This window comes from Akebia trifoliata, chromosome 7 (assembly GCF_017979445.1).
Source record: "Akebia trifoliata isolate Shusen 1 chromosome 7, ASM1797944v1, whole genome shotgun sequence".
NCBI classification, from domain to species: Eukaryota; Viridiplantae; Streptophyta; class Magnoliopsida; order Ranunculales; family Lardizabalaceae; genus Akebia; species Akebia trifoliata.
In genome coordinates, this window is record NC_141381.1 from 33546916 (window position 1) to 33616767 (window position 69852).

General features: G+C 34.9%; 10 protein-coding genes, 1 long non-coding RNA gene and 1 pseudogene across 18 annotated transcripts in view; 7 read left to right on the plus strand and 5 right to left on the minus strand.

Moving 5' to 3' along the window:
• Positions 1-1225: 1225 nt before the first annotated feature.
• On the plus strand, positions 1226-5440 carry LOC147399282 (tetraspanin-8-like). Its single transcript, XM_086449051.1, has 2 exons — positions 1226-1996; positions 4867-5440. Exons 1-2 carry the CDS (start codon positions 1493-1495, stop codon positions 5170-5172), a joined length of 810 nt encoding a protein of 269 aa, XP_086305177.1. The 5' UTR covers positions 1226-1492; the 3' UTR covers positions 5173-5440.
• An 8548-nt stretch (positions 5441-13988) lies between these two features.
• On the plus strand, positions 13989-18838 carry LOC147399283 (protein trichome birefringence-like 19). Its single transcript, XM_086448783.1, has 2 exons — positions 13989-14604; positions 17932-18838. The coding sequence occupies exons 1-2, from the start codon at positions 14119-14121 to the stop codon at positions 18751-18753; spliced, it is 1308 nt and encodes a 435-aa protein (XP_086304909.1). The 5' UTR covers positions 13989-14118; the 3' UTR covers positions 18754-18838.
• Positions 18839-19057: 219 nt separating this feature from the next.
• AAE17 (acyl-activating enzyme 17) lies at positions 19058-28689 on the minus strand. Its single transcript, XM_086448782.1, has 14 exons — positions 28186-28689; positions 26909-27038; positions 26522-26790; positions 25572-25776; positions 24652-24692; positions 24430-24555; positions 23337-23410; positions 22663-22883; positions 21608-21702; positions 20951-21167; positions 19977-20102; positions 19795-19893; positions 19491-19703; positions 19058-19385 (listed from the first exon to the last, which is right to left on the minus strand). The coding sequence occupies exons 1-14, from the start codon at positions 28443-28445 to the stop codon at positions 19275-19277; spliced, it is 2187 nt and encodes a 728-aa protein (XP_086304908.1). The 5' UTR covers positions 28446-28689; the 3' UTR covers positions 19058-19274.
• A 1192-nt stretch (positions 28690-29881) lies between these two features.
• On the minus strand, positions 29882-32896 carry LOC147399285 (calcium sensing receptor, chloroplastic-like). Its single transcript, XM_086448785.1, has 6 exons — positions 32563-32896; positions 32210-32455; positions 31667-31859; positions 31068-31209; positions 30568-30699; positions 29882-30300 (listed from the first exon to the last, which is right to left on the minus strand). Exons 1-6 carry the CDS (start codon positions 32803-32805, stop codon positions 30039-30041), a joined length of 1218 nt encoding a protein of 405 aa, XP_086304911.1. The 5' UTR covers positions 32806-32896; the 3' UTR covers positions 29882-30038.
• A 1994-nt stretch (positions 32897-34890) lies between these two features.
• Positions 34891-39484, minus strand: LOC147399286 (golgin family A protein). The gene is made up of 6 exons (XM_086448786.1): positions 39123-39484; positions 37367-37489; positions 36335-36511; positions 36172-36253; positions 35429-35493; positions 34891-35305 (listed from the first exon to the last, which is right to left on the minus strand). Exons 1-6 carry the CDS (start codon positions 39411-39413, stop codon positions 35006-35008), a joined length of 1038 nt encoding a protein of 345 aa, XP_086304912.1. The 5' UTR covers positions 39414-39484; the 3' UTR covers positions 34891-35005.
• A 3895-nt stretch (positions 39485-43379) lies between these two features.
• LOC147399287 (uncharacterized) lies at positions 43380-46978 on the minus strand. The gene is made up of 2 exons (XR_015180119.1): positions 46184-46978; positions 43380-43624 (listed from the first exon to the last, which is right to left on the minus strand). It is a non-coding gene; the product is annotated as an uncharacterized LOC147399287 (long non-coding RNA).
• Positions 46979-49347: 2369 nt separating this feature from the next.
• LOC147399288 (uncharacterized) lies at positions 49348-50038 on the plus strand. Its single transcript, XM_086446675.1, has one exon. It carries the CDS (start codon positions 49569-49571, stop codon positions 50022-50024), a length of 456 nt encoding a protein of 151 aa, XP_086302801.1. The 5' UTR covers positions 49348-49568; the 3' UTR covers positions 50025-50038.
• A 1109-nt stretch (positions 50039-51147) lies between these two features.
• LOC147399289 (dihydroflavonol 4-reductase/flavanone protein) lies at positions 51148-58012 on the plus strand. The gene is made up of 9 exons (XM_086448787.1): positions 51148-51449; positions 52189-52303; positions 53272-53372; positions 54259-54384; positions 54469-54589; positions 54996-55080; positions 56642-56755; positions 56843-56882; positions 57598-58012. The coding sequence occupies exons 1-9, from the start codon at positions 51276-51278 to the stop codon at positions 57748-57750; spliced, it is 1029 nt and encodes a 342-aa protein (XP_086304913.1). The 5' UTR covers positions 51148-51275; the 3' UTR covers positions 57751-58012.
• Positions 58013-59688: 1676 nt separating this feature from the next.
• On the plus strand, positions 59689-62544 carry LOC147399290 (mitochondrial import inner membrane translocase subunit TIM17-2 pseudogene; annotated as a pseudogene). 6 transcript variants are annotated; one of them, XR_015180120.1, is made up of 3 exons: positions 59689-60550; positions 61867-62100; positions 62249-62544. The product of XR_015180120.1 is annotated as a mitochondrial import inner membrane translocase subunit TIM17-2 pseudogene, transcript variant X1 (transcript). The 6 variants fall into 6 exon arrangements; XR_015180123.1 differs by having other exon boundaries at positions 61867-62044; XR_015180121.1 differs by having other exon boundaries at positions 61959-62100.
• Positions 62545-62626: 82 nt separating this feature from the next.
• LOC147399291 (uncharacterized) lies at positions 62627-62977 on the plus strand. The gene has a single exon (XM_086446796.1). It carries the CDS (start codon positions 62627-62629, stop codon positions 62975-62977), a length of 351 nt encoding a protein of 116 aa, XP_086302922.1.
• A 1214-nt stretch (positions 62978-64191) lies between these two features.
• On the plus strand, positions 64192-65026 carry LOC147399292 (putative calcium-binding protein CML16). Its single transcript, XM_086448790.1, has one exon. The coding sequence runs from the start codon at positions 64295-64297 to the stop codon at positions 64772-64774; it is 480 nt and encodes a 159-aa protein (XP_086304916.1). The 5' UTR covers positions 64192-64294; the 3' UTR covers positions 64775-65026.
• Positions 65027-67714: 2688 nt separating this feature from the next.
• The window catches only part of LOC147399293 (putative phospholipid-transporting ATPase 9), a 7246-nt gene continuing 5108 nt past the window's right edge, over positions 67715-69852 (minus strand). Inside the window, exons 9-12 of one of the 2 annotated variants that reach the window (XM_086448789.1) lie at positions 69661-69759; positions 69213-69404; positions 68375-68722; positions 67715-68272 (exon numbers count right to left, since the gene is read on the minus strand). In XM_086448789.1, coding sequence (XP_086304915.1) covers positions 68048-68272; positions 68375-68722; positions 69213-69404; positions 69661-69759 — 864 coding nt within the window. In that variant the 3' untranslated portion in view covers positions 67715-68047. Of the gene's footprint in view, positions 68723-69212; positions 69405-69660; positions 69760-69852 lie in introns of both variants that reach the window. The other variant, XM_086448788.1, reaches the window with a different exon arrangement.

Here is a 69852-nt window from a genome sequence, read left to right on the forward strand (position 1 = left end):
CAAGGAAAAAGATCTATGTTTTGGTTCACACGTCAAGAGTGTAAATTTATCATTAGTATTGAAAAAAATGCGGGGGCGGGGGCGGGGGGGGGGGGGGAAGTGTTGCGAAAAAACTCCTTTTGATCGATCAAGATAGATAAACTACGAAGATAAAATTAAGGAAAACAAAGAACATAAGAAATTTTCGTGGTTCAACAAAATTGCCTATGTTTATAGGGGGCGATAATTTTTCTTTATTGATGAAAACTATGAAAATACAACTTTTAGGATTTTTGAACTTGAAATATATATGACATCGTAGGGCATAACACACATTTTTAATTATGAAAATGCCCTCATCAATTGTATAGACACCCAAAAAAAGTCAATTTTGAGCTTGTCAGCCCCACACCCTTGTCTACACAATACCCTAAAAAAACTCAAGTTAAGATCATAAACCAATAAAAAGACAATAAAGTTGAAGGGATGAATAGAGAAGACAATATAATGAGATGGATGATATGCTTATCCCCACAAGTAGACCCTACAATTGTGTTTTATTATACAGATTTTAGGAATCCCTAGCATCTCCACAGTCTATTGGATGGAGATCATGGTTTTTAAACTCGGTATCGCGTCTTGTCTCGGACGAGTTTTCCAATACGTTTGAGACGTCTTGTGAGATAACTCAAAAAATTGAACGTGAGACGTAAAACTCGATCAAAAAATGACTTTGTGAGTTGGTGTCATTCAACTCTGATATCAAGTTAACTTGGGCGATACGTCTCGGTCTCGGACGAGTTTAAAAACCATGATGGAGATGGAGACAATAGGTGAGTGTCATATTTTCTTTATAAAGACTTTTTTAGCCTCTCCAACAACATGGTAGCTAGGATTTGAGAAAAAGCATAGACTTCTTCAAGATTAGTTTCAGATTTATGATTAATATAATTTTCCTATGGATGCATTTTTCTTGGGAATCCCTAGCATCCCAATGGCCATGCTGATGATGGATAATCAGGCTAGCATTTTCCATAACGATCGAATTTGAAGGAAACCAGTGATACCAACGTATACGTTGGAGGTTGGACGCTGTGCGAGTAAGGAGATTAACAATGGCATTTACGTGGTTTATGCTAATTATGAGGGCTTTTCTTTGAAGTTTAAAAATATCCAACTGTTATGTTATACAGTTATAATTCCAACACGGTGGAGGACTCCTAAAAGTAGAAATCACAACTAATTCGGCTCTATGAGGGCTCTTCTGTTTCCGCTTATCTCTCTCCCTCTCTCAAACGTTTCGGTTTCGGAGTGAAAGAGAGGCATAAAGACCAGCAGACCTTCTTCTTTCTTCTTCTTTACTTCTCTCTCGCATTCTTAACGACATTCCATAATATAGATCTCGAGATCATCAACTCTTCATCAAAACCAACCATCTCATCTCATCTCTTCCGCTCTTCGTGTGAGATTTCTGAAACTCGAATCGATCGAAGAAAGAGAGAGATCTGATACAATGTTTCGCGTGAGTAATAGTTTGATCGAGTTATTAAACATCTTGACTTTGATTATCTCAATCCCAATAATAGGTGCATCGGTGTACGTAAAAGTTCATGGACACTCAGAATGCCAAAGATTCCTTCAAATCCCTCTTTTATCTCTTGGAGTGTTCTTGTTCGTGGTATCGTTGTTAGGTTTGATCGGTTCGTATTGCAAAGTGTCAGCGTTTCTATGGATTTATCTGTTCGTCATGTTCATACTGATATTAGGTATATTTGTTTTCACGATATTGGCATTCGTGATGACGAATAAGGGAGTAGGGCAGAAGATATCAGGGATGGGATACAAAGAGTATCGGCTTGGAGATTACTCGAATTGGTTGCAGAAGCACGTGGTTAATGGTGAGAATTGGTATAAGATAAGGAGTTGTTTGATCGAAGGACAGGTTTGCACGATTCTCGGCAATGATATTGATCAGAAAGAAGCCCAATTTTATCAGAAGAATCTGTCTCCCATTCAGGTTTAATTTTATTTTTTTCATCTTTTCTTGATTATTCAATCTTGATTACTGAGGAATTTATGTTTACTTGTATAATGGTCTTCATGCTTCTTCTTCTTCTTTTTTTAACAATTTATTATTTTTTGTGATCGCTTTATTTTATTATTTATTTGCAGGTTTTTTCTTTTCTATTATTTTTATTTTTAGATGTTTTTTTTTCTTTCGAATTTTTACTTCATATTATTGCTTTTTGGATCTTTTTTTAAAAACTTTTTCCGAGTTTGGATGGAAAACAGTTAAATGTGGGAAACCCTAAAATGACTGAAAATCAAATAAATAAGTACCAAAAATATAAAATCGATGATGATCTCAAAAAAAAAAAATTACTCATGTTGTTATTATTATTAACCCCAAGCCAGCCGTGTTGAGTGTATACTTTCCTCCCTCCACTCTCGGGTGTGTCATACCCTATTAAAGCCTTGTAGCCCTCTTATATTCATAGTTCTCCCCTTCTCTAACAGATTGGTCTTTTAGAGTAGTTGGTTGGTTATCATGGTATTAGGACGGGCCTTTCTCTCTTCCACGTCACCCAGTTGATATCTTCATGTGCTTTATCCCAATCCAGCCCACACGTGTGGGGTGTTGAGTTTATCCCCTCCACGTCACCTAGTTCATATTTCCACGTACTTTGCCCCAGTCCAGCCCTCGCGTGCGGGGGTGTGTTGAGTCTGGTCCCACATCGGACACTTGTTGCATTGTCTCTCTCCTTATAAGCTCTTGGGCATCTCCACTCATTGCAATTAGTTTTAAGCTGGACCCCCAAATTTATCAAGCCGAGCTTTGAACAACATGTAGCTGTGAATTCCTTGGGGCCACCCTCTAAGGTCCGGTTGACCCTCAACACAACCAGTTGTACATAGGACTTTTTGAGGGGGTGGTGCTTGTGACCATGGGATTAGTCTCACCCAAAGGTTGGGGATATCCACAATAAGCAGAAAAAACATGTTGTTATTAGTATTATATCCATTAATGATGTGCTTCTACAAATAAATATAAATTATTTGTGACCACGATTACGTGCATTTGAATTTGAAGTTTCAAATAAACATGATCTTTAATCCCCTAAATTAAGACTTGATAATTTTATATTTTTATAATTGAGTAACTCTTTATATATATAAATGCTTTATATTGTTGTTTAGACCGTCAAAAAAAAAAAAAAAGAGCAACAAGTTCGAGAAAAATGTGTAAAATAAGATGTATGTATGGTTTTCAAAAGAAAGATCAAACAAAAAGTTGAAAATGACAATAACAAGATGAAGATGAAAATATTTGTACACCTTTCGAGAGAATAGAGAGAGAAAGAGAGAGAACCAAAAACCTTAAAGATGTGAGTAACAAGCGTGTGCTCGTATCTTGATTGAGGTGTACGACTTTGACATGCTTTTTTGTTTGAGTTGTAGGTCTCTGGTTTTTTTTGTTTGTTCGTTTTTTTTTCTTAATTTAACATTTCTTATAAACACTTTAGGATTAGAGGCAACTTATTGATGAGGATTTTTTTAGTTTTGTTATATTTAAATTTAAATTCTTTAACTTTTATTACAAACAACACCCTTTGTGCTGGTCGAACCATCGATTCCCACCCAACAAACCATCATACCCTAAATCTCAAGCCATACCCGTTTCTATAAGATACAACACCAATAGTTTTGACCGAACCTTTATTTTAGACCTCAAAACCTACCTAGAAATCCCTTTAAATCCTGAACTAACTTTCCCATAATCTAAGCTGCCCATGTACCCTAGTTGTAACCCTTTTAGGACTTAAAATAAAAAGTCCCCTTGAATATTGGATTGACGGCCGAAGCTAAGTGAAGTTCAATCTTTCATTGATATCCTCTTCGTTCTCACTCAAGGGGTTTTTTTTTGTGGGATTTTGATTGATTTTGGGATTTGGATTTCAATTGCCTGTTCAACTTATTTGTCACATGTGGAGTTGCATGAGCTGAGATTTATGTTTGAATTGTTTATTTGATTTAATTTTTGTCCTGGACACATCTTTTTAGGTTAGGAATCATCCTCTTGCGTCACTCATCCTACAGTGCATCTCTAGGTGTAAGATGAAGTGAATTTAGTACTGTAACATGTACACCAGTATGGGTGTAATATCATGGCACTACACACACGAGTGTCGAGTCATAGCGGCCCCTCTCTAATGTATAGTGTTATTTCTCTCCGGCTAAGGTTAGCTTGACTACGTAAGTCGAGCTAGCCAGGGATTGATGCCTTTGGGTGTGCGACGGAGGGAAAATCAACCATAGTTGATTATCCATTGTGTGAGTGACCAACTATAGCCAGTTTTCTCTTCATATGTGGCATGCCCAAAAACTTTACTGAGGCTTCTAACCTCTGACTAGTATAGTTAGACTTGTTTTCATACTTCAATTAATGATCTAGTTTTGAGGATACTTTGAGGGGTGTGGGTCACACAAGATATTTCCATCTAGCAAACTCATTTGGCCCTCTGAAATCATGAACTTTGACTTTGACCCATCCGTCGTTGACACTCACATTGAAAGTAATCTTGATTGATTTTTTTTCTAACTACTGGATCTCACAAAAGTTGAAATTACAGAGCTGCGGATGTGCTACAATTTTAATTAAAATTTTGATGAAATTTAAAAAAAAATAATAATAAAATAAGATGGTAATCTTTGGTGTAACAAATTTGCCACATTTTGTTTTATCGAACGATGGTACTTGCTAAAGTTAAATCACCCTTCTTCAACTCTTTACCAAGCTATAATACTCAAATATGATTTCTTATTGTAATTAGAGGTTTTTATTATTTTAATCTGAGATTAACATTTCTGTATATGTAATTTTTTTAGTCGGGTTGCTGCAAGCCTCCTACAAACTGCGGTTTCATCTACAAGAACGCAACATTCTGGGAAATCCCGAAATCAGGTCCAACAGCAGTGGACAGTGACTGCATTACATGGAGCAACCACCAGGATACACTGTGCTACGACTGCAAATCATGCAAGGCTGGAATACTTGAAAACATTAATAAGGATTGGAGGAAGTTCGCCATTTTCAATATTGCTGTCCTCATCTTCCTCATTATCGTCTACTCCATTGGTTGCTGTGCTTTCAGGAACAGCCGATCCGACCCATACAAGAGATACAGAGGATGATGATTTAACTCGTGAACAACCTCTAAGTTTGATGGAAATGGAAGTTAATGGATCGGATTAATTCTTTTATAGTTGTTAGGATGGATACTGTTATTTATTTTTATTTCTTAGACATTAAAATAGGTAACTATATATGCTCTGCGGATATACAGATTATCATTATTTTATAGAACTGGGTTTTATAATGCTTGTTGTTTTACTTGAATGAGTTCGATTGGGTCAAAACAGTAGTCCTCTGCAAATTATTATGTATATTATTTCAATTTTATTTCTACTTGTTTTAATTAAATGAGTTAGACTTATGTTACCGGTTGGCTTTATTCAAATTCGAGTTCACGATTCATAGTTCACTCTTAAACGAATCCGAATCATATAGGTAGATCCTGGCGTACATTTATGTTAAATCTCATAGAAGAAGACTCGGCTCAGTGGGGCATATCAATTACTTAAAAACAAGTGTGAATTAAGAGACAAAGGCTAGGTATTTTTTAACATTGACCAAATCTTGGTATTTAAAAAGGGGAAATTATAAAATAAAAACTCAAATACAATAATATTTATAAAAAAAAGAAACAATTAAAATAATATTAATATTTATCGACAATTTAAGTGCTATTTTTTTAAAAATACAAATGCAACATAATATTTTATTCTTTTAATAAAAACGGCACGTAAAGTGTCGTTTTCTTTTTATATCCATTGCATGACCGGTTTTTAGCCATTGTGAAAAAACGGCATATAAAGTGCCATTTTTTTTATGTTTTTCAAATTTTTGATCGATAAACTCTCTATATATATACATATCACACATGCCCATATTCTCTAACAATGCTCATTATTTTCACTCTCACAATTTTCTCATTATTTTTACTTCACAATTTTCCTACAATATTTTATAATTCAATTAAATCGAAGATGTCATCAAGAGTAATTATTTGTTGATATGGAGGTTAAGTTAAAAGTATCCCGTATATTTGTGGAAATACGCTATTTTTATTGACTTCCTTATAAATTACATATTCAGAATTACAAGCTCTTAATGTTTCAATTTGCAATATGACTACAATTTTCGATAAAGTCAGTTATCAATTTAAATAATGAAAAAAATTTAATTAATATTTTAGACTAAGAAACTTGGGAATATATACTAAATAGTAATCAAAATTCATAAAGTATAATTATTTTTATGATACAATATGAAAATATTAGAACATATCAATTAAAATATGGTAAAGGTGAGCCAAACTTACCGAATCAATATCTAAATATCGATATCGACCATAATGTTGCGTACAGTTCAATTAAACTTAATGTTGTAACACTAAAAGATTTCGATAGTAATGTAAATGCATTTGTTGATAAACAATTTGAATTCGTCGTCCGATGATAATGAAAATATATTCGATATTTATATTAGTTAAATTTTCAATAATATAATTAAATTAAGAGAAAAAATAATTTCTTTGACTATTACAAATAATTTTTCAATAAAATATATTTTTAATAATAATAATAAATTATAATTAAAAGTGATGTTCCAACTGTGAATAGTATATATATATATATATATATATATATATGCTAATTTTTTTTTTTTTGTAATTGGAGATTTATTTATCATATGTAAGTCTAACACAACTCACACAAGTATGGGTAAAATAGACTCACGACCTCATCCTCAAACTAGTACTAACTAGATAAAGAATAAAATTTAAACCCGCATAAAGAATAATCAATTTTATTCCCCTCAATCCATAATAGCTGATATTAGAGATGAATATAATATATCTATTACATATATAAAAAATTAAAAAGCAAGAGAAAAAAATCAATGGTGAAATACATGGTTGTGAAGTTGACGCATATAAAAATATTGAATATTTTCTTCAAACCATTTAAAAAACAAGTCAGGAAGTTTTTGTTTTTTTTAAATTAATCCAAATAGTCATTTTAAAACATATATATATATATATATATATATATATATATATATATATATTTTAAAGCATGCATAAATGATTTTAAAAATGAATGTTTACATATTGTACGATTAAATGATATTTTTTAAAAGATAAATATTAAGGCATATTGATTGCTACGGTTGTTCATAACCCAAATTATGATATTTTTCTACTTACATGTTCAATAGTTGAACAAGAAAATAAAAATACTTGGAAATGATTTTTAAATTATTTTGAAATGTCACTTAGACCTTATGATTTTAACAAAATTTCATTTATTTTAAATAAATAAAAATGAATAATATTTGCAGTTGATAAATATTTTCCTTTATCATTTCATTTTTTTTGTATTTAACATTTTCAAGTAAATTTAAAAATAATTTATAAATCAGATTTATTTTGTAAATTTTTTAAAAATGTGATTAAAGCTTACACTGAAATTGGTTGTAAAAAATATAATTAATTAAGAGAGAAAATATCAAAATATATAATTGGATTATATCCTAAGAAGATCCAACACATACATTAGTTAATTAGGCAGTAAATCATTTTCTCATTTCTCGTTTTAGAATAATAAAATAAAATGCAAATGAAAGTTTTAATTTATGGATAATGAAATTGTTTATGAAACTAATAACCAGATCATTAGAAAGTTAGGTATAAAATAATAGAATTACATAATAGAGTAGATTAAAGAATCTCACTTGAAATTTTCAATTAGTTCAAAGGATGGAAAATAAAATTTGAAAAAGAATGCAAAAGATTATTAGTTGTAAACTTTTAATTATTCATGATATGAAATTTGAGATATATGATCACGTAAAATAAAAAATACACATAATTCAAATAGATCATAAATATTGTATGTGTGAAAAATGGACTCAAACACTTATTCCATGCCAACATGCAATAAGTTTTGATCTTAAATTATTTTTTTTATATATTAAGATCTCAGATTAAGATCAAGGGTTTTTAATGAGTAGGAGTGTGGTACCTTGGCCCTCAAAGGATTCTGCTAATTGAGGAGGAGGAGGAGGAAGGAGGAGGAAAAAGGAGGGGGGAAACTATATAAAAAAGGATGATGGAAAAAATGAGGGAAAAAGTTTGACACTTAAAGTGTCGGATTTTTTTTAAAGAATTGAATGACTTTTGTAAGAATTGCAACTGCAAAATTGGTTGTTTCTCGACTATTTAAGAATTTATTTATGGAAAGAGAAATGCTAAATTGATGCCATTTTTAACCAATGCTCCAGACGCCCTATGGCGTGTTGGATTACAGCCCAACAAACGTTTGACATATGGTGTAATAAGGTCCCAATAATTTGATTTTGGGACCATAATTTTTCGGATTCTATCACATTTTAAATGTTAGTTCCCATAAATAATTGTAAAATTAAATTAATTATCCAAATTAATAGAGCTAATGATATATTATTGCTAATTGCAGATAAATAAAACGCACGTGGAAGTTATCAAATCACAAAACAAATACGGTTACAATGTACGAGCAAAATGGAAGTATCCAACAAAATCTCGATGAATTTGGCCGTCACGTCACCGCGTCGCGGTTAGGCTTGGGTGTTCCGCGGTGATCTCGAGGAATTTATCCTCGATATTTGTACATAAAATGCTTCAGGCGTTGTAACTAACTGGTTCTTTCGAATCAAATCATCCGCCAAATCAACCCGATAACCCGAATACGAATGTTATAAATTAGAGGGTAGATTTCAGAGAAGAGGTCCCTCTCTTGATCTGTAATTTTTCATTTTCTTTCTTTAATTCTCTGTAATTTTCTTTTGAGAGAGCTCTTGAGTGTAGTGAGAACATCAAGAGTGATCCAATCTTTAGTACTTTTTGTAATTCTTTTGAGAGCTATTAAAGAAGGATTACAGTGCAGCATCATCTTCTTCACCCATGTTCTCATTTCTTTTGTTATTTTCTGCAACTATAATCCTTGCGATGAGTGACTAAAATCTCCTTAAAGAGTTCAATAATGCTAGAGCAAGTCCATCCATTTAATGTAGTTTTAAATGCATTATTTTTGCTTATCTTGTTAATCATTCTGTAAATTCTCTTTTGATTAGATCTCTTAGCTTATATTTATGATTTAAGCTTTGATAGTCATTACTTAGATAAGTTCAAGAATGACTATGCTTTGTGAAGAATTGAAATATAGGTTAAGCAATCTTAATTAAATCAGTATTTTCATGAATAATCTTTAGTTACATTTAATGATTAAACAGCTCCACTTTCCGATCCATGAGCAATGACTTGCTACATGGATTGAGTTAGATTTAGAATTAATCTACATTATAAATGGTTTGCAAAGGCTACATTGAACTCTCTACTATCCCTTTTCTTATATCTTCAATCTCTAGTTTCTGTTTTAATTTCAATTACAAGTTAATTTTCATTTTATTTATGCAACAAATCTGTTTTGGTTTTAAAGAATTTATTTTAAAACTTTGTTTTGATTTTAATCCGAGTGAACTTTTAAATCCCAACTATCCCTGTGGAACGAATTCGACTTATCCAAGTCTATATTTTAATTTCTAAATCTCTGCAATTTATACAACAAGTTTTTACAATGATCATGGTGCAATGACATCAACAATAGAGATAGCTTCTCTCACTTTCCTATTGCCCACATACTTATTTATTTTTAATTTCAAATCTTAAAAAAGTCTTTGGGCCCACATTGATTATCACATTGATAATCCAACAACATAATCTTTTAAATTTCATGAAAATATTCATATTCAAAAGAAAAGAAAGTAAAAAAATATTGTTTTTCAAACTTGGTCCAAGGTGTTGAAAATGAACGGCCATCGAGCACCCAGATTTAAAAATAAAATTCAACAATGAAAAATAGTTATTAAATATTATTTTTTTAAGTTCATATAATTTTATCCTCTACAACTCTATTGCATCGGATCTTATTTTTGAATGTCACAAGGTGATCAAATAAAAAAATTTGCTTTTTTTTCACTATGGGCAAGAGAGAGAAAAGGGCGTTGGCCAAAAACAGCGTGCATTTAACATCACTATTATGGAAAATAGCTTTTTCGTTTATTTCGGTATATATATTAATTTAATATTTACAATTATTTTAATTATTACAACTTAAAAAACAATGGCATTCTCGTTTAAAACACAACTCTAGAAGTGCTTTTCTGCAAATGCTGAAACTGTAAAAACAGTAGTTGCTATTTTCAGCTTTTGACATCTACGAATCAGTACACAAGGTACCTCATTTTAGTCTTACGCCATGAAATAATTGATATTACTTGTTAACCCTTTGTTAAAATAATATAAAAATCATTCATTTGCAAAAGTAACGAAAATGATATTTATGTTGATTATTGTTTTAAGATCATTAAAATCAAATCAAATCAAATCAATCTACACCATTTGATTAAGATGGAGCGATATATAATTCATTTTCTTCAGCTAATTAAACATTCAGTTTCCATTTTTTATACTTCATCTTTTGATTAGATTCCGTTCTCCATAAGTCTTCTTCATCCACTTCATTCAAGTTCCTCTCATGTATTCCCTCTCCCTTCATACTTTCTCCTCTCTTCCTTTGTTTTCCTCCATCATTATCTCCCATTGTCATATTCAAAAATAATTTTGAGTTTCAAATCAGGCTTACACTTTCACCTTGTGCAATTAAATGGGTAAGAGGTGAATTTTCGAGAAGCCTTTTAATGCACATACTCCACTTCCTTTTGATCTTTTCAAAAAATGAAGGAAAAGATTTAAGAGAGTTCATCAGTAATACATACAACACACACGTTATCATATTAAAGAAGATTAGGATTAGATTTAAAGAGATGGAGTTTATCTCTACTTAGGATTCTCTCTATATAAATCCTAGTAGGTTTATTGTAATTTAATCAAACTGAAATTACTGTTACCAAGTCCTAGCTAGCCTAACCTTTCTTATTGCTTAGGACTTTTAATTTATATACCATTTCTTCATGTTGTTAAGAATGAACAGTACTTGTATAGCCTTGACATAATCACCTCAAATTATGCTTCAATTCATAGAAATTGGATATACATATATATAGGGGCCGATCAAGGGACATATGTAAAAACAATGGTTATTCAAAATATGGGTTAGAGGTTTTGGATTGAGCTGATCTTTTTTTAAGGATGTTCTCTATAATGAGAAGATCATCCTCATAAAAAATTATCTCAATCTGAAACTTTTAAGTCCATCAAAAGTGATTTACAAATTATTGGTAAAAAATCGACAGTCCACATTCTAAATCACTTTTGATGGGGTTAGAAGCTTCAGATTGGACTAATTTTTTTAGGATGATCTTCTCATCATAAAGATCATCCTCACAAAAAATCAGATCAATCCAAAACCTCTAACCTATATTTTAAAAATTTATAAATGTTATATTATTTTTACATATGTTTTTTCATATTTCCCTTGATCCATTCCCATATATATATATAATTTGTCCGGGAACCATTGCTGGTGCTGCCCATACAATATATATATATATATATATATATATATATAGGAAATGTTCAGCAACAAACATTTTGGCAAAACATTTTTGAAAATATGGGTTACAGGTTTTGGAATGGGCTGATTTTTGGTGAGGATGATCTCTACAGGGAATAGATCATCATCACCAAAAATCAGCCCATTCCAAAACTTCTAACCCATCAAAAATGGTTTACAAAAAATGGACGGTCCACGATTTTTCAACCTGTTAACATGGGGCTAGAAGTTTTGGAATGGGCTGATTTTTTATGAGGATGATCTCCTCACCGTAGAGATCATCCTCACCAAAAATCAGCCCATTCCAAAACCTCTAACCCATGTTTTGAAAAATGTTTTGCCAAAATGTTTGTCAAAATGTTTGTTGCTGAAAGGGACCCTATATATATATATATATATATAATTTGTCCGGGAACCATTGCTGGTGATGCCCATATAACAAATTTTGGATATCGAATCAAAATCTATAGACTTCCAACTTTATTAATTAGACATCAATTGCAAAGTATATAATCTGCTAATATAATACCAAAAATTTATTCCAAAATAGTACTAAAACGGCCGAAATGCAAACACAAGAAATCATTGATAAAACTTATTTTGATCTGATAGTCAAATCAAGCTCATTTAGTATAAAGTTGTTCTCAAGGCTCACACAGTAAACAGACATTCACATTCACAACCTAGGGATCAGCAGCTTACCATGGGAATCCCTAGCTAGGGAGTATATATCTCTCTCGCTCATTTTCTTGTATGTTATTGTTACGTGGAGAATACATGAACTTGATTCCACCACATTTGCCATAACAAGGACGACCGAGTCAATTGTCTCTTGAGCTGAAAATGGTTCTTGTGGGACACCAAGGATTGTCGTACGTGGTGAGATCACTATCACCATAATAGTCATACCAACCAAGGCTGGAAACAGATCCAATAAGAAGAAAAATAATATATATAATGTATGTGACATGTATCACACATACCGTACATCGGGCACCATCCTCTCCAAAGTGTGAATACACACGATATATAAGACGAAGCCAAGGATCGGATCACAAACAATGAAGTAAATGAAAAAACTATCATCTATCCATCATCTACAGTAGTACCAGTTAGATGACAACTAATGATCAGAGTTTTTTGTCTCACATTCTTCCAATTTTGATGAGTAGTTGAATCAGAAGTAGACCTTATTGTTATCTAATAATTATGTATGTAGCGAATGATGATCAATTAACATGTTATACCAACTCGATGACGTACGCTCCAGAGGATATGATTAATATCTTATACCAGCCTAAAGACTTACATGCATACATACATATTTATTGTATAATATAGTATATAGATGCATATAATTTCAACTTAATTAATTAGTGTAAACAATCCAAACACACAATCCCATAGATTTCCCCTAATGATGGATTTCCAGACAAAGAAATAAACATTCAATACCAACTTTAACCACTAACAACTGATGGTAGACTCAGCAAATCGAATCAAAATGTCCATAACTAAAAATGTATTTTTCCTAAAAGAAATGTTAATGGGTTGATTCCGGTTCAATTCTTAAAAGAAGTAGAAATCATTAAAATTTTCTCGATTTCGATTATCAAGTTAATGGAACTCTAATTAGAATCGTCAAACTTTAAATTTTCTAGATTTTCAGTTTCTATCAATTCTGGTTCTCAATCAGTTCCATTTTTTTTCATCCCCATTCTAATCTGTTCCAATAAAAAGGAGTTGAGAACCACCAAGGTTTTCGATTCTGATTCCAGTTAAAGGGGTATCCATTGTCCATTGACACCCGCCCCTATTTCCTATTCTGTCATCCTTTCATCATTCAATTTATTTTATTTTAGAGGATTTCATTATTATTGTTTAGGTACAGAATAAGTGGTTTTCTCAACAACAAAAACAAAGGTCCATCTTCCAATTAGGATGTATATTACTGAGATTTGGTACAAATCCATTGTTACTTTACAGGCATACAACCTGGTTATTTGTAGGTTTATTTGTGTAAGTAGTATAAACCAAACATATACAGATAACTTCTATCAAAAAAGCTTTAGCTGTTGGAACGATGTCTCAGTCAGATTTCTATGTACTTCCCAAAGCTATAAGGACTATGAAGCAAACATCTTGCAAAAGCCCCACTAATTGCATAGTTTGAAATTTTTACAAAATTATAATAATACCCTTGCGTCCATAACACCTTATAACCTTAATTTAGCCTCATAATAACAAAAAGGAGTGGGCATTTGGTCATTTGAGTAAGTCAAGGGCCATATAACAATATTTACAACTCCAAGGGCCTGGTTGAGTTGCTTTATGAAAAACTGAAAATAGTTGGGCATGGTGTCCTACTCAAACTAAAAACCTTATATAAGCATAGGTTGAGTTTCTTGATGTTTCTACTACTACTACTACTAATCCCTTCTCCCTCTTTAGATATCTTCAATGAAGCTTCATCCCATTGAACTTCCCTTTGGGAAGAACCAAGCTTTACAAAACACGCATAAAACAGTTATTCTACTAACCTTAACCTTAATTATTCTCACCATCATTCCTCTATATTACCCTTCTACACTACTATCGAAAGGTTCTTCTTCTCTGTCTTCCTCATCTTCTTATGTTGTTAAGGAAGATTCAATGACAGTCAGATCAAGTAAGTGTAACATTTTTACTGGTGAATGGGTTCCAAATCTCGAAGCACCATATTACATAAATACAACTTGTTGGGCAATACATGATCATCAAAACTGCATGAAGTATGGGAGGCCCGATACTGAGTTCATGAAATGGAGGTGGAAGCCAGATGATTGTGAGCTACCTATCTTCAACCCATCTCAATTCTTGGAGCTACTTAGAGGAAAGTCCATGGCATTTGTGGGGGACTCTGTGGGTAGAAACCAAATGCAGTCCTTGATATGCCTCTTGTCCAGGGTAAACCTACTCCCATCTCTCCTAATATTAATCTTGATCTTCTTTTTTTATCATACATTCACACTTGATTAATTAATACAATAGGTGACTTGGATAAAATTGAATCATTCAAACCCAAACCCAAAATTTGGTTTAAAGCTTTGATGAAAATCTCACTAGGGCTGCAACCTGGCCGGGCTGGCCTGAACTCAATCTGATTGAAGATCCTTGAATAATTTTAACTCGATTTTAAAAGACCAAGCTCAAGTTTGTGAGCTTAGGCCCGATGGTCGGGTTGAGGATTTTGCTACTTGTGTTAAGGCTGGGTTACCCTCCAACCCGACCAAGTTGCAACCCTACTATTCATGTCTATGTAAAAAGAGGAAATCTGAAAGAAGAAAGGTAGAAACGGCATTTATGAAAAAAAGAGATACAAGGATTTCATAAAGAGTCGTGATTATCTAACTATCCCACAACACACTCAATCAACTCTCTTGATGTGACAAGTTTGGAAACGGTAGATTTGTACGTTTCGGGATATACAATTCCCTCGGGATACATTTTTTATGGAAAAATTCAGTTTTGTATCCCGAGGCATACAAATCTACGACTCCCAAACTTGTAACGTCAAAAGAGTCGATTGAGTGTGCCATGTGGGGTAGTTAGATTATCACAATTCTTTCATAAATCTATCTGGACTCTATATATGAAATCGTGAACAATAATACAAAGTCATCAATCTTCAAAATGAAAATCAATTGGAATTTGATTCGAAGGGTTTCATCTCTAAATTTAGAAATTGCCGTGTTAGAGTTGATCTAATTAAAACGTAGAAGAAAAGCATGGATTGGCGACCAAGAAAAAAAAGTTTCCAAAAGTTAAGTTATTAATTATAGAAGGCTGTGGATTTAATCAAATAAAGTAACCATAACCCTACAGTCAAAATTAAGGTAAGCGATATGACGTCTCACCTCTTCTATCACAATCATGAAGATTACTGATTTCTCATCTCTTACTCTTTATTGTTACTTGAAAAGAAATTGGAATTTTATTAATACGACGTAACGTAGGCTAAAACATCATGGGATGTAAAGTATCACATCAGACCACATGTCAATATTAAGGGGGTATCTGAAAGATTTTCAGTGGCAACATTACTCGTGATGTCATGTGGAATAACATGACACACATGATGCTATATGCCCATTATATTTATTTGAAATTAATATATATATATATATATATATGGGAAATGTTCAGCACCCTAAGTTTTACCACACACTTTAACAAACGTTTTTTGTCCTACATGGGTTAGAAGTTTTGGAATGAGCTGATTTTTGGTGAGGATGATCTCTATGATTAGAAGATCATCCTCCCCAAAAATCAGCCCATTCCGAAATGTTTAGCCCCATGTTTACACGTTGAAAAATCGTGGACCGTCCATTTTTTGTAAATCAATTTTGATGGGGTTAGAAGTTTTGGAATGAGCTGATTTTTGGTGAGGATGATCTCCTCACCATAGAGATCATCCTCACCAAAAATCAGCTCATTCCGAAACTTCTAACCCATGTAAGACAAAACGTGTTTGTTAAAGTGTGTGGTAAAACTAAGGGTGGCGAACGGGACCCTATATATATATATCATAGTTCAGATACATGGTTTGTATGTGTTTTCCCGTATTAGAGTATAAAATTATATTGTATCAAGGTGTACAATATGTACATCAAATCACATTTGAAGATACAAACATAATAGAATATGCTAATAATCTGATCTAAGTAGGAGGTTGATAGTTCAATCTCCTGAAAGGGCATGTTTCATTTAAATCTATCAATGTCAATGGATCCATATGCAAGTTCTGCTCTACTTAGGATTGCAAAATCTGGTCAATCATGTTTGGATCCCATTGAAATTGATTGTATATAAGAAAATTTATAATAGTATATTGTATTTTATTTAAAATTTGGGATCGATAAATACAATGGGTTGGATTTATCTTGCCTAAGGGTTAGCTTGATTGGTTTCAGTCAAACCAGTGGATCAACCACTTTACCTAATGAAAATGAAAGTTGGAAATATTAAAGAGAAGATAGTTGGTCAAGATCAATGTCTTTTTTTTAAATATATTTCTAATGAAAAAAATAAGACAAAGAAAACCAATCATCAGCATCATATGTTAAAAGAAATAATAATACAGAGCACTCCAAGATGTGTGTTAATTCTTTACTGATATCATATGAATTGGAGCACTTAAAGTAAAGGGTGGTGTCATGTGTGGCAATAGAATCTCTCTAAATATGTTGTCAGCTTAATTTTAAAAATCGTACTTGAGATTCAACTCTATGCTTGAAAGTAATCTATGTAAATATTTGCTTACTTCTATCATAGTTTTGTGGTGTTGGAGGAGAAATGCTAATTAATTAGCTAAACACCTACTACTTTATAAACTACTGTCTTCGTTCGTGTTTTGCAATCAGGATTCAGGTGGCGGAACGCTAGCTCTACATATAAATTTTTTTAAAAGAAATAAAAATTTGAAGGAGTGACTTACTATGCATGTTTATCTACATATAAGACTTGTATGGGAAGTATGAGACATCGATTTGACTCAGTTGGATTTTGAGTTCACTCGGCTATTGACTTCATTAGTAGTTATTGTTTGAGTTAAGTCAGAAGATCAAATAGAGTCCATTTGCAATAGAAAAACAATATTTCCTTCTTTTTTTTTCTTTTTCATAAGATCTTTACAAGGTCGATTTTCCTCTTTTTTTCTTTAGTCGATTTTTTTAAATAATTTTAATTCGTATTATATAGCAATTTATGTTGTTTCACTGGTTACCGTATGCATTTACCAAGTCATGCTTCACTTATATTAATTGATGTTTTAAGGGAGGAGTATTTTGCAAAAAATTCTTAAACAGCCCCACCTTTTTTTTAAATATTTACAAAAACATCTGTATACTGTACCCAATTTATTATTATTATTTTTATAATAAAAAAATATATACAAAATTGGGTATAAAGGTAAGTTCATCAATATCAAAACGACTACACATTTGACAATTGTTTTGTTAAATAAAAAAAATAAAAAAAATAAAAAGAAGAAAAATGTCAATTTCATAAATGTTAAAAACGTAGCTGGTTCAGTAATTTCGTCAAAATATATAGTTGTTTTAGATCTAAAGTCTAAATACACTTATCTGATTTATTTGTATCCAATTATCAGTTAGTTTTCCTTCATGGCATAAGAGTCATCTCCAGTGATCGCAAATTGAATTTTTATTTATTGAATTATTGGATTTAATTTCTTAATTAAGTTCATTTAGTCATTTTCTTTAATATGTTTAGGTCGAGTATCCAGTGGATGTTTCATACACTTCAGATGAAAAATCCAAACGATGGAGATACACCAACTACAACTTCACCATTGCTAATTTTTGGACACCATATTTAGTAAAAGCAAGGGAAGCGGACTCCAATGGTCCCATGCAAACCGGCCTCTTCAATCTCTATCTCGATGAATTTGATAAAGAATGGACAACCCAGATCAATGACTTCGATTACATAATCATCTCAGGTGGACACTGGTTCATGCGCCCGTCCATGTTCTATGAGAACGGTCACCTCATGGGATGCCATTACTGCCTTGAACCAAATGTCACAGACCTCACCATGTACTATGGTTATAGAAAGGCCTTCAAGACTGCCTTCAAAGCAATCAACAGCTTAGAGAACTTTGAAGGTATAACATTTCTAAGGACATTTGCTCCTTCACATTTTGAGAATGGTTTATGGAACAATGGAGGGAATTGTGTGAGGAAGAAGCCGTTTAAGAGCTATGAAACCCATTTAGATGGCATTGATCTAGAGTTTTATATGATTCAAATGGAGGAATTTAGTGTTGCAGAGAGGGAAGGATTGAAAAGAGGGTTGAAGTTTAGATTGCTTGATACAACTGAAGCTATGTTGTTGAGACCAGATGGGCACCCCAGCAGTTATGGGCACTGGCCTCATGAGAATGTAACGTTGAATAATGACTGTGTACATTGGTGCTTGCCCGGGCCCATTGATACTTGGAATGATTTCTTGCTTGAGATGTTGAAAATGGAGGGTGGGAGATCATTTGGTGGGAGGCTTCACACAAGTGATAGGAAGATGAGAATGAGATAATGCTTTTCTTTGATATTTTGTATCTTTTTTTTTCTTTCTTTGTAATTTGTTTCTGATATATATTTGGTGGTGAAAGGTTGGAAAACGTTTTGATGTGAATAGTTCAATAAAATTTGTTAAGGGATTTGATTGTCCAAGTCTTTTTAGGTGAGTTCCATTAGTATTCTTTCAAGGTATCAAAGCAATCGTGACTTGTGAGTGATCAGAAGTTGAATTTCTACTGTTTCCTTTTTTGACATGTTGGGGTGGGGGTATCTGGTGTCTACCCGATGAAAATTTCAAACGATGACAATACACCAACTACAAGGGTATCAGATCCAAATAGCACCACACAAACCAGCCTCTTCCAGATCGATGAATTTGATTACATTATTATCTCAGGTGCACATGCACATGTTCTATGAGACAAGTCGCCTTGTCGGGTGCCATTATTTTTTCTAATTTCAAGTCAACAAGTACTTTGGTTACAGAAAGGCCTTCAAGACTGTCTTCAAAGCTACTAATATGTAAAAGTACTAGTATCATAACTTAGCACCTTGGTTAACTTGAGCTAATTGCTGCCTCAGAACCCTTCTCATGACCTTATTTGACGCTGTCCTTGGAAGAGAAGAAATGGTCACCACATACGAAACCTACACTCAATCAGAATCTAAAGTTACAACTCAGAATACAGAATCTTTTTGGGCATCAAGAGGTTCAGTATAAATGCAACTTCTCTCACAGCAAAAAATCAATACCTTGAACAAAGGATTCAGTTTCTTCTGCAGCAAGGAATTGAATGACATCTTTAATTGATCCAAGTTTGGTGCCAAGTTACTTGATTCCTTGAAAACCACAGCAATAACCAACTGTTCGGGTCCACCACCCGAAGGTGGCACCCCAATGGCCGCTGTTTCAAGGACAGCATCGTCAACTCCATTGCAGATCCGCTCAATCTCAATGGAACTTACCTGCAGGATTAAATAAAATAAATAAAGTTATCTTATCTACGAATGTTTCAAGTACATATAAAAGTAAAATCGTAAAAAAATAAATGCAAACCTTGATACCCCCAAGATTCATGGTATCATCTGCACGACCATGTGCCCGATAGTATCCTCTAGAAGTGCGCTCAAACTCGTCTCCATGCCTCCTGAGAACCTGCATGAGAAAAAGCAAACAAAGGCTAAAGAAAGAAACCTCATTCAGTATAGAGTAGGAAAAAAGATTGCCTTGCATTGTACCTTCCCATTCCAAATGGGCATGCCCCTGAAGTAGATGTTGTAGTGATCAGCATTCAGTAATGTATTTGAAGCTCCAAACATGGTAGGAGCAAGGGCCAGCTCACCGATCCCGGGTAGACCTTCTGGCTGAGAATGAAGAGCAGGCAGTAAATATGTCGAAAATATTTGCAGAACCATTTGTTGCAGACTATTCAACACGGAAAATATATTCTTCAGTACCTAATGCAACCTAACAAAACTTCTCTATTAAATAGAAAATACTGAAGGATATAAATTCAGCTCATATCAACATATTACATTAAACAAAAATCTACTATGAAGAAAAATAAATTAAGATTCATAAATATAGTAATAGCCAGAGCCAGAAAAGTGATGACTCAAGATTTTGTCTCAAAAAGTGTTTCTACAAAGATAACTTAAGGATTCTCGTGAAAACAGTGTTTACAAGTGTCAACATGTACATCATGTTTATATATATTAAATAATGTGCCTAGTTTCATAGGTGAAGTGATTGTTTTCAGATGTTTTTCCACTTACGTAGAAGAAATACCCCATGATTGCCACCATACTCAGGACACCTTTTTGACAAACTGTACCAGTTGTATAAGCAAGATTGAAGCTGAGAATAGGAAAATGGTGATCACATGGAAAATGAATATCAATCAAGTATGGTATAGGCGGAATTGTTCCCGCATATTGGAAATTTTAGTTCATAAAGAATGCCAATGATGAAAGGAGATGAAGAATAGGAGTGGATGATGTTTAGCTCAATCATGAAAGTAGGTGAAATGGCCTCATGCAGTATTTGTTCAATACATCAGTGATAATCCCCAATATGAAAGAGAGTTGCATCTTAGAACCAAATGAATATAGTCTATGTAAGCAAAAGCATGCAACAAATGCAATGTGAACGGGAAAGAGTAGCATACTACACATTTTACACCACATGATGATAAAGGTCAAATGATTCTTACAATTGGATGTCCATCCCTTCCAAGGATAAAGAGGGTGCAACCCATAGCTGGTGTACTGAATGCAGATAACGATTGAACCTGCAGGAGTGACCCAGAAACAAATCCACCACCAATCTCGGTTCCACCACAATACTCAATGACAGGCTTGTAGTGAGCTCTCCCCATCAGCCATAGGTATTCATCAACACTAGATGCCTCACCCGAGGAGCTGAAGCATCTACCAGATTCAATCAAATGGACATAGCATCAATCAATAAATAATTGGAACCAATTACATTGTTCTCATGCATTCCATTTAAAGCATGCACATAAAAAAATTAATGTACACAAGTATATGAGTATTCTTGTATTTTTATATGTATATCAACGCACAAGACATAGAATGGACAAATGAATTCTTGTTTCCAACTCTAACACCTGGGATAAGTCACAGCTGATGCGTACAAATATGTACTTGTATCACCACTAGTGCTTGGATAACAAAGGATGTGATATTACCACATCATTATATCACGAATATACACCATAACTGATTTTATTATATCGTGTGATTTTATAATAAAAACACTTATGGTGTTTATTCATAACATAATGGTGTGGTAATATCATTCCCCATTAACAAAGTAGCAGAAAATTACCACCTAGAACCTGACTTACCGGATTGCAGACCAATCATACCCAACCGTGCAATTTGAATTTTTCCATGCCCGAACAATACTTGGAACCACACCAAGCATCGTAACTTTAGCATCCTAGGCAAATTTCAGGAGGAATTAAAAGAATTTAATTAATTATAGTGTCAGAGATTAAAGCATTTAACATGTTCCTAGAGTTATAAATGAATACGGGTCAAGTTAGCCCGTCAATTTTAAGCATGTGTTTTGGCAATAGTGATATAGAAACAGAAAATTGACATACAAAAGATGTGCATGTTGTGACCATTATAGATGTGTGCTGCCAATTTTTCCTGCTTGAGCTTTAGTCAATATTAGCAAATGTACTCAAATGAGTGGGCATTACGTATAAGTAGCAATTGCATAAACAAAAAAACTTTTTTATGTTACCATCCATTTTAACAAATAAAGATAAAGGTATGTTCATTTATATCCCCAAATCACCTATTTCAATATGATTAACATGGTCTAGGAGACTTGTCTGTCAAAAGATCTCCAAAAACTGTTAAGACTGATTTATCTTCCAATAGCAATTCACCCCATCAAGAAAAAAATATTAATAATACTCAAGTATGGTGATAATGATGATATAACTCAATAACAACTTTCTTTGTGTCTGATTTTGTTTGTGACTCATGGTTTTGAATTTCCATGTTTTAGAGTTTCCTACAAGGCTACAACATATTTCCGAAACATGGACTACAAGGAAATATAAAACAGAAATATATTGGTAAAACCTTTTTGTCAAGTATTGAAGAAATGTACTAACATTTTTCTGAAATTCTTATGTTACCGTCCACAGGCTTCAATTTGATATCGTGTCTCAAGAAAACAGGAAAACAAAGTATGGAAAGACCTATTAAGGGGGGGAAAGAGGTCCTTATGACAGTGAAGGAGTTAGCAGTGGACAAAGCCCCAGGAGCTGATGTGTTTTCTTCAACTTTTTTCAAAAGCTATTGATATAGGAAATGGCTATGAGACATGGACAAATAAAAGACCAGAAATGAGTTTGTCAAAAATATGAAAAGAAGTTGATACCTGTACAAACTTCGCAAATCCAGAACCAAGTGGAGATCCATTATACAGAGCCATGGAAGCCCCATTCAATAGAGAAGCATAAACTAGCCAAGGGCCCATCATCCAGCCAAGATTAGTGGGCCAAGCAACAATATCACCTTTACGAATATCCATGTGGCACCACGCATCAGCAGCAGCCTTTAGAGGAGTCGCATGTGTCCATGGAATTGCTTTTGGTTCTCCTATTATTAATCAATCTGCTTTAGAAATGGTTAAGTACTTTCATTGATCAGTGTGTGGCTGGCTAATGCATTTGCAGCCAATGTTGCAAGAACCTGAAGTTCAGAACCACAGGGTCCATATGGTCAAGGTATAAAATCTCATTCCAGGGCAATGTTTCGGTCAAGACAAAAACCGAAATGGTATCACCCAAAACATTCCATTCAATCTTTTGGGTCAATGTTTAATTCGGTTTTTGGCTAAAACTGGAATGTTCCACCGAAAAACTCTGAACCAGCAGAAAATTCTAAACATGCATATGCAACTGCTGAGTTTTGATAGACAAACATTATCAAAATAAATAAATCAATAACTTTGGACTAATTTCCTAAATTATTATCATAAAACAACTTATATAAAGTATGCAACATAATACTCAAGCTTTGAGAAGTTGATGGTAATTTGTTGTAAATTACCCGTAGTTCCAGATGAGAAAAGAATGTTAGTGAATGCTTCTATGGGTTGTTCAACTTCAGTGAAAACATCTCCCCTGCAATTTTGACATGGAAGATTGGCAATTAGGTTGGCTGCAATTCGATGATGTCAAGGCTAATACTTGCTACTTAGTGAGAAACAGGAATAGCAACAGGATAATCTTTGGCTATAGTATTCTGTTATAATAATCATTCTATTTGATAATAGTTTATTATTTATTCGTTCTCTCCATTGTCTAACTTTGAAAAACTATTAAAACATGTTTGATAACCTTGTCATAAATTTTAGTCAACTAACTGGAGGTGCACTTGGAATATTGTACTCTTGAACCAATTAAGTGAAAAATTGCCCATCATATACTCAACTCATTTATTAGCACCCCAACCTTGAGAGGAGCCAGAATTTATTCATGCAGCCATCCTTCTTTTTATTTATTATTAGTAGATACTTAGTAGCTCTTCTTTTCCGTTATATAAGACAAGGAAGATGAATCCAAGCTTTGGAGAAGTACCAAAATTATAGAAAAATTCATATGAAATTGCTGATAGAAAAGACAACAAGAGACATGGCTTTAGATAAAGCTGAATGGAGGAACGACACTCATTCAGCTGACCCAAATTTTTTGGGATAATGAACTCCTGTTTTAGTTGTGGCCTCATAAAGTAAGTCTCGCATAAAGTAGCATTGTTCTACCTTTGGTTTTGGCACAACGATATATTATATAAAGTTACTGGGTAATTAACCCCCGCAAATGTTTGCAACTAGTTTTTCATGAGTCCTATTTCCTATCTTGATTCTCTTAATTTTTTCATGTCTTATCCTTTAAACAGCAGTCTCTCAAACTGTGTAATCATGCTGTTGAGCGTTAATTGCAAAATAAAGTGTGAAAGCCAAATTGTGTGAGATGATGGATAATTCAAACTGTGTGTAGTCAAGCTGTTGAGTGTTAATAATAAAATAAAGTGTGAAGGAAAAATTATGTAATGCGATGGATAATTCCAAGCAAATAACGTGTGAACATATCCATAGATGCAAATGGAGAAAGAGAAAGCAAACACACATATAAGTGAATACCTAGAATGTTTGACTCTGTCTAGGAAAGCTGACCAAGATATATCACCATCCCGCAATATCATGGAGAAGCTAGAGCTTCTACTAGGAATAACAATTGCCAATGGAGATTCAGCATCAATGACTCTACTGCAATAACCAAGCTATGCTGTGAGATAATTGTCAATCGACAGAAGTAATAACAGAATAATTTTTTGTACACATTAATAAGAATAAGAACATCACCTATACAAGGGTAGATTTTTGTCGCCACGAACAATAAAATCCTAACACAATTTTTTGAAAGAAGGAAATGCTTAGCATCCATGTATTTTACTCTAGAAAAGTATAAATATAATATATAAAAAAAAGTCGGTAAAAGAATGGTAGGATATTCTGAGTCCATAAAAAAAGAGAGAAGCACAAGTGCACGTGAAACTGAATAGTAACCAGTGGGAAAGATGACAAGATCCTAAATCTTATAGTCAAAGAAGGAAAATATTGCTCACTCCAGTCCATAGTACATATATACTTCAACATGCTCAGCATACCTATATCCTAAATCTTATTCTTCATAATCTTCCTAATGCACATCTGAAATCATCCTAGAACTACTCTAGAACATTCTCATGATATTCAAGATTATATACAACTACTATGGTATAGGAAGAATTTCTCTATATATTCAACAATTATCTATCCAGCCCTTTTAGAACTCTCTAGCTTCCTCTTGAATTGGTGCAGGAAAAAATCCCATTTTCGCACCATGAAACTATACTAATAAGCTTTTGAAAAAAACAATCAACAAACCCAACGTAATCACCATCCTATAGTCCAAACAAACATTTATATGTCAATTCAACAAAAACGCATAACGAAAGAGCCAAGTGATAGAAACCTCATCACGTGCCTTGCTGTGCAATAACAATATTGTTAGAAGTAGAACGATAGTTCCACATCACCTATAGGAGCCCAATCCGTGTGGTATATAAGGAGAAGGCAACCCTCACCTTATGACCATGATTTTGAGGTTGAGTTAGGCCCATGGACCTTAATATGACATCAATGAAAACTTCCAAACAGTTTAAGTGATTTCCTTTAGACAAATCCTGGAAAAAACTGGAGAGCGTAAAGTTGTTGAGTATTCCAAGAAAACGAAAACCAACCTGGGTGAATATTGCTTTTGCATTTGATATATTGAGCCTCATTTGTATTTCACAAGGAGCAAAACTATCGGCAATTGACACAACTACGTAACCCGCCACAACAATTGCTAGGTAGATAACCACAGCAGTGACATTCATTGGCATATCTATTGCCACTGCAGATCCTTTGGCCAGGCCAAGTGTTTCAAGTGCATACGCAACTAACCTGCAAATATAATGGCAATAGAATTGCATGTTATAACATATTCAGCATACAGCCATAAAATTGCATTCATAATCATACCTCAGCGGTGGCATTAATCAACATACCAATAAGCTATATATTATGACTCAATTACAATGAGTGCCTGAAAGGAAGCATTAAACAAAATATATTGTTTTCACTGAGCTTTCAAAATTTTTGACAAGGATGAAACCATTTCAAGCTAAAACAATGTGAACAATATACTACTACTGATATACAAGAACCCCACACTTTGTTAGACGACCTCAATTTTTTTCAGGACAAGGCTCATGATGATGATGATGATGAACAATACAATATGTTAGCTATATGGTAGCATAAAAAGTCGTATTTAAAACACTACATTATCAAAGGTGTGTCTCCAAATGCACACACATGTGCAAATATCTGATGAACCACCAATTAAAACATATCAAATATGACGAACCACTGACACTAGAAGTATTAATATAAACCAAAATAAATAAGGACATTTCTAGCCTTAACCCAAGGTTGAGGCTCTCCATTAAAAATAAGGTTGAGATAAGAGGAAAAACACAGATTTTCCTAGAGATTTGTGGCTGTCCTGCTAGGGATTTGTACAACTTTTCTAAGGAATTCCTAACATCTCAACCATCTGTTTGATGGAGAGGCTCAACCCACTAGTGTTTTCCAATAAATAAGTTTAACTGATATAATATGCTTTGTGGATTACAATATAACATACCAAACCTGCTCACGCAGTTCCTTAAGCGTTACATAATTCACGGGCAAATCATCTTCTCCTTCATCCCTCCATATTATCATTATATCATCCATGCCTCTCTTAGAATTCAAACTCAAGCAATTTCCAGCTGAATTCAGAAATGCTCCTGGTAACCATTGACCTCCAGGGTAAGACAAGTAGTCTTCTTGAGAGGAATGCTCACGTAAAATACATGAAGGAGGTACTGAAAATGATATATTCATTTCATCCAGTACCATTTTCCAATAAACCTAATAAAGAAAAATGAGGGGCAAGAAAAAAAAACTGATGTAATGACTTGTCAAATGAAAAGAAAACCAAAATTGGATGTTCAGATGAAAGAAACTCTAAGGTAATTAGTGGTAATACCTCAGGGTTGGAGGTAGAGAACTCCTGAAAATCAAAGAAACTTGATATGGGATCCTTGTATCTAGAGCAGAGGAACTCTCTGCCACGCCTATTTAATATCTGGCCGACATTTGTTGAGTTGGCATTCTCTCTGTGCTTAGATACATCAACGAGTAATAAGAGTTAGAAAAATACGAGGCCAGGATAAAAACAATAGGGAAAGAAAAAAAAAATGCATGAAAAATCAAAACTGATGACATGTTTGATGTAATTAGGAAAAAGTTAACTGCATATAAATTAAATAATAAAAAAATTGAAGTTTATTCATATTTTACATGGGGTAGATTTTGTTCAGTCAGCAAAGAAATTTGTGACAGCTAAGGTGGCAAGGCCACAAGGGTTCACATGTTTTGCAGCCTCATCCTCTCTCTGTGTGTCAACAGCCTAACTATCCACCATGTATAAAAAAGAGGCAAGTTTCTTTTACCTTTGGTTTTCTATGTAAAAAGTTGAAAAAGATATAAATGGCTGCCATTGAAAGGGAGGAAGCGGTATGGGCAAGAGGGTTGTCCACAAGGCAAATTGAGAAGTTGCCTATCATATGGGATATTTTGGATTGGTCACGTCAACACCCATGTAACAAGGTAAACCTCATCTTCACAGAGAAGAAAGCTACATCTACCATGCAGAAATGTTTTTCCCATCATCATTCCAATTTTCAATGACAAATGAAAATGTGCCGTTACAAATGCTTCCACAATTGTATTTATTTTTCTCATATCATGGTTAACAATTCGGCATATGTAAAGAAAAATAATATAACGATACAATACATTATCAAGCTTAATTCAGTTTCATCATTAAAAAGTATATTTTAAAAAAAAAGAGCAGAAATTGATCAAATTAAACATAAAAATAAAAATGATGATTTTAAACCAAAATGAAATATTGAATGCTTCAAAATATATTGGAGTGTTTTCTTCTGTTCGAGACCGTTGCAGCTTTTATACTTAACCGAAACATTGCTTCCAAAAAAAAATATTTAACCTTGATCTCTCCCTATTAAGAAGTTTTTTTTAGTTTTTTAGAAATTTTAAACCTTTGTCATCTTTTCCAGTTACCATTTGATGGTACAATCAGCGATTTGAATGCAGGGAGGCGGAATAGGGATGATGCGGTAACCAATTTAATTATTCCGAAACAAACCATTAAGATCGAAAGAAAAGCTTAAATTAAGATGAGTTTAGCAGAGAAATTTAAACAAATTAGGGATTTTTATGGAGAAACTATTAACATACGGATGGGGGAACCAAGCAGGAGGATCGGAGCCGAAATCCTTGTAGCATCCGTAGTACATCATTTGATGGAATGAGAAAGGAAGATTAGGGTTTAGGAGTCGATTGGAGATGTTCTTCCATGTTTCTGGGGTGGTGCTTCCGTAATTACGGAGGACCTCGGTAAGATCTCTGTGTAGTTCTTCTGCCACAGCGGACGATATCCCAAGTTCTGCAATATCTGAGACCGTTATTTTATCAAGGGATTTGTAAGCAGCCATCATCGATTTACACACACACAGAGAAAGCGTGAGCGAGAGAGAGAGCGCGCGCGCTCTTATAGGCTTACGAACTCTACTGAGAACGCCGCCAAACTCGATCTACAAGCGAAATCTTGTTTCCCGTACAGATCAGATAAAATCGGAAAATGCTGAACTGACTCCTATTTCACACTGCGTTCAACACTTCGCTGACGTGGTAGCGTGCAGCCAACCTTAGTTTTCTTTCTTGTATCTAAAGGAAAGAAATCTATGGTTTTCTGTGCACTACGACGTCGGTGCAGTGTCGAATATAGTCAGCCTATCACAACTCAGACAAATTTCCTCATATGGGAATATTCTACAATTGTAGTGCCTACTATTAACTTGTGCGCTAAGTGCGCACGTTAAGATGCATTAAATACACCAGTGATTTTCCCGGCACTTGCATTTTTATCTTCTGGAAGTCTGACGAGGTCAAAGGAACCTTGTTTTGTGTGAAGTTTGTTACCCGGCATTCCTTACTTGATATCAAGTTTGTTACCCACCTAACTTGAGTGGGGATCACGCCATAAAATCCTAACTGATGCATTTAATTTGTTACCTAACAAACGTTCGAGTGCATCTTAAGTCTTAATCACATCAAATGCCACAAGATGATAAAAGACAAAATTCTAAAAATTTTGAAAAAAAATTAATTTTCACCCTTAAATTTGATAGTACAATAATTTCAATAAAGTTTAAAAAGGATTTTTTTTTTTTTTTTTTTTTAAACCTTTTTTCTTTTGGGTATGAGTTTTTTTATGAAATCTAGAAATTAAAATGTTAGCACTTGATTGAATGTCATTATTCTACACTCCACAAACTTATATGAACCAATTTGAATTGATAGCTTGTGATCTAGCCGAAGAAAGTTAAGAAAACTCGTTATTTATGAAGCCATAGGTTGTATATTCCACGCACATTGATGGATCTTAATAATGATTTTGAGTAGAAATCAAGTAATATAATAACAGGGTACAACAATAAGACTCTTTATACCGATTTCTTTAAAGACAAAGAATACCTATATATGATCCATAAAATGACTCAAACAGGGATGAAAATGTTCAAATGTATGAGGGGAAAGACTAAGAAAAATCAGAGATGAAGGAAATCCAAGGATAGCCTCAACAAGGAATAAATAAAGAAGAGTTGGTTTAGATGGTTTGAGTATGATCAAGGAAGAACAACATCATTGAAGAGCACTTTTGAATGGGTTGAAAGGACGAGAAGATGAAAAATGGTATAGATCGAGGTAATACGAAGAGAAAGACAAGCTCTCAACAAGATAAATCATTATATAGAATTTGATGGAGAAACTGAACTCGGATAGCTGACCCAAAGTAGTTAGGACAAGGCATATAATGATTTTGACAAGACAAAATATGGGTTTGATCACCATACTGTGCATCCAAACAAACTGAGAAATACACTCATGAAATATAGTATAATTAGAAGATCACTTGGTTCATGTTCCACAAAGAATTACAAGAGATGATGGTGAAAAACTCCAATCTATCAAGAGTGCATATTCAGAGCACTATTCTTTTACATAAAAATGAAAGAAAAAAGAAGTAATCATTCAGTGCTTCCAGGAAGAAACTTTTGACTCGATTGAAGTGATTTTGATTTTGAGCCGATGGTACCAAAACGTCTGATGGAAGCAGGAATGACCCGAGATGGTGACACCACCTCTGCAAAAGAAACATTGTAGGAGTCTGTCCCTAATCGACTCTGTAACCATCCCCGGCCTCCAGAAAACCCATCTGCCATGATCCAGCAGTTCTTAAAGCCAAGACTCGTAAGGGCCTTTGCAACTATTTTTGCAGTATCCGAGTACCTGAGTATTTCACAGAGACCAATATTTTTTTCAGGTTTTCTTGACAGAATAAGTTAGAGCAAGAGGTAGTTTACATCTACTCAACAAAGCGGGGGAGAAAAAAGAGTTACAACTTTTTTTTTTTTTTGAAGATTAAAGGGGGGGCCAGAAAACAAAGGACTACAAACGATCATAAGAGTACCCACAGGCATCTTTACAAAGGATCCTCACAACTTTTGAACAGCTACAGATTAAGTTATAATGAGGTAGGGAAGGAGGATAACTCACGAGTCCATGATTACGATGTTGGAACCTTTACTGATCCTCTTGAGATACGAAATCTTCAGAGCAGCAATTTCAGCTTCAACTTTCTTTGTGTTTCTGACAACGTTTCTTATTTTGCTTGGGAGTTCTTCCAAACTGCATTATCAAAAGAAGCAAGGGATAGCTATAATGTCCAAATGGAAACACTTCAATGCCCTCAAATGATATAGAAGTCTGTATCCAGCATCCCATAATGTACTTGTGCATCACATATTCATGGATCCTAATTATTCAGTCACACTGCATACTATTGTAACCAGGCATTTGCCCCCCCCCCCCCCCCCCCTTCTTTTTTTTTTTTAATTTCTGATGAAGCAATTAAAACTGGAAAGTCGATGGTTGGTGGATACTACAAAATGTAGGCCACAAAATCATTGTGGTCTTCAAGGACATGAAAATTCTTGAAAGAACAATAAACATTTACAGTAGAACAAATAGAAGCTGAAGAAAGCAGCACTACTTACGGGATCGAGATCATCTTGTTATTAGCGCTAGAGGGAAGGCGAGGAATACCAGCTTTGCTCTTGTCTTTCTCTGATCGAATATCAATCATGAAGTAATTCTGAGAAGATATCATGTCAAGGGTCTGAGCAGGACTGAGTTCACCTATTGAACATTAAAACAAGAAACATTAGCTTATCCTTGGTAATAATCAACTTTCCACCATATATTAGTTTTTCATATGGAGATCTTATGCAGCATCATTAATATTTTGAAGTTTTTCAAAACAAACATATTTTTTTATGAGCATAATATGTTTCATAAAAGCAGAAAGACAACCAATACAGAACCTACCGAATAAGTCAAGGTGACCTACAATAAGAGCAACAAACTAAAGATCCAACACGACAAAGATCCCACCCCAATGAACCCACAAAGGCTAACCTTAACTAGACTTGTGCATGATCAAATCCCATCTAAATATAAAATCCTCAAAAAATAACTCTATGAACTCCTCACTTTGCTTCACTTAGAATAATGTCCTCGAATGTCCTTTTTTTTTTCCCAACAAATTGCATCCAAGCAAAACATACAATTTCATAAATGACATTATCTAATATACCTTTATAACCACGGAGGCCATAAGATATTGCTGACCAGATTGATGGGAAGAGGAGATATGTGAGGACGATTGCTCCGGCTGTTCCCACAATCACAACTGGTTCTGCCGAGGAGATGGTTTCAACAGTTGATGAAGCAATGGGCTTGGCCTCTTCAATTACTTTAGTAGTCTGTTGTGCTGCATTGACCACTGTCTGTTATAGAAAAAAGCACTATCAAAAGTCAAAAATTCAACTTTTTTCTCCATGGATTGTGAAATGGCAAAGTGGGAAATTCAGTCTAACTAGAAGAAGGCAAATCACACAGTTAACCAGTGCAGAATAGCAGCTAGACTTTGGGTCTATTTCTATGGTGCACTTTAGTAAATTCCAGTGTCAAATGCTAAAGTGCACCAATTTGAGTCACTCACACCCATAACCCCATGAACATCAGCAATCCCAAAAACGCATCTCCAGCGCACATTAGAACAAAATTATAGTGACTAGCTAACATACGCCGCAACACGGTGTAGAAAAGAGTAGAAGAGAAAGGGAGGGAGGGGAACCTTAGCAGCACTGAGAACAGGTTCCGTATCAATTCCTGAGCTTTCAAGGGCTTCTTGGGCCTTCTTCGAAGCTTCAGAAATCGCAGGTAAAGCGATCTTCAGTGCCTGATCTCCTGTCTTCTGTAAAATGGGTAACGAAGCATCAACAACAGGCTTCAGCGCATCAATTACCCCCTGAAGAGCTCGTTGCGAGAAGTCCAAAATACCCGAACCCTTCTCCTGTGCCTGATCAATCGCACTCTCTACCTAATAACCCACAAAACAAACAAACAAAAAAAAACAACAAAAATGGTGGGTAAGAGAGGAAATTAAAAGGAATTGATGTGTAATAAAAAGTATGAATTTTTTTTTACTTGTGTGAGAGATGTAACGATCTGGTCTTTAGAGAAGGAGAAGGCCTTGGCGTCTTCGGGAGCTGTAACGAGAGCAAACAGAGAGAGAGAAGTTGAGGTGGGTAAAGAGAGAGAAATGGGTCTAAATTGCGCTCTAGGCGTAGTGGGTTTAGGAAGAGTAGAAGCTCTGGGTGAGCAGGATAACATGGAATGTGGAGGTGGAGGATTCCTTGCGGTGGCAGTAGTTCGAAAGGCCATCTCCATCACCACCAGAGCAGACTTAGGACTGTGTCAGGACTTAGGAGATGATAGGATCAGAGATTCTTCTTAATCTTAGCCCACAAAATTGGAACTACTATCGAAGAGTGTCCATGGGTACCCATTTAACCGAAATCGAGACCGAATATCCCGATTCCGGATCCATTTTTATTGGAATCCATTAGAGTCAAGTCTAAAATGAAATCGAACCGACAGATATCAGAACCGTTAGGTTCTATCCAGTGGATACTCGCAGGTATCTTAAATTGATTTATTTTGTCATTTCTTTCATACAATAAATAATGTAAGATATTTTTTATTTAAAAAATAAATACATATTATATAAAATTCTTCAATTTTTCGTATAAATTATCGATTGAAACTTAAAATGAATTACTCTTTCAAAAAAAATTACTTTTAATAAAGATAAATTTTTATTTAAAAAAAAATAATTAATTTTTATCTCAAGTATAATAAATTATAACTAAATTAACAATTTTGTTGATAATATGTTAATTTTTTGAAAATGATTTTTTTTCTTTATAATGATTTGAAATATATTTTTTATCTTTGATTCTTGAGCACCGAACCAATGGATCCCCATGATTTTTTGCGGTTCTGGTTCCAAATATTTTAGAACCGGACTCAAAACTGATAAGAACTGAAATCAAACTAATATAATAATTACGATTCTAAGTTCCTTCAGAATCGAATCGGAATTGACCCATTGACACCCCTAGTACTGTTTGCAAACTGAAAAGTAGTACGGTGCGTAATATGCATTTCTCTATGCTTAAAATGGGTCGGATCCTATTTGGATCAAAGTATATCCATATTCAGATCTGGATTTTGTATATGGATCTGAATCCGATTAAATAGAATCATATCCAAATCGTTTCATTTTCACTTAGACCGAACCATTTAACAATTTTATTTTTATTTTTGCTAATTACTACACCATTCTATTTTATCATTATAACCTATTTGTTTTATAAGAATTCATATTGTATTAAAATAGTAGAAAATGATTTCTTGTGATTTGCAGGACAAATGTTTTCTTGTACAATATTATTTTTTGCTTGGTAGGCATAAGAAAATCTCTTGCAAACTCATTTTTCATGCTCGATCTATGATCTATTTTTTGCTATGCAAAAGATATTTAGAATGACTTCTTATTAATGTAAAACGTGAAGAAAACGATATTTAAAAAAACAAACTCTTCTTCAATCTTTTGCCAAAAAATTATGATTTTTGTTCTTGACGATTGAAGGAGATGGAGTCTTGGTATTGATGAGAGTAAAAATATTTATCATGATATTGAAGCCAATGGAATTTTTGAAGAACAAACCAAGGATCTTGGCAAGATGTTGGAGAATCCTCTAAATTACCCAAAGAATTATGATGGTATTAATTTCTATATAAAATTAAATAATGGAGTCGTTTTGCAAATGGTCCGTGCTATTGTAGTGCAAATCATTTGCAGAAATTTCTTAAGAATTTAGCTGATCTACGAGGAAGCACCATCAACCTGGATTCAAATCCTGCCGGCATCGAATTACTGAGTTCGTTAAAAACAGACTCACCAAGAAGAAGGGAAAAAAAGGTGGTTTATTGCTATACAAATCATTTACTTTGGGTTACCCAAGCACTCTTACAATGTATCTTAGTTAGCATCTGCAAACGATTTGCAATGTATTAAGACAAAATGGGCTTTGGGAATTTATGGAAAAACAAATGGTTTTATAGACTTATCCGTTCATTTTGGAACTCTCCTCTCTATACACTCCCGTATGGGGAAAAAAATTTGCTCACAGAATCTGGGATCCACCAATCACACGAGTCCACGTTTATGGAATGGCATCCCCAATTTACAAAATTACCCTCATTAGGCTTGACGTGGCACGTGCTAGAGAGTCTGTGAGCACTGTGACAAGAAATTCCGTGACCAAAAAATGCACTCCCCAAATGGTTACCTGAATTTTCCTTAAAACATTGACTGAAAATAAGCACTTTTTTCTGGCACTGTAAAGCTGGAGCTAAGATAACCAGAGGTTAGGCTCTGGAATATGAACTTCAGAAACCTCACGTCTATAATCTATAAAGCCAACCATTTTTATTGAATTATAATTGATATAAAAGGGAAAAAAAACAACAATGTCACGCACAAACAACTTCAAGACAAAGAACATGGACTATTGGGGCCAGATTAGAACGATATCTTAATGAAGACCACTATGTGTAGAGCCAAAATGTAGAGCACAAAGGCAGACCTGAGAAGCATAAGTCTCTGCTGGCTTTCTGTTCTGCCACCAATGTTAGAAGGCCTTAAATGTGCATCTAAGAAATAATCTGCTGAAGAAGACCCCCTCCCTGTGGAACTTCTAGCAAAGCGGTTCCTTGCGTTGACCTCCATATTCCCATTCTCAATTCTTCTCCGCAACCCATTTAATCTCTCCAACTCTCGCTCTTTAACATGGATGTCACTGGCCAGGCTTTCCGCTTGTGCCTACAAAGAAGGAATAACACGTAAAACAATAGATCAAAGCTAGAACGACCTTTCTTTTAGAGGTGAACATTGAAAAAAGAAATATGCTTTCAACGATTGCAAGTCATAAGAAATGAGACTGACTTGCTTTGCAGCTAGTTGTTCAATCACACTGTCAAGCTGTTTATCCAATATCTTCTCTCTCTGAGCTGCATATTGCATCACTGTTAGCTTACGTAGTTCATGAACCTGACACACCCAAGTATGTAAAAGTAACAACTGTGACTGAACATGATTCATTAATTATTTAGCTTTTGAAGATTAGGTTGAAATTAGAAAATGATGGGAGTACCCATGAATTTTCGGTCAGAGAAAATGAAGCTTCATCCATACTTTTGGATATAATGATATAGCCATATAGGATACCCATTAAGTATGTTATACACGTATACAAAATGGAAAGAAGGGAAAGCCACCTAAAGACACACTGAAATAGAAAATGGAGAAACTGAGAGCCAACCTAGGGAAGCAATTAAATTCAAGAAGGAAAATTGTAAACAAGAATTTATTCAATGATTTTATGAATGGACCAAATGAATTTGAAAAAAAAAAAAGATGGCCAAAAAGCTGATAAAAAGGCACGGGAAAGATGATAGTGTCCTGGCCATGAAGATAACAAATTCCGAAAAAGGAAAAAATGGTGTGGACTGACAAGGCACCTGCAACTGAATTAAGAAACAAGAGAATCTCAATTACATAGGAAGGTTTGAACAGATGGAAGAAGGCAAGAAGTAACTGAAGCTCCAAGCAGAATAGAAGAAAAAACTACTTCAATACCACAATGATATATTTCTACAGAAGCAAAACAGACTGATGATAAAAGATACCTGGGGAGGGCTGCCTTAGAGAATTATTGTGAATCAGCGCCCATTTTTTCTCCAAGTCTTGAACCATCTCTTCCAAAGAACTCTAAGAGCATAAAAAAAAAGTAAGTGGAAAAAGGCATATAAAACTTCTACTGCAACAAAGAAGAAAAAAGGAGTAACAGACCAGCTCTTTTTTCTTGGCATCTAAGTTGTCTGATATAGAAGGTTTTGAAGCTGTATCTGCTTGAGTCACACTTGTTGTTTTGGGATCATCTAATGATTCTCCAGATTTGTTGACCTCTAATGTAGCTTGCATATGTACCATCTCGTTTTTCAAATGCTTCTCAGTCATTTCCATTTCCTGTTAAGGAAGCAATAAATTTAAAGAAAGAAAAAATAGCCAGAAACCCAAAATACCCCAGATCTGGAAATCATTGGTTTTTATATTTATTTTTTTATCAATAGTTCTAGAACTCCTTTTAAAGTGAACTCATCACACGTTATAATGGATGAAGGAATCTCCTTGTTGATACCAGAATGTGTGATAAGACTTTTAGCTGTACAAACAAGCCTCAACGGTGTTAAGTTGACACGTGGACCATCAAGGTTTAAATTTGCAAATCAAAATTCCATCGACAATGTGCAATGAAGGCCAATTACAACCCTAGTTAGAAGGAATGTGCAAGTTGAAGGTTCTAAAAAGAACGAGAGAAAAAAAAGAGTGTGGATTGAGATAGTGAGAGTGCATATAAACACATTTGAATTAACAGAAGACATAACTTTAGACAGAATTAAATGGAGGAGCAGTATTCATTCAGCCGAGCCCAAATTTTTGGGATGAAGCATTGAAGATGATGGTCATTTACAATACTCTTCCATCATCCACATCAACCAAGATGGATTTGAACTCCTTTACAACTTCCTTGTCTTGCATTTCCCTATTGCAATCGAATTCATCTCGCATGTAGGCGTGTCAATCAATACAGTATTTGCTATGGTCACTTGGAATTATAAAAACCCAACATTAAAGGACCAAAAAAAAAAAAAAAAATTCATGTTCAAACTAAAAGATTATTTGATAAAGTTTACTGAAAGTATGAATTATAAAGAGCAAGATCTGCTTAACTTCAAAACCCCAGATTATCTACCAAAATAAATAAAAAAATTTCAACTGTGGAGTTTGGAACAAAGGTCACTGAATTTTATAATTCCCGACCTTTAGCTTGGTCTGAAGTAGATCTGATTCCTGCAATTTCTCCTGTATTTTCTTTTCACAATTTGCTATGGCCTTCTCATATGCAGCATTTTCTTCTTGCAGTGTGATCTCTCTCGAGTGTGCCTAAACATAAAAATGGCAATGCCAACAATTAGATAAACATAAAAAAAGTAGGTTCCCTGCAGAGAAACTAAACATTTTAGCCAGACTTTGGCCCAGAAACCCAAAACATAAAACAAATGTAAGAAGAATCCAGTATCCAACAATAACTTAATCACATCCAACAAATTAATCCATAATTTTGTCTATTAGCCAGCTTTCGGATCAAAACTCACCTGAAACATAAAATACATGCAAGAACTAGTAATCCTATCATAAAAGATTGTGAAGAGTTGATCAGTGTAGAACAAACTACCTTTGATGTTTTCGTTTTACTAAGCAAAAGATCAAATCCTCACTGCACCAAACGCTCCTCAAACCAAATACCAAATAATCACAAGATCCTTAATACGGGACATTTAAGATATGTGTATTAGCAACATCATAACAAATTAATCTAATAGATTATGAAACTGTTCCTTGAGAGCACTCAGTGATGATTTTTCTGTTACTTTAGATGGGCATTTTGTTATTGTAATGTTGGATGTTCTAGTTTATTTTAGTTGTTTATTAAAGAGATTTTAGGCTTTTCAAATTTGTTCCCCCTTATGATGATCCTCCACAAGACCATAACATATATGCTTCAAGTCTCCAAGTCCTTTCATCTTAGTCTATCTTCACCTCCATGCACATTTCCCTGAAACTTAATACGCTCTACCATATCTTCCTCTCATAGATGGAGAGAGACGCTCTTCTCCAGTCACTAGAGTCTACTCATTTCAACTATGTATCAAATACATGAGCCCAAGCTGCTAGACCAGGATGTAGTAAAAAAAAAAAAATACATTACTGAGCTATACAAGTAGTAAAATTAAAATTAAAAAACAAGAACAGAAAATAGCAAAACCCACCCCCATAAATCTGGGATTTTTTTCCAAGTTTATCTAGCTTACATGTGTCAATTTGCGTTTAAAGCACTAATCCTGAAATTTCTAATCACATTATCAGGGAGTGGGTTAAATAAAAATGTTGCATTTCTATGATTCTCGTAATGATCATATAGACAGCAATCTGGACTGCCAGATATAGTGAGAATTAATTCATACCGAAGCATTTATTTACTACGAATGGCAACTGAACATATTTTTTTTCTCACGTCAAGATAAGTGAAAGCAACCAAAGAAGTATATACCCATAGTTGGATTGGTGATGCAGAATCACCCAAATTTATTTATTTATTTGTTTGATGAGTAAAAAATCACCCAAATTAGTTGAGGGAGTTTTGGTCCTCTGTTATCATGAGGGACATATGAAACCCAAAGCTTGAATATTTCTCTATTGTGGGAGAAGACTTTATCATGGGTGAACTGAACCACGTATACGCTTGTACTCTGGTTGTTGAATTTCCACCATTTTCATTTGTTTTTCCCAAATTTATTATACATTTTTTTTTTTGTTAGTTCTTAGTCGTGGTTCACCACCACAACACCCATATCACAAAACAGAAAAGTTAAACCCTAAAAAGAAAAAAGAAATCAAAATCTCAAAAAAATTAAAAATCAAAGAAGAATGAAGTTGAAAAAACCCACCTCGAAGTAATACAAAATCTCAATTCTCAAGAGAGATCAGAACAAAATAAAAATTAAAGAAAAAGAACCTGTTCTTTGGTGGTAGAGTGAGCGTTCAATTGGAGGGCAAGAGCGGCATTTGAAGCGAGGGAATGGGCATGGAGATGCGGAAGGCGTTGAGAGATGTCAGGAGGAGGAATTCTCAGCCGTAGATCTTGGATCGAGCGTCTAAGAGAAGAAGCTTTCAATTCTAACTCTTGGGCGTATTTCTGCTGCTCGGGAGTGAAGACGACAACGGGGAATTGGTTCCTCTCGTCTTCATCGTTGCTTTGACCATTCCCTCCTACAACGTCTGCAGCCCATGCCAGCAAACCAGCCATCTCTCTCTCTCTCTCTCTCCCTCTCAACAGAACAGAGAAATCAAGAACCGCAATGCGATGTACTGTACAGACCGCAGAGAGTATGGTTTTAGAAAGGCCCTTCCACATTTTGGAAAATAATTAAGATACCCGAATTTTAAATATTGATAACTTAGCCCCTTGACCTAGGTATACTCTCGTAGAATGATGCTAAACCCCACGAGACCCTTCTTTTTCTCACAAAATCTGTCCATCTTTAAAACTTTTTTAATTTCTATAGTAAATTTTAGAGCTTTGCTACAATGACTAGAAATAACACTTGAGAAACATTGTGTATGAAAGAACCATCGATTTTCCTCGACTGTCTATCATTTGTATATTGAGAAAACGTATTTATGTTTTTCTCCACTATCAATGCTAGTTCAAAAGTTATTATAATTAATTTAGCATTTTGTAAAATTTAAGCTATTGAACCCATTTTTCGTAATCTTTTCTCAACTATTCGTAGATAATCTTTTATTTTTAAATTTAAATTTGCATTATTTTCTATTTCCCAAATATTTTTTAAAAATCCTGATAATTTGATACTCTTTTTTTTCATACACCCCCATCATAGAATCATAGATCATTTACTTCGGGATATATAATTTTTTTTTTAATGATTTTGTAACTTCCAAGTCAAGAAGCGCATGGAGGGTATCTGAAAAAAAAAAGAGTGTCAAGTTATCATTAGTCTATTTTATATTACCTTGAGACATGTTAAGGTTGAAAATGATTGATTTTAAAGAGGAAAAATAAAAGTAATGATTGATTTTAATTTTTTTTTTTTTAAATATTATTGTTGCATCCTAAGATTTAGATCCGAATATTATTCTAAAATAGTTGGATTGAGTTTATTTTTCAAATAGAATTTGAAACATATAATATAACATAGTGTGGTCGAAATTTGATGAACGGTTACGATGAATCCAACCACACTGATATGAAGTCGTTCTTAACACCTCTCTCCTCGCGGCGGTGTGGTACTTGTCAAAATCACTCTAACACTCAAATTAGAGAAGCAGAGGAATCGTCCTTAGTCTTAGTTAGACTCTAACTTATTCAGAATGATCCTCCTCTATAGTGCGTACTGTGCCATTTATCCCCCTTGACTGTCCCTAGGATTTCCTCCTCTAAAGGGAACAATCAGCAATCATGGGATTTCCACTAACTTTGCGAAGTTGTTTACCTAATTAGGACTTTTTGGATCGAATATACTTACATGCAGAGATCTCCTTTAGGATTGACGTGTACGCAATAATTTTATAATTTTCCTAAGATCTGGCCTATTGCTTGGTAGGTCTGATCTGACTTATTGTTATACTGTCCTGCTAGCCATGTTAGGCAGGTCTCTACTCTACTCTGACTTGCCCCTCCAGTAGGGTTGCGCTTTCATATACTATTTTGCACCTGGTACTACTTAGTTTATTCAAGCACGTATACGACTTAGATTTAACATGCAATTATTTCTCTCTACACATAGAAATACAGCATCATCTAACCAAAATATAAGATAATTATTATTTTATCACATAAATCATTTGATTGAGTCCTATCTGATTAGGATTTAGGACATGATTGATCCAAAACTGATCCAATTGGTTATCAAATCAGTTCTTTGACAGATCAGGTCCAAATTGAAATCTTCTTTGATCAATTTCGCTTCTGATCTAATCCATTGACATCTCATTATTTGACACTGCTAAAAATGGATCTCATTGATCTAGCCAAAATTGAATGGGATTTTGGGATAATTGAGTCGGTTCAAATCAGGGACCTAAACTTACTTACCAGAGTCCAAAATTCAATAACCCGCACCAGAATCCAGATACTGATAGTGAGAGGGAATAATTTGATGACTAAGGAACATACATTGTATTTCTGATACTGTTTCCAGCATCAACTGCATGCACCACGATACCAAGACATCTTTTTTAGTTTATACTTTATACTCGTTTGAAAGAATATTTTGACCATAGTTTCTTTTGCTGCATCAACTTTTACTTATAACACCCAACCATTGAATTTAATAAAAATATCTAATGTACAGCTAGCTATTTTTTTATGATGGGAATATCTGAACTTAAGTCTGACTAGGGAATCGAAAGAGTCATGACCAAAGTCAAGGCACTCGCACATCACACACATCAAATAAGTGAGGGGACGCCATCACAGGTGGCCCCAAGGAAATACTGCTCATACTGACTATCGAACTCACAAACTACGAGTGTACAGCTATCCATTACTTTGTTTTATGTATGGTGTATGTTCTTTCCACATTTAATTTTTCTACTATAAAAGGCCATGGAGGAAGAAAAATCAGCTACTGTTAATTCATCATCATCTGCACCCCACCATTCTCTCTCCCTCGTATCTAATTTTCTATTCCTTCTCAGCATTTTGTGGGAAAATTTCTCCTCTTCCCATTTTTTTCTTTGTAAAATTATTATCTTAACAATGTTTGGCAACATTACAAATTTTGGATTTAGACAAAAATTGATCAGGAACTCTAGATTCTAACTTCAAAGGACATGTCACAGGAAGAGATGTAGATGACCAAGTGGTTCGGGCACGACAAATACAGCACTAACCAACAAAACCCCAACCATGGCCAAACATAAAACTTGCGAACTAAAATCAAAACGCTTGATGAAAATCATAAAAAATTACTCACTAATTTACAAAGATGTCCTTATTCCCGAAGCATTTGACTGTTGATGTGACTGGAATTTAATAGTAAGAGGACCATCAAAATGCATATATAAGACAAAATGCGTTGTAACTTTATGAATAGCTTTATATGTATACAGATCCTATATATATATATATATATATATATATGTGAGTCTCGTTCAATGGCTAACTTTTTGGCAAAATATTTTTCAAAACATGAGTTAAAAATTTTGAAATGGATTGATTTTTGATAAGGATAATCTCTACGGTGAAGAGATCATCATCACCAAAAATTAACCCATTCCAAAACTTCTAACCCCATCAAAAATAATTTACAAAAAATAGACGGTCCACAATTTTTCAACTTGTAAACATGGATTAGAAGTTTTGGAATGGGCTGATTTTTGGTGATGATGATCTCTACGGTGAGGAGATCATCCTCACCAAAAATCAGCCCATTCCAAAACTTCTAACTCATATTTTAAAAAATATTTTGCCAAAAAGTTAACCATATATATATATATAATTAAATTAATTATTTCTGAGGATTGCAGATGAAAAATATTGATGGGACTTGCTTGGAAAATGACTTGAGCTTAATGGGAGCCAGACCCCCAGTACATAAAGCGAATAACTCCAATCTTCACGAGAGTAGTAGCTTTGAACTGGTTCTATTAAGCAATAACGACTTTAAACTTTTTTAATAAGTTGATAAGTATAAGATTTCACGTCAAAGAATACAAACCAATAACTCCCATTATTGGCAACGTCATCAATGTAAATGGCATAAGACGTTTAAAATGTGATTTATAATATATTAATAACATTGAAATTGACATCGTTTGGGACATTTCATCAATGTAAATGGCATAAGACGTTTAAAATGTGATATATATATAATATATTACTAACATTGAAATTGACATCGTCTCAGATATTTGGTGTGCACAAAACCATAGATCCTTCTCTCATATCTCGATGAAATGCATCTATGGTTCTTTAGACAAATCCACATCACGATGTCAATTTCAATGTTACTTCAGCATTTTCCTATATTAAAATCACTAAAAAAATTATACTTTTCTCCACTCTTATAAATTAATTAAGATATCTAGAAGAAAGTTCTTCACCCAAACTTGTGTAAAAATAGAGTAATAGAAAAAGCTTGTTATTGAAAGTTGGTTTACAGGTTGCAAGTCAAAAGTGGAAATGAACACAACTTCTATAACAAATAAATGTTACCATGGAAAACACTGAATGGAGGAACAGGATTCATCAAGCAAAAGTTGATTTTTGTACTCTAAAAGATTTTATTTTTAAGATTAAAGATTTGGTAAATAATACAACTATATGTCTATATAAATTATCCATTTAGAGAAAGCCCCACCAAGAGTTGCAACATTGCAACCATAAACCACAACGATCACCTTAATGTAACCCCTCCATCTCTATACCACCAATACGTTCATGTGGAAGATTCTATCACCGTTTTGAAGGAGCAAACAAAGCTCTGTCGAAATCTGCCAAGAGTTTTATAAAACTGAATATTAGACAGCGAGAATCTCATCTATAGTGCCATTAATGACCTTCACCACAGAATTGTTCAAATCTGTTCAGATTTCTTGTTGAAATATGCAACAAAAGCTCTCTTTTCTTGACAATGCACATCTTACTCCATAAAAATGTGTACAAATCTGTGGGTAAGTATATTCAGAACGAAAAATGTGGTCACCACGAAACACCATTTTAAGGATTTCTAAGAACAGGCACCAAAATCAAAACTATTTCAAAGTGAATTTCCCATCCAATAATTGGAGAATAATAATTTACCTCCGCACTAGGAGTTCAACTTCAGAAGAACTACTACTACTTTTCATGTATAATCTATGCATTACTTGAAAAAGAACTACAGGAGAAAGGCCTCTTCAGATCTAGAAGGTGAAGATAAGTAGTAAAGTGTGTGTTGGTATAGAAGCAAAACAACATCTATATGCCTCTGAAATCCATTTTTCCAAAAACTAGTAGGTTTCTAACAAAATCTTGTCAATATGAATCCTTTCACAGGGAAAGGAAATCTAATTAAAAGCATGCACGGAGCCAATTTTTCCAACCTTTGAAACAAAAAAGAGAACATAACAAGCAAGGTGTTTGCTTTTATCTTTACTCATTTTATTTTTCCTTTTTTCTTTATATTTCTGCTCCTTAGATTTCATTTCTTCCATACCTCTCATTATATTCATCCACTCAATCTTCATCTTCTTTTACACAACATATCGCAACCCTCACTAGAAATCCCTCGATTTGCAAGATAAAATTTCAATATTACCCCAAGAGATTTCAGTATGAGCCATGTTTGATGTGATTGCTATTCCGCTTAAAATTTTGAGAATCAACAAAGGAATGGAGCCCTACATTCTTATCAGAATTTTCCTTTGGCAAGGTAGTATTCCTCTCCCAATATAGTTTCTTTTCTTTCTACAATGGAATGACTACATGCAAAGGGTCTCAAAAAAAAAATCTAAAAAACACAGATCCTTCAAACTATTTGCACAACCTCGGTATCCTTTACTACTTTCTAGAATAGGTTTTGTGAGAAAGAAGAGAACCAATCACAGATTACATTTGTGAAAAGTATTGTTAGAATTCTACAGAGGACGAGCTGATCAAGTCTACCATTTGCAAAAGGGGATAATTGGTGTTAGTTAAACAATGGAATTAACTATGACAAAATGATTAAAAAAAATCAACTAAGATACAATTGGAACTATGTTTACATGTATTTCCAGGTAATTGAACAACAACAAAAAACTATACATCAATTTCTAACACGAAAAATTCCATTCTCATCCCATTCTTGAAGGTTCATCAAAAATCAAACCCAAAACAGATTCTAAGAGGGGGGGTTTTATCCAGTTAATTCAGTTCTTTAATGAAGATGTTGAAGCAAAGAAACAGTACGGCCAATTATGATGGCATTACAGCAACAAGATAATAAGCACAGACTACTTGTGCAAAATATGAAATCCTACTCCAACATCATTGAAAATATTCTTACTTACAAGAGCATGTCCAAATAGGGGTACCTTCAAAAGTTGAACTCAAATGTAAAATAAGATGCACCAATAAATAAAAAAATTGATCAAACGTCAACAACAATGAAAAACTAGTTGCAAAAGAAAATTGATAATCATGTTAACAATTCTTAGTGATCAGATACCTATATTTGAGAAATACAACGCAAATACCAGAAGTCACATTTGTAGCTGCACATTATTAAGATATAATGTTCAAAAATCTAAATGTAAAGATTGAAATTTTAATAATCATATGTACAAAAGGAGTACAGTGCCCGTGTCAAACATGTTTTGGATTATGACACTCTAAGAATTCTAATGTGATATTTCCAAAATTACTATTAAAAGTATAACGCAGAGTTAATGAATCTTAGTTTTCAAGATTCACCTAATTCAACACTCCTGCACGCAGATCAATTCAATGTAGTATCAAATTTCATGCTTCACAGTTGAAAACCCAAAACAAAATAAAAATTCAACTTTTAAATAAAGCACAAAATAGAGCTGAAAGGTATGTTAAACTTGTAAGCAAATCACAGAATAGAGCTGAAATAGAACAAGTATGCCATGTAGACAGGGGGACAGTAAAAGCCATATAAAATCCACTATCAGACTGATGGGTGGGTGTGGATCCATGAAACAGCCCCACATACCCACCCACCCACCCACACGGTGCAGATAAAGATTCTTGGAATCTACTGCTGAAAGGGAAATTACTACCTTCAGAGCCATTATGTTTGAATCAGAGCCCCAAATGGGCAAATGTAATTTCAATTTCAATTTCAACTTCGTCTACTGTTTATTTTGCTTCATTCAGTCGAGAGAACAAAAAATTGGGATCTGGATGAAGCAAAATAGGCTCTAAAAGTAGAAATTATGTTCTAAAAATGGATTTTTTTAGGGTGTATTCAAGGCAAAACTGCAGAAACTGATTGAGACATGTATGAGTTAGCACAACCATTAGAAGATTTAAGAAAGAAAGGTACTTCAGAAGTAAAAGCTAACCTGCAAAAGTTCCTGTACACGATATTAACTGGAGATGAGCTTAACGAAAAACAAAACCCGTTAAAAATGGTGAAAATTACTTCAAAGAGAGAACTAGTCATCAAGTTTGTGAGATTCGATCTGAAACGAAGAACAGAAGACAGAGAAGGAGAGAGGATGAGCGCCGGATGCAGAGGTTTATCGACCGATTCCTGTATTGTTCTTTCACTTGAATTAGATAATCTTCCATTTCAACAACTCAGTCCAGGAAGAGATCGGTAAACCGCTGCGTCCGAAGGCACACACATCCACCAAACCAAACAAACAAGGATCATTCAGGAAGAAAAACACACAAAGACAGAAACATAAAAAGGTAGAATTTTTAAACTAAAAATGAGATCGAATCAACAGATCTGACTCCCATTTTCACCAGATGGACAAAAATAATTGAGCTTTCTGACCTAACCGGCCTGCTTTGATCCTCAGATCTGGGGTTTAAGAGCTCAAATAAATGAAAAAATGAGAATTGATCAGCGAGAAAATATTTTTAAAAAAAAATGCAAAATTCAACGAAGAATCGCAGAAATACAAAAAATAAATAATAAAAAAAATCTGAGGTAAATTTGAAAACCGATTTCGTCTACAAGATCTGTTATCGTGATAATAGACAAATTTGATTTTTTTTTTTTTTTCCCCTTTTTCGTTCTATTCGAGAATACGTGATTCAACAAGGAATCTGAAGCATCGTCATTGTCGTACGGTTATTTGCTTAGCTGGTGAGGCAGTAAGTTAGGGCTTTACGAGCCCCTAGGCCAACAACTGCCACGTGGTGTATTTTTTAATACTGAGTTCCTTGACCCCATGAGTTTTTAAAGCGTGCCATTATGACTCCAATAAGTGAACATGTCCCCACATATTGATGAATATTTGAGATACCTCCCTATATGTTTTAAACTGATGATATGTCCCTTGACGTCAGTCTTTTATTGAAGACTAATTTATACGACCTCACTGCCATGATCATTGTCAACATCACGATCACCGTCATTATCATCAAAAACAACAATGATGATAGACGATGACTATGCTGATGATGTTGATGGTGGTGGTGATGACGAGGGTATTGAAATCATTTTCCATTGGTCTATAAGGGAAGACCAAGGACAAAGGTGACGTGCCATCAGTTACAAATTGTATTGAGTTCCCTCTCAGATATTGATCAAAATGGGCAGGGCCTGCCATCACTTTAAAAGACAAGGGAGCACGTGTCATATGTATAAGAGGGTTTCTCTAGCTTTGAAGTGGGCTGGCGGTTTCAAAGTGGTACTTGAGTTTTTTTTTTTTTTCCACGTGTAAAAATACACCCAAATTGCTTTGCTATGGATTCGAATCATGTTGGGAGGTGTTGATAAATGTTTAGCACACGTATCTCGATGATGTCATTGGCACGTATCACGAGAAATCTGTCCCGATTAGTAGGCCTAAACGTCAACCCTGTAGCAGGCCCCCACAAGGCACTTAGGTGGCATCCCATTTTATGCCATGTGGCATTTTCGGGGACTCATGAATCGGATATGTGGTCCATCTTTTGATCAATCTCTGAACAAAAAATTAATTTGATTGGTGGTGTGCATTTATTAATAATAGTATTATCTTAAGAATGATTTATAATTAATGAATTTGAACTCTTTTTAATAATTTAGATCTAGTGGATACAAGTTATCAAATATTATGATTTTTGGCACGTGGGTTCACCAAGGGATGGATCACATATCCATACGATCAGCAGGTCCACAAAAATGTCAAGTGGCATAAAATGGGATGTCAATTGACTTTGGTTAGGTACGGGACACCCTTTTGAGTTCGTACTCAATTTCTTTAGACGTGGAATGGTTTATGACCACTAATGATAAAATCCATGGAAATTTTGTAAGATATTGATTTTTTGTGCATTGGGTAGAGACTAAACATTCAAAAAATAAAATAATACTCACAAAAAAGTTAATACAATATTTTATAGAATCATGATAGGCCAATTGCACGATGCCTATATAGGTGGTTATAGAAAATGAGGATGTCCTCAATACATGTGGTTTTGTGTAATTGGTCAATTTGGGATTCTGTGAAATCTCGTATTGACTCTTGTGAGAAAAAAAATTTTGTTTCAAAAGTTCAATGGATATAAATGCGTGGGATGTTTTACTTTTGGTAGGGAGTACATATTAAGCAATTTTGACAAAAATTCATCATGGGGTTACTTTTTTTTTTTTTTGAGAGTATCATGGGGTTACTTTGAGAATAGTTTGGTGTAATTTGGATTTCAATACTTAAAAAAAAAATTAGGTAATTGCAAATCTCTTTAAAGTACTAAATGCCTTAATCATGAATCTCTTCAAACTGTTAAATGCCTTGTAACCTGGTCAATTTATCTTCCACTGACTTAACAAAATCGTTGGACTACAATACTGTACCACCTTTAGTGTTTGGTGGGATTTTAAGGTCGAGAATATTTATTTGTTTATTTTCTTTTGTTTCAATATGTTAGATATGGTGGATTTTCACCATAATCATTCATCCTCACGTACTTCCAAGTTGCACTCTTAGTAATGCACTTCTATCCAAGTTGATACCAGCTTACTTGTTATGTGTATTTTATGGGTGTGGCATGTATCAAAGGACTTGGGATGAGATATGGTGCTCTAAGAGGCCAGTTACCTCGCCCTCGCTAGTTGGACCTATGAGTCCAGACAAGCTCGTTATAATAATTAAAAAATAAAAATAAAAATATTTTAATACACTTTCAAAATTTGTTTTACTGCCTAAAATACCTTATGAATAAAATTTCCTATCAAAGATACCCTCAAAGGTTGATTTCCAAGGTGTTTTAAATACATCTTAACATGTACCCTTAAAAGCACAAGTTAATCAAATCGAATACATCTTAAAGGTGTTTTAAATACATCTTAACATGTTAACCAAACCGAATGTCGATAATGAAGAGTGATATTTTATTTGAAAGTCAAATTCTATGACACTCAAAATGTCTTTAAGGTATTTCAAAAACTCTTGTGGTTCTATATTGAAGAGTATAACCCAATTAATGAGACAACTGCCCCAATCTTTCTTCTTTATAATGAATTAGTTATTTTTCTTCACACTAGGCATGATTAGTAGAGTCCCTAATGATAACTTCTATTTTTTGGTGGACAAGTTAAAGTGAGGTTTGAAGTAAAGCAATAAGTACAAGTCATGCTACCCCCATCAGCTTTGCAACATAATCTTCTTGCTTTACCATCCTTCATATTTCCTCCCAATAGGAAGCAAAGAACTTATTCATTCACAATTTTCTCCATCTCCTCCATCTCCTCCATCTCCTCCAATCTTCAACCAACTTTTCATAATTTCCATGGAGGATTTGAACTTGTTAGCTGCTGATGGCATTGTCATTTGTTGTTGCTGCCCTTGCTTGATCCTACAAATCGTTGTCTTCGTCTTGCTCAAGCTTCCTTACAAATTGGTGAAGAAGTCTAGAAGACTTGTTCAAAATAGATTTTACAAGAGGAAGAGAAAAGAAAAGGAAATTGACTTGCAAGACGATCAATATAGAGGTGAACACATAAGAACCCAAGAAGATCCTAGAAGAATTTTGGTTAATGGGATACATTTGGATGCTTGCCATAATTGTAAGTTGGATTTAATGAATGTTGAGATGGTCTTGGAGGATTTTTCTAAACAGGGAAAGTTTGCGTTTGGAAGCTTTTGGGGAAGAGAGGATTCAAGATGCTTCACACCAGATAGAATTACAGAAGAATTTGATGATATTGTACACTACCATTTCATCCAAATGATAAATTCTTTTTAAGTATATATGTTTCATCCAGCTTTTAACTTTTAAATTTTCATTTGTTTGATAATTTATCAGGGCTTTTAAGGGGTATTTGGATGCATGGATAGTTATATCCAAGCTAAATTAAATCCCAACAAGGACTTATTTGCTTGGAGTATGGGGATCATAAATGGATAATTATGTCGAATCCACTTGTGACAAGTCAGGAATCCGACTTTTGTATTCAAATATATGTTAATTTTTTTTTAATATTATATTTGTTTCCTATTTTTCAAGGAAAAATATTAACTTGGCCAAGTTTTCTAATTTACTTAATAAATGAATTTTAGTATGAAGTAGGACCGCAACTTGGGCGGGTTTGGAGGGTTGACCCAAAGCACAACTCAAGTGGCAAAACACTCAACCTAAACTCAACTCGACCTGAACATTGAGCCTCAACTCATTTACCCAAGCTCAACTTGAGTTTGAGTTAGTTCAAGTTAAGAGTTTTGAAAGGGGTCATTGGACTTGTTGAACAAAATCTAATTTTGTTTTGATTGGTAAAGAAATTTTATACATTAAGCAAAAGAAAAAAATGATATATATGTTTATAAATTTGTTAAATCTTTAAATAAGAAATAATTAAAAAAATATTTTAAAAATATAATTAATGTAAAAAAATATTTATATATTATTCCATAGCTTTGGATTCAGATTGAATTGGATTGTCGAAACCATTAATAGGTTAAGGTCTGGTTGAGATATTCTAACTTAGATTCAATTCAAGTTCTACATAACTTAGAATTTTAATAGTGAAGCCAAGCTAAACCGTCTCCAATAATCAGATCTTAAGATCTTAGGACGCTTATCCGATCGGATAAAATTGATTTGAATCCAAATCATATTAAATATACAAGATATAAATAAATTTCATAAACATGAAAAAAATCTCCATTATAATCTCTGGCATTTAATCAGATTGGAGACTTGTCAGATAAGGACATTGGTTTTATACTTTATCAAATCGGATCGTTATTGGAACCCAATTCCTCGATCCAGGTTCGAAGTTTTCAGATCCGATCCATTGACAACACCGCTTACTGATATTTTCTAGGGCTACTTCATTAAACAGCTATTCCTTCCTATAAGTCACGAATGTTCGCTCCTCATTTAGAGAGAGAGAGAGAGAGAGAGAGAGAGAGGTCGAACAGACTTTTCTAAGTAGAATAGAACTAGAAGAGACGACTGTGGTCATTCTCTATCGTGAGAAAGAGAGAGAGAGGAATCATGGGAGAACATGAAGATCAACAGCGCATAAAGAAGATCGCAGCGGCTTCGTACGACTATGAACACGACTCTAGATGGGCGGATTACTGGTCCAACATCCTGATACCTCCTAATTTGGCTTCTCGTTCCGACGTTATCGATCACTTCAAGCGCAAGTTTTACCAGCGTTACATCGTTAGTATTTTTTAACTCAGACAATCAAACCCTTCTCTACCATTTAGGCATTTTCTTCTTATTATCGACTTCACAATGATATTAATGGAATTAACGCCGAAATCCACAAATTTCATCTTAATTTTTATGAGTTTTGCCTACTTGGTTTTGGACTATATGACGATTCCATTGGTTTCAGTTGAAACCCACGAATGTCATCTGAATTTTGTGTGCTTTTTCTTGTGAGATTTGCTTCTGATCATAATTATGTTAGAGATTTTGGTTAATTTGTGGTTTACATTCCTTATTTGTATTGGGTCTAATTTATCAAGATTAAATCTCACGAATCTCATCTGGGTTTCGATTCTGAACCTCTAAAAACCAGAACTTTCTTTTTTACAATTATTTACTTTTTCTCCCCTTTTTTTATTTGTATGCGTAATGCAATGCGTTCTCTTTAAATTTCCAAACATGGTTAAATCACCATTTAAATATGGGAAATTGTGCGTGGGAGTGGTAAAAATGAAATCCCTGTTTTGAGTTTTCTTCTGTTTCTTAGAGGGTTGACGCCTTTTGCAATGTTATCTCATTTTCCATGTCCATTTATTGGATTGCCACAAAAGAAGTTAAAGTGCAAGACCTATCGGTTTTAGTTTTATTATGAATTTATGCTTCCACAATTAATTGTGTGACCATTTGTTGTTAAATATGTTCTTTGTATCATGCTATTTGTTAAATTGCATATGGTTGATGCGAGCAGGATCCTGATCTTGTAGTTGAGGCAATGTCTTCTAGTGGTTCTTCTCATTCTACAAGACCATCATCCGTACCCTCATCATCACCTGCTACCGAACAAGCACGCTCAAGGAGCTCAGGTAGAATGAAGTTTATCACAATTGCTAATATACTCAACATCTAAACAAAATTCCATGATTCAGTATCAATTAAGATTTATTCAACGCATCCATTTGTTTTCTACACACCAAGTAAAAAAAATGTTTTTATTTTTTATAAACTTGCAAGGAGTTTAATGAAGCCCAAGTTTGTGGTGTAATTTGGTGGTACATAAGTTAGTGTGAAACTTCTCCACATCAATCAAGTGTGTGGAGGGAACAATTTTCTTGTAAATTAATAGGTGTGTATAGGATCAATTTTAGGAAGAGCTAGACAATGTGGTAGATTATTTGGTGTTTCCGTGGTACATTGGTAGGGATTTTATGTGTCTAGGTTCTTTCGTGAGAAGAAAGGAGGTAGTAGGGTTGTTATAAATATGGACGAATTTGGCAAATTTGTTGATTGGAACTTTCATAGCGATGTTTTGATGCAAGGGTGGTTGTTCACTTGGCCAAACAACTTAGTAAATCATGGAAATTGCATAGGCATTTCTTAGTGCCTTTTGGAAGGAATATTTTTCTAGTACTATTCAATTGACAATTCCAGGACAAGCTTGCAGCCATGTGCCTTGGATCCTTTATTGTGTAGGTTCAGTAACGTGCCATCACCTTTTCATTTTAAGAATATGTGGCTCTAGGTTTGTAACTTTAAGGACAACATGAATAAATAATAGAACTCATTTTCTTTCAAGGGCAAAGAAGGATATATGTTAATACCTACAAGCCCTATAAGAAAGGATTGAACAATAGAATGGGAAAGTGTTCGGGAGGGTAGGGTAGTATTGCCTGTACTTCAATTTGCACTTTTGTTGCCTGTTGGCTTGTTTTTCTGTTAGTCATTGGTAGGTCTCCTCGACCTCCCAGGTTTTGTTTGTTCTTCTTTCCGATTGTAGTAGATTTTTACTTGTTCCCCCTCCTATTATTTATTTATTTTTTTTTGTGTGGTGTAGGATCAAATACAAGAACATCAGGACCATCAACAACACCGGCTACTAACGCAAGTTCTCTGCGCTGGGATCGACAAACATTACACTTTTCTGTCAATGCTTGGGTACAAAAAATAACTCTTGTATTTATATTTCCATACCTTAGTATCATTTTATATTTGAAATCACACATTCACACTTACGAACATATCTTTATTGAGTAATTACATGTCTATGAGTGTGGAGCCCATGCGTGCACATTCCACATGATACACCGTTTCAATACTTGATGCTTTTATATGATTATTTCTTGTAGTCACAATTTTCTTGGATAATTTGATCTCTATTTGAAGATGCATTAAAACAAGTTATGTTGCCCAAACACGTTTTGATGTTCATTTTAACATTGTTACTTGTTGTTCACACTCTGACCTCTTGAAAAGTTCTTTGTCTACACTGTTTCTCTTTTCATTTGATATGAAATATTTTCATATATTTATATATGAAAATGTTGTCTGAAATGTAAAACAACAATAATAATCTATAAATTCATGAAGCCCTTGGACTTCGTTAATATATGATATAAGAATTCCATTTGTGCATGTGAAATCTGAAGAACAAACAGAAACCTGTCTACATGGATCAACACCTAACTGTCCCATGGCTTGGTTGCATCCATGTAACTCATGTTCTTTGATATCATTCTTTTAACATGTTCTCCATCACTCACTTGGGAATTGCAATATTCCAATTTTGGCATGGATCATATAGCAAACTTGGATAGAAAGGCATTTATTGTTCAATTGGAAGATGAGTCTTTATTAAATTTGTTTTTGATCTGAGTAGTTGTGAACTTTACAATTTCTTAATATATTTAATTGGCTGTTGAGATAACTCAGGGATTTATGAAGTAAGGCTTGCGTGAAAATCCTTTTGTATCATTTCGCTTGTCATTTTTTTACCTTTTCCCCCATATATCAGTACCATTTTGATGTTCTTGGCATCCTGCAGATACTTATTGTTGCTGTGCTTGCGATCCTTCCAGTAGTACCTAAGAATCTTTCAATCAGGGCGTATCGATTGTCCCTCATCGGAACCCTATGTTCCTCTTTGTATTCTTTATACTCACTATATGGGGTAATCATACCATCAACCTTATGTTTTGCACCTTTTTATCATTAATAATTTTTTTCATCATTAACCACAAATTTTTTGTTTCAGAAACCTAGGGCGTGGAATCTGCAGGCTGTCCAAGTATGGTTTCAATCAGTAATTGCAACAAAGGATTTTATCTACTTCCTCTACTGCCTTATGTTCGTCACCTCCCATCTTCATTTCAAATGTGAGCACCACTAGGGTTTTGAAATTATTTAATAATGCGTTGCTTATTTTCTGGGATGTACTTCAATTTGTGCCTGGTTCTTTTCCCCAATGCTGTTAAATAGCATATGCGACAATGTGCGACCAACACATGCTATTCGCACATGTGATTTCGCACATCGCATATGCGGTGGCATATGCTGTAATTTTTTTTTAACTGTTGGACAGTATGCCATCGCATATGCTGCAATTTTTTTTTTCTGACCATTGCACACAAAAATATGACATTGCATATTGGCAGATGACATATTGTTGGGGTATGTGACTATAGCTTATGCAATTTTCACTTTCAAAATAGCATATGCGGTCTTGACAACACTGCTTTTCCCATCACATCCAGCATGTACTGATGTTAAGCTTTGTGGCAGTTGCTTTAATACCTGTTCTCTGCCGGGCCCTTGAACATGTGGCCAAGTTCCTAAGGCGCAATTTTAGTCGGTCCTCCTTGTACAGGTAAAATAATCATAAGTAACTGCACTCTATCAAGTGAATTTGATTCCTGAATTTGCCACTCCACTACTAATAACAAGCAGGCCTCACTTACCAAATTTAACTGCACCAATTTTGTAATATTTTGGAAGCTCTGACATGTTTGATTAATGTGATTATCTTTTGTAGAAAGTCTAGAAAGAATACATTGTTAAGTTTGAAGAACTTTTTTGTACATGTATATGACAAATTGGTGTTGTTCGTCTAAGATGCCCAGATACCCATTACTGATATGAACACCTGAATGGGAATTAGGATATGACTCATTCCCAAAATCAAGGACATGGATACAGAAACGAATATCTCATCCAATTTATTGTTACTATTTTTAAGTCTTAATTTTTTTATGGCCAGTCAATGTTGTATTTTGTTTTTGCTCTAAATTTTGCTCAGTTAAAAATCGGAATTTTTCAATGAAGTTCAATTCAACATAGAGAATTTCTATCAAGATTTGCCAATCTAAAGAAATTGAGAGAAATTATTGCCAAAATATGGGGAAAATACGTAAATATTGCAGGAATGATAAAGCGAGCATGACGAGAACAATCTACTTTTTTTTATCACAAAATCAAGCATTAGCATATGCAAGATGAATAAGGTTCCAAGATCATATTCAGTTCTGATCCTTGGGTCTGCAGAATTTAGACATTGTTATATTAATGCTACTTAAATGTATGAACCAGCATGAAAATACGGATACAAATGATTTTAATCTTAGAAGCTTCAAATTCATAACTTGGGGAGCACTTGATTAGTGGAACATTCCAGTTTCCATTGAGACTGGAGCAAAACATTGACCCTGAAACATCGAATGTTTCGGAATGCTTTGGTCGAGACTGTTTCGATTTTTCTCATGACTGAAACATTGCATCAAAACAAGATTTTAAACCTTTATTAACATTGCAGAGTTCTTTACAGTATATTATTCACATATTTTTGTGGTCATAACAATCAAGAAAATTGTTAGGATTTTAGGGAATAGCTATACATATAATAAAGAATGATAAGGTAGTAAGTAGAAGTATCCATGCAATGTATGTTCTCGGTATCATATTCTGTGGTTGTCACATGGGTACACTGGGCTCCACTAAAGGTTTTGGTTATCATAGCTTAAATCATTACATGTCATTTTCTATTTCAGAGCCTCAGTGCATCTGATGGACTTTAAAGGGGAAAATTTAGTATTGTCATGGATACATGATATTTAGTTCTATGCTTGCTAGTTCGGTACCTTTATGCATTGTAATTTTTCACCGAGTCATAATGCATGTTGCACACTTACATGAGTATATGAGCGGATAATCTATTACTGAGAAGGATTGTCATACCCAATAAGGTTCTGTGCCATCTTTGTGTTCCCATCTTATATTTTATCTCATACCACACATCAAGCCATTCTTTTTTTCTTGCATCATTTTGTGGCTCCTACCTGTGCACTAATGTTTGTTCGTGGGTCCTCCGTCCACAAGAAGTTTATGATTTGTGAAATAAACCGACAAAAGGTGTGGTTGCTTTCTGTAAACAGGAAGTACTTGGAAGAACCTTGTTTGTGGGTGGAATCGAACACAACTACCTTAAGCATACTGACTTCTCATGCTGAGATCGGATTGGGCTTCCTCCTAATCATTTCACTGTTCTCGTCAGTTGCTCAACACTTTCCCCTTTACTTCTTCATTTTTGCTCTCTTAAATATTATTTACTCAAAAGTCAAATTTTCTGGATTCAGGTGGCAGCGCAACATAATACAAACATTTATGTACTGGCAGGTTGGTTTAAATCTTTCCCCACTATTTTCACTCAAGGAATTTTATAAACTTGTACATCACTTGTTCCTACTTATTATGTATATGGAGAAAAAGATACTAATTAAAAGAAATATATTGATGGTATTCTCTGTAAGCCAAAGGTGCTATAGCCAGCTTAGTTGATAAAACCCATGGGTGATGGTACCATAAACCTGGGTTCAATTCCTTATCTCAAGGATTTATGTTAAGATTCTCTGTTCTGGCTGCAGAGAATTTCCTCTGCTATCTTCCATAACTTGGTCCATTCAGACATCCAACATATGTGTCATATCGGTTAGATCATGTCCAAATCACTTTGGTGGATATGGGGCCCACTTAATAGGTTATACAATTGTACTACCAACCATCAGAAAAAAGAAAGAAAAAGGAGATATCCATTTTCGAATGAACACAATGTTTTATGGATGTGATATCTGGACATTATAGTAGGTTGGATGGACCAAGTGACAGTTGTGGAATGTTAACTAGAAGGGCAAAGCTCTGCCTACAAAAAAAAAAAAGAGGAATGGGAAAGTTCTCCATGTGGTTGGGACAGAGAAAATCTAAACTCCCAACCCTCTTTTTTTTGTTTCTTTCAAGGCTTGATTGTTTTGAAACCCTTTTTTTTTCAGAGTTGGAAGTAGAGTTGAATGATTTCATTGAAAGGATTCTAGTACTAATAATCCTTCTATTGCAGCTATTGAAGCTAATGTACCAGGCTCCTGTAACGGCTGGCTACCATCAGAGTGTTTGGGCTAAGATCGGTCGAACAGTTAACCCACTCGTCAACCGCTATGCCCCATTCTTGAACACTCCAATATCTGCAGCTCAGAGATGGTGGTTCAGGTAAAAAAATATGAATGAGGAATAGAGAGGAAAAGAATCAAACAGGGAACGCGTGATTCACTTTTTCCACTGGAATCTCTTTTATGGAATGCTTGACTTTTGATTAACATAGATGGATGAACATTTTCCTAGGAAGAAGATGCTCTCATTGATAGCTTTTGCTTTTTTCCCTGTTATGTTGTTTCTCATGCATACTTGTGGGTCGGTTTAAAGTATTGTATCCACTTCTGCTAGTTTTATGGATCATATTTTTCCATTATAAATAAGCCTCAAATAGTGATTTCCTCCAACAACAAAAAAGAAAGGAAAAAAAAAAAACTGGAATGGCAACCACACCATTGCCTGAACAGGAACAGCAGCAACCAGCAATCTATCCGCAAGCAGTACCTAGTGGTGCTTGGCATATTTCAGGATCTTTGGGGCCTTTTTTCACTGTGATGTCTGTGCTGACGGTCCTGACAGTGTTATCATGTGTATTGGCTCGTGTTTGTGCTTGTCGTTCAGTGGGTCCATTGGATGTTAGTTATGGTGACTGTTTCTGTTGTGTGGTGGAGGTGGAGGTGGATGTGGAGGTGGCCTTGCTGCAGCATATCCAATGACGTGGAAGTGGGAGAGGTGAATGTGGAATGCAATAATAATAAATCACAAGGTACTGAAATTCCTCCATCTCCACCTCCACCTCGAAGTTGACTGCCAATTTTGGCTTTAACTTCTGCTCCCATTGAGTTTGGATTGGTTGTGCCTGATTTTCGTTTGTCATCAATCAATATTTCTGTAGATCTGAGCCTGTAACCAATGCCGTTACTGTTTTCAGCAGTGGCGGTGATAGTAAAAAATATGGGGCATTTGGGTGGTTGCCAGTCGCTGATCCATACAAAATGGATTGTGGGATTCATTCATGGTGTTGGAATCTGTGAGCGTCCACTCATGCAGATAATGTTGAATGTTCTGGATGTGTTTTATAACCAATTCAACCCCCCCCCCCCCCCCCCTATCTCTAGGTTATGACCTGCCCTCTTATATTATCAACCTTATTTTTCAATTCAATTGGCACATTTGTAAGAAGGCTCCCATGGATCAGTGAGTGTGGGATCTGCCTGCAATCCGATGGGTCATTCAACTCACTTAAAGACTACTTGAGAGAGTGATGGTCAATAGGGGTATCTGTAAGCTGATTGAAACCAAATCGCATTATTCCGAGTTCAGTCCCCCGAACCGTGAAGGCTTGATTGGTTTGAAGAGATCTTACTAAAAACTAATATCAATCCAAATGATCCTCACTATTGATCTTGTTTTGGCAATTAACTTTAATTAAACAAAAAAAGTTAGGGATATCTGTTTACTTCAATTCAGGCATGAACACTTAATAGTCTGATGACAATTGAAGGTAAGAATATTAAGATGATTTCGTGACGGGGTTTTCCCTAAATTTATGGTAATCCTAAATTTATTATTTGTTTGTCTGTTTGTTTGTTTGTTTTGTTTGTTTTTTTTGGGGGGGGGTGGGGTGGGGGTGTGTGTTTTAAACCTGAATTTTGACACACATTTTGAGAAAAAAAAATGAATGATGGAGGGGGGGGGGGGGGGGGTTGTAAATCTGAATTTTGACATAAATTGCACACATTTTGAGAAAAAAAATATGAATGATGGAGAATAAGTAAATATTGGGGTGCCCCTCTCTCTCTCTCTCTCTCTTTTGTTAGATTTAGATTTATATTTTTAGGCAATGGATTTTATAAACAACTACGGAAATTATTTGATGGAGTGTTATAATGTTGAGATGAGATAATATCTTTGAGCCAAACCTTTGTAAGGTTGGGTGTGTGTTTTAATTTTTAATTGGAGTGTGTGTGACAAGTAATTTAAGAAATTGGGCTGTAATCAGTAAAGTTGGGGTGCGAATAGCAGCTCTTGTATTTCGGAAGACGAATATAGTGGTCAATAGGCGCGGCGGCGGCGGCTTCTGTGTATGTAAATAGAAATAGAAGAAGCTCCCCCCAGTAAACTCAACACCCCTCAAGAGTCCTTCTGCATAAATAGAAATCACCCAACAAAATATTCTCCCTTTGTGCATCTCAAATTTGTTTGTGTGAGATCTGTCCATGGGAACCCCAGAAACATCTCGCGAACCTTGCCCAGATCGAATCCTCGATGATATCGGTGGAGCCTTCGGCATGGGCGCTGTTGGTGGATCAGTCTTCCACTTCTTGAAAGGTGTCAACATCTCTCCTAAAGGAGAACGCCTCATCGGTGGTTCACAAGCGGTGCGAATGAACGCGCCACGTGTCGGTGGAAGCTTCGCTGTTTGGGGCGGACTCTTCTCGGCTTTCGACTGTACTATGGTTTACGTTCGAGCAAAGGAAGATCCATGGAACTCGATCATCGCTGGTGCCGCAACCGGTGGGTTTCTTCAGATGCGACAAGGGCTCCGTGCGTCCTCGAGATCCGCTATTTTTGGTGGAGTCCTCCTTGCTCTCATTGAAGGTGCTGGGATCATGCTCAATAAGGTTCTTAGTGCGCCTCAGAATTTACCACCAATGGAAGACTCATTGCCAAGTAATTTGCCACCCGGGGCCGCAATTTCAATGGGGCAGTTGCCAAGCCCTGGATCGGTGGCGGCACCACCCATGTCCGAAAGTTTGGGAGAAGGATCGTCTTGGTTTGGGGGTATGTTTGGTGGTGGTAAGAAGGAGACAACTGGTGGTGGGACCAAAACTGAGATTTTGGAGAGTTTCGATACAGGGGGGAGCACGCCCATACCCTCGTTCGAGTATAAATGAGATGGTTTTGGATATTGTGTAATGGTAAGATACTGATTTTATTGTGTCAATTGTTTGAGGAGTTAGGGTTTGAATTCTATAATGATGGTGACACTGATGTTGTTTGTGTTGCTAATTATGTTTTTTTTTTCCTACTTCAATTTTTGAATTGAAACTTTAAAAAATTATAAGACGGGGTACCAAGACCAGTTATGGTTGAGATAAGTGTTGTGCAATCAAGAAACATGTTCATAGATTATGCATAGTAGAGATGAGGATGCTAAGTTGGATGGTTAAAAGGGCCAAGAAAGATAAGATTAAAAATTAACATATTCATAAAAAAATATATAGTCGTAAGACTCATAACAAGAGAGATACAAGGGGAAAATCTATTGAGCTGATTTCTTCATGTGCAATGAAGACAGTTAACAACTCGATTAGAAGGAATGTGCAAGTTGATGGTTTTACAAAGGACCATGAGAGGAAGATCAAAGAAGTATGTGGATTGAGGTTGTGGGCACACAATTGAATTAACAAAAGACATGGTGATTTTCAAAATTGAATGGAGGAACATGCTTTGTTCATGAGATCCCATTTTTATCAGGATATTCATGCTATTTTCAAATGGACCATGTTACTCAAGTAATTTTTATTTGATGGCATAAGAACATCTATGATTCATGGAAATAAATGTTGGGTGGTCAAAAAGTGTCATGTTAATAGATTGAGTGTCGCGCAGATTAGGCTGTTGAGATGGATGAGTGAAAACAGTAAGAAAGATAAGAATAGAATGAAATCATTCTAGAACATGTGTTTGGACTCCAGATAACTGAAGCACATTGCTTGACTTTATGGATTGGCTGGAATGATGGTAGGGTAAAGTAACAATATCTTCAATCATCACAAAGCTAAACTTTCTTAGAAGGATATCTTGGGAAAGCCTCCAACAATGGAACAATTTTGATGCCCAAAATATCAAATCTCCATAAAAATCGTGAAGTAGATGTTGTAGATCATGATGATCTTTCCAAAGCATCCAATGACTTTTCAATAGTAAATTTAAGGAAAGAAAGTTATAGAATGTAAGATCTGTCTTAAGGTCCAAAGGTGTTTGGAGAATTTTGGGTTCTTTTTGTGGCACATATTTATTGGCTGTGTTTGCTTCTTTTGCATCACACCAGAAATCAAGCACTACTTTTTTTAGGATACAGGTGGAGGCTCAACTAGCTGACATAGGTGATTCTTGTGTTGCTCATTTACAAGCTGTGTTCATGTTTTAATTGTCTTTGCTGGTTTGGCAATTCTATTAGAATTTCTCCTCATTTTGGATTCTATTGTTTCTTTTCTTGTACTTTTTTCAGCTCCATTGCTGCAAAAAAGATAAAAATGAACTCAGCTTGAAATGCACAAGTGGATTGGACACTCATTGAATCTATTAGTGATGCTTTTGTAGGGGTTGATATACAATTAGGCATTATCTATCTTTGGGGTCTATCACCTACAACTCCTGCTACGTTTGGAGGATGAGATGACTGACTGGTAGGATGGTAGTCGAGAGAGCAGCACAAACTGCATGGGACGATATCAAATATTTGGTTAGATTTGATATTTACTCAGTTTGTGTCTTTTAACAGTTATATTATATATTTTTCTCTCAATTGCTAGTGTGCTATTGAATTCACATAATCCAAATATATTTTCTAAGTCACTAATGTTCTTATTAATCTTTGAAATTGTAATCAGGTGTTGGTCCTCTGTTCCATTCTTGAGTGGTTCAGGGAAACAAAATATGAATGAGGAATAAAGAGAAAAAAGTATCAACCAGGGAACATGTGATTCACTTTTTCCACTGGAATCTCTTTTATGGAAAACTTGGCTTTTGATTAGACCTTGCAACCATTTCAATTAAAATATATGGATGGATGAACATTTTACTGGTAGGAAGATGCTCTCATTGCTTTTGCTTTTTTCCCTGTTATGTGGTCTCTTGATGCACACTTGTGGGTCGGTTTATAAATATATTGTATCCACTTCTGCTAGTTTCATGGATGGTATTCTTCTTCCATTATAAATAAAGCTTCAAATTGTGATCTCCTCCAAGACAGAAAAAGAAAAACTGGAATGGCAACCATACCATTGCCTGAACAGGAACAGCAGCAAGCAGTACCAAGTGGTGCTTGGCATAGTTCTGGGTCTTTGGGGCCATTTTTCGCCGTGATATCTGTACTGACGGTCTTGACTGTGTTATCATGTGTGTTGGCTCGTGTCTGTGCTCGTCGTTCTGTGGGTTGTTGTCCATTGGATATTAGTTATGGTTACTGTTTTTGTTGTGTGAGGTGGAGGTGGAGGTGGTGGCCTTGCTGCCTATCCAATGATGTGGAATTGGGAGGAAAGGTGGCTGTGAATGTGGAGGAATGCAATAACATACAGTCACAATGTACTGAAATTCCTTCACCTCCACCTCGAAGTTGACTGCCTAATTAACTTTTGCTAACGCGGTCCCAATTCATAGCAAAGAGAACTACTATTGGCACCCCAACTTTTACTTATTACACACCCCCAATTCATATCTCAGGAGAGCTGCTATTGGCACGTGTTAACAAAACCCGTAACCTTAAGTTAATTGTTTTATTGGGGTAAATCTAATTTTATTTCTTTTGTAGTTTCAATGTCATGAATTTTGGGATTTGAAAATGAAGTGGAATATTTTTTTGAGTTCTGAACCTCATAGAAAGATAAAATCTTATATGAATTTCTTATGTTTGAACACTAGAGAGAGAGAGAGAGAGAGAGAGAGAGAGAGACCATTATGGACAAAAGTTGGAGATTCTAAGTTGATAGAATAAGAGGAGATGGGGAGGGAGGGAGGGAGGGAGGGAGGGAGGGAGGGAAATGCCATAAATTGCTCATTATTTTGCTAGTGAAAGCCAATGATTTGTGATCAAGACCTTATGATAGTTTAATATGGATGTAGGTTGTAGCTTAACACACTTATTCGAGGATTCCTATGTTGGTTTCTTTGGCTAAGGTGCAAGTATAACCGAATCAACTATCAATAGAGTGGTTATACCCACCCATGATCATAAGACCATTAAGTTTGATTTAATCTGATCCAATAAATAAGGGTCTCCATCAAGTATTTGGAATTCAACAATAATCTGATCCATTTCTTCTTATTCTATTATTTTTTTTTGGTCTTAAATTTTTCAATGAGAAACTGTAGGAGTACTGTTCAGAAATAACCATATGGAAATTTTGACCCAAGAATTTTCAACCCACCTCCTATAATATAATGTCACGGGTCTTGCTAGATAGGGCACACGTTAACGTTCAATAAATACACTTTGGAAATTGAATTTTGTATTAAAAAAAATACACTTTAAAACAAAATTACTTTTACTGAAATACCCCCCCATCGAATTTTCGAAGTGTATTTATTGCACTTTTAAAGTGTGCCCTAACAAAATCCTAATATATATTGAAGCAAAAATTGATACAATTAGTGATAAGTAAGGTTTCTTTCATTATTATTCTTTTTAATATTAATATAAATATTATTCTGGTAGGAGAAGAGGGGGAAAGTTCCTTGAACTTACATGTGGGAGTTTTATACACCATTGTCTACCATCTAGCAAAAATAATAAAATTCACCGACGACGCTGACGCGCTTTCTGCACTCTTTCCATAATAACAAACACAACCACTCATCTATAACTGACCAAAACAAACAGCCTCTTTGACCAAAAACACAAAATCTCTCTCTCTCTCTCTCTCTGCATCTTCGTCTCAATGGATACTCTTCAATCCGATCAGCTAAAACAATTAAAAGACATATTTGGTCGATTCGACATGGATTCGGACGGAAGCCTCACCCATCTAGAACTCGCAGCGCTCTTGCGATCTCTAGGGTTAAAGCCAAGTGGTGATCAAATTCACGAATTATTGGCCAATATAGATTCAAATGGTAACGGATCGGTGGAATTCGATGAATTGGTGAACGCTATATTACCCGACATGAACGAAGAGGTATTGATTAACCAAGAACAATTAATGGAGGTGTTTCGTACTTTCGATCGAGATGGTAATGGTTATATAACAAAGGCAGAGCTTGCAGGATCAATGTCGAAGATGGGTCATCCATTAACATACAGAGAGCTTACAGATATGATGAGAGAGGCCGACATGAATGGAGATGGTGTCATTAGTTTTGCTGAGTTTGCAACTGTTATGGCTAAGTCTGCCGTCGATTTTCTCGGCTTCACCTTCTGATAGCCGGCTTCTTCCATTGTCACCTCATCAACATCAACATCATCATCAATGACTTGTTAATGGAGCCAAAGCTAACTTTATGGTTTTGTTGACTTGTTCTTGTTCCTCTCCTCCACCTATTATTATTTGTTAGGTTTATTGCTAGGAATTAATGAGTATGGGTATGTGTGTAAATAAGTTAATTGGGCCACTTGTCTTCACTCACTTGTTGGAAGAAACTTTTGTGAACATGCCTATCTTGTATTTTATAAATTTCTTGATTTAATATAAAATGACAAAAAAAAAAAAAAGTTAGGATTTTTTTTTTTTTTCAACCGGCCCAAAATCTTTTTTAGGACAAAGATTTGATGATTGGGGTGCAAAAGAAAAAAAAAATTTTCTCAGTTAATACTCTTTTAAAAAGTCTTGATTATGTTTGATAACACTTTTGAAGTCTGAAAATTAGAAATTTGACTGTAGAAGTTTTATGGAGCATCTCTTATTGCTGGTTCAAAATTTTTGAATTTTGATTGTGAAATCTCAAGCGAAACAGGTAAAAAAGAAAATTTTCAAAGTCTGAATTCTAAAGATGGACGCTTACATTCAGTCACGCGTTTGATGCTTATTAAAAAAAATGTGTTTCATAGTTGGATTTCTATTTTTTTTTTTTTTTCCTTTCATATAGTTTTAGGATCGTAATACCCAGAAATCCTTGCTAGTTACTACTTGATTCCAGTCTCTTATAATGCGAACAGTCTCTCATGTTTTTATGACTATTGAATGATAAATGAAATCAAGAAATTTATCATTCCCACTGCAATCCTTGGAGTTTTGTGATGGTTGCATGTCCCGGGAAATCGTTTACCTGACTTCTAACTCCGATCTTGAATGTGTCGAAGTTGAATTCAGATTCAGTTCTTAATACATAATAATATGTATTTGATTAATTGTAGGCACTGTAATAATTTTAATTCCTTTTCTTGTTGCTTCATGTCATGGTTATAATTTCATTCATTAGGTCAATTGCATCTGGGGTACCTTAAATGTTCATCGCCCTTTGCACATGTCTCCACGCGGCATCAACTTCAATACCTCAATAACTAAGAAAATGATCCTAAACAATCGGTATTATAATGTGGTAGAACAAACATCAGATCCAACTGTAGTTATGCACCACAATAAAAGGGACCCCTTAAACCTAAGTCCTTGGATCCTAGATTTTTTCGTCTTTTGTTTTGGTAAGTATTAAGATTTTATAAAATCAAAAAGATAACGAGAATAGAAAAGAGGCTGACGCAGCCCCCAAATTGGAAAGTTGAAAAATGGAAAAAATAAAAAAGAGATCCTACTAATTACAAAGGCTATCCTATAAAAATACAAAGTCTTTGAATGAGAAATCAGAAAAATCTTTGCTTAATTTAACCTAAAAAAATAGCAGTCCTAAAATCTTCATGAACATTGCATGCGAGTTGTACTTCTTACCGTGGAACACCCTGTTTTTTTTCTCATTCCAAAGACCTCAAGTGATGATTGCAGGAAGAATAGTCCACATGTGTCTTTTTCTTATGAGAGAAGATGTTGTAGACCCACCTTTTAAGCATCAGAAGAAAATTCTTAGGGAGAATTCAATACATATGAAATAAAGAAAGGAACATAGACCAAACGTCTCAGGAGAAAGAACAATGAAGAAGAGTGTGATCCGGAGATTTGCCATCACTCTTACAAAAAGGACAAAAATTAAGAATGATCCACCTACGAGATATCAAATTGACCAAATTAAGGATCCTCCCTAAGAAGATTACCCAAACAAAGAAAGAGACTTTAGAAGAAACGAGAGATGCCCAAATTAGAGAAATATGAAAAGTAATCTCCGACCATGGAAACATGACTATATAAAAGGAGCGAATAGAGAATCACCTATCCTTAGTATTGGATTCTATGTATTGCAATTGGTGTAACATTTGTAGGAAAAAAAAAAAAAAAAACCCTTTTAAGGATTATCTCTCTCTTCTTGTCAATTGAAATGATGAAAACAATCTGATAGAAAACTTGAGCATAAAAAACGGCTGCCCTACATCAGGCATTACTTAGTGGATCCTGCACTCGAGGTGTTGGGACAATGTTACGACAGTCCATGCTTCCAAATTCCTTGATGGGAAATACTATCTCGACTGAATGCCCCATGAATATTTTGCTCACCCTTAGCCTGACAGTCCATAAACTCCATGCCACATGGATTTTTTGAATAGGAAAATCTGGCTTGGCTCCTAGCACCAAGAATTTGTAATATTGAAGGTTTGTAGTTTTGTATCATCTTGGGCTTAGACACATAGCTCGGTTGATTTGACACGTTGCAAAACAATTTTGAGGTCGTGAGTGAGATTGTCAGGTTTTTCCTTGGTCAAGGCAATCGCCATTTTTCTCTTAACAGAGGCAATACCTTGCAACAATATTCTAGAGCTTTTTAAATACAGAACGATTTAGTTCTTCATGCTATCATAGCTTCAATCAGGGGCGGAGCCAGGATTTTCTTGTAGTGGAGGCAAACTATGATTAGTTGAACAGTTGAAGAACTTGAATGGAGGGAGGTGAGGGTGTGGGGGCAAAAATTGGAGGGAGATGAGGGAGTGGGGACAAATGGGGCATGTAATTAGTTGAAAATATAGGAGTGTCTCAAAGTTCTGTGGGGGCAATTGCCCCCACCAGCTCCTTACTAGTTCCGCCCCTGGTTTCAATAGTTCAACCTTGAACACCTCTATCATAAGCCTCTGAATCTGTTTTTGGATCAACTCTTAAAATATGTAAGAAAAAATAAATCAAAGTTCTAGTCCACATGAACACTCTGAAGCCAAAAGCATCCGAAACTAAGACCTAACACAATGAGCTGGAGAAGTTCAACTTACATTGGAAGAAATTACAATTAAAGGAAGAGGCCTCAGGTATTCCATTTTTTTTTTTCAAAAAAAGCTACCAAAACTGGAATGGATTTCTTCTTTTTTTCTTTTAGAATAAATTTCAGTAATGATACAAGATCTATGACAGAAGGGTAAAATATGAAAATGGTTAATGCCACTTTGATTGTACAAGAGTCAAAACTATCAGCAGTTGGGCAGTGGCTGCAGCTCACGCAATACCTGACTTGGGAGCACATGCCAACAAAAGCTATCTCATAACTGTTGATCTGCAAGAGCTACATTCTTCATCCAATGGGACTCTGTAAAAGACTCCATTTTCTAACTAATTATACACATTGCGCAGAATTTTGGTTTTCCAACTAATTGGCTCCGCCCACATTCATTCAACCACCAAAGCATCCAAGAGGGTCTTCTCACAAACCATTGTCGTTTGATGACGCTTCTCTATTGAGTGATTAGATTTTGCTTCCAACCTTGCTGTAAAACCTACTGTTGTGGACCTAATGGATCTCTGCCGCACCATGTGGCAATAGTCAGGGTCATCGGATTGCCCCTCCAGTCTTATCCACTGTATCATCCCATGATACATGGGGAAGAACCGAATCTGGATGGATGCAAACAAGAAGTATGGGATAAGGGTAGAGATTACAACAAAGAGTGTGATGAGCCAGTAAAAAGGGGCTGGAGCACAGGCTTCAAAGAAGACCTTGTAGGCATTTGTGGATAAAATCGGAGACATGGCACCGTAGACCAATAGGAAGAGATACCACAGCAGGATACCACCCCATATGAAGAGATGTTGTATCATGGTGAAATAACTAACCGAGAGGGCCATCTGGCAGTTCACAACCCAGACAACACAAGTGTACATGGTTGCCCCAAGAATCTCCAACCCAACAACCTCCCCACCTTGGCGGAAGGCTTGGTGTTGCATTGCGCTTATGCAGAAGAAGAAGATGATGATGGCACTACAAATCCCATTGAACATCCAGCTGAGAATCCGAAGCCAGCTGAATAGCACATTCTGTACACCTTCTTGATACAATAGGGGGAACTGCAATATGAAAGAAGAAAATATTGATCAATTGTCACATGCACATTAATCACCAATATCAATGTTGATATGTGTTTTTTATAACTCCAAAGTCCAAAGAGAGAAGGTTGGGCTTAACTTTTGGCACAATTAACACGAGTTCTTTTTTTTTTTTGATAAGTATAAATTTTTTTATAAATATCAGAAGGATAAAGCAAGGGAGGTCGAGATAGCCCCATACAAGAAAACTAGAAGACAGAAAAAGAAAACACATGGATACTTTTGGTGTATTGGTTAGGTTTGTACCAATGTTTAATTGAAAGAATAGTGATTTTCTGACTCCCCTTCTGACATAACCCCCAATCACAGAACTGTAGATTATTTACCTCGGGATATGCATAACCATAAATATTTTTCTTGTGTATCCCGAGGCAAATGTTCTATGGTTCTGTGATGGGGGCGTCTGACAGAGGGGGAGTCGGATTATCACGACTCTTAATTGAAATCATACCTTGAGACAAAACCGTGCAGACACATCTTGATCGAACACCCCAAGAGCAAGCACCGGAAGTGACGTGAAGAAGACATTATAAAGGGACATATACCAGTCGTTATAAGCAGCTTGCCCAGAGAATGATGCATATGCCTCAAACAAGAACAGAGTGAAACCAAATGTAATGTTCTTGTAGAAGAAGTAGCATATCTGCAAAAAAGCAATAGCAACACATCAACTTTTCAATCTTACAATCATTCATTCTTCTTTATTTTCCTCTTCTTTTTCCTGGTTAGAATCTGTGTTGTGTCAGTAAGCAGGGTTGCGAACCACATTATCATCTTACAAATTGTTGCAATGTACTAAGCACTCTCTAGTAAAGTTAAGTCTTGATCCAAGAACCCATCAGGGTCAATGCAACTTATGGGAAGTTTAATAATTAAAATTCAAGGTATGAATGATGTACCATTGATGTGATCCTTCTATAGCACCAATGTCCATGCACGAGCAGCAATCGCTCCAAAAATCGGAACTGAGCAATCGCAATGTCACTTGACATGACTGCCTTAAATTTTTGTTGAACAAAAACAAAGTTTAAAGAAATGAGATGAAATAGAATTGAGAACTCAAGTTTTGAAAAAAAAAAAAAAAGAAGAAG

Excerpts from the sequence above, each read along its gene's own strand:
- LOC147399282 (XM_086449051.1), top strand. The coding sequence starts at position 1,493 with ATGTTTCGCGTGAGTAATAGTTTGATCGAGTTATTAAACATCTTGACT. Across the intron at positions 1,997-4,866 it reads AGAATCTGTCTCCCATTCAG|TCGGGTTGCTGCAAGCCTCC; the intron begins GTTTAATTTTAT and ends TAATTTTTTTAG.
- LOC147399283 (XM_086448783.1), top strand. The coding sequence starts at position 14,119 with ATGAAGCTTCATCCCATTGAACTTCCCTTTGGGAAGAACCAAGCTTTA. Across the intron at positions 14,605-17,931 it reads TGATATGCCTCTTGTCCAGG|GTCGAGTATCCAGTGGATGT; the intron begins GTAAACCTACTC and ends TAATATGTTTAG.
- AAE17 (XM_086448782.1), bottom strand. The coding sequence starts at position 28,445 with ATGATGGCTGCTTACAAATCCCTTGATAAAATAACGGTCTCAGATATT. Across the intron at positions 24,693-25,571 it reads CAAAAGCAATATTCACCCAG|GATTTTATTGTTCGTGGCGA; the intron begins GTTGGTTTTCGT and ends AAATTGTGTTAG. Across the intron at positions 21,703-22,662 it reads GATTTGCGAAGTTTGTACAG|GATGCTAAAGTTACGATGCT; the intron begins GTATCAACTTCT and ends AAATTTGCCTAG.
- LOC147399285 (XM_086448785.1), bottom strand. The coding sequence starts at position 32,805 with ATGGAGATGGCCTTTCGAACTACTGCCACCGCAAGGAATCCTCCACCT. Across the intron at positions 31,860-32,209 it reads CTGTTCTCAGTGCTGCTAAG|ACAGTGGTCAATGCAGCACA; the intron begins GTTCCCCTCCCT and ends TTTCTATAACAG. Across the intron at positions 30,301-30,567 it reads AACATCGTAATCATGGACTC|GTACTCGGATACTGCAAAAA; the intron begins GTGAGTTATCCT and ends TGAAATACTCAG.
- LOC147399286 (XM_086448786.1), bottom strand. The coding sequence starts at position 39,413 with ATGGCTGGTTTGCTGGCATGGGCTGCAGACGTTGTAGGAGGGAATGGT. Across the intron at positions 36,512-37,366 it reads TACTTCAGACCAAGCTAAAG|GAAATGGAAATGACTGAGAA; the intron begins GTCGGGAATTAT and ends CTTCCTTAACAG. Across the intron at positions 35,494-36,171 it reads TCTAAGGCAGCCCTCCCCAG|CTCAGAGAGAGAAGATATTG; the intron begins GTATCTTTTATC and ends TGCAATATGCAG.
- LOC147399288 (XM_086446675.1), top strand. The coding sequence starts at position 49,569 with ATGGAGGATTTGAACTTGTTAGCTGCTGATGGCATTGTCATTTGTTGT.
- LOC147399289 (XM_086448787.1), top strand. The coding sequence starts at position 51,276 with ATGGGAGAACATGAAGATCAACAGCGCATAAAGAAGATCGCAGCGGCT. Across the intron at positions 54,590-54,995 it reads CTCCCATCTTCATTTCAAAT|TTGCTTTAATACCTGTTCTC; the intron begins GTGAGCACCACT and ends GCTTTGTGGCAG. Across the intron at positions 56,756-56,842 it reads CTAATCATTTCACTGTTCTC|GTGGCAGCGCAACATAATAC; the intron begins GTCAGTTGCTCA and ends TTCTGGATTCAG.
- LOC147399291 (XM_086446796.1), top strand. The coding sequence starts at position 62,627 with ATGGCAACCATACCATTGCCTGAACAGGAACAGCAGCAAGCAGTACCA.
- LOC147399292 (XM_086448790.1), top strand. The coding sequence starts at position 64,295 with ATGGATACTCTTCAATCCGATCAGCTAAAACAATTAAAAGACATATTT.